Source organism: Delphinapterus leucas, chromosome 4 (assembly GCF_059928025.1).
Source record: "Delphinapterus leucas isolate spDelLeu-1000000601 "Yukka" chromosome 4, BTC_Dleu_Yukka2, whole genome shotgun sequence".
Lineage (NCBI taxonomy): Eukaryota > Metazoa > Chordata > Mammalia > Artiodactyla > Monodontidae > Delphinapterus > Delphinapterus leucas.
Genome location: NC_143132.1, coordinates 73,874,953 through 73,947,041, shown reverse-complemented (window position 1 = coordinate 73,947,041; position 72,089 = coordinate 73,874,953). Strand labels below are relative to the sequence as shown.

The following is a 72,089-nucleotide window of genomic DNA, read 5'->3' as shown; positions in this document are numbered from 1 at the left end:
TTGTAAACAGGGTAATTATGCTTCCTTATGGCATTGTGCAATTCAAAGGAAATCACATATATAAGCCACCTCTTATGGAAAAGCATGACACAAATGTGAGGAATTTTCCTTGCTGACAGTTGGGTCTCAGGCGGATCGGGAAGCATGCCCTGGAGAGATTCTGGCCATGTGGTGGCCAAGCCTGCTCTATCCTTCTCTAGTTGCTTCCTGGGAGTTCCACTTCCCCGAAAACTTCTTGAGGATGTATACCTATTTCCTAGAGACCTGCCTTACTAAAGGATAGACCCTAGATTGGGGTCTGTCCAAGGGACTCTCCCCGCTGGGAGGCTCTTCTGGTCAGCGATCCCTCCGGCACTCCAACCCTCCCTCCTTCTGAGGAGGCCACCCTTCTGTGTAGCATACTTTACAAAGGATGCTCTTAGCCATTTTCTCTTCTGATGCTCATAACCACTCAAGGGAGGCAGGCTGGGCAGCATAAATAACTCAGTTTTCAGGTGAGAGACCTAGGGGTTAAAGAATGGAATGGAGTAGAAAGGAAGGCCACCGCAAGTGTTTAGCACTTACTGTATGCAAGGCAAAGCGCTGGGCACTTCAAGTGCATGCATCTCATGGTGGTGGAGTAAGTAACGGGCAGATCTGGTACTGCGGTCCAGGCTTCCAGATTCCAAGTGCTCTACAAGCACAGAATGGCACGAGGCAGGGGGATTATGAGCAAGGAATACTGGGAGATGGCTGGGTAGACAGGCAGGAGAGTAATAGAGAGGGGCAGGTCGGGGTGCGGAGGGGAGGTTGGCAGCTGCTGGCAAGTATGAGGCTATGGATGGGGTCTGGGCCATGGTTCCCATTATGTGGCTGTCATCAAAGTGCCCAAATAAATAAAAGTTTGCAATTACAGGGAGACGTGGGTTTGGGACTCCCCCAGCAGCAGAGCCCAGATGTTAATTAAGCCTAAGATAGGTTATTATCTCTCTCCATTGGACTGAACAGAGGGAAGCTGATGCAGATGGCAGGTTGGGGACTTGCCCATGTGACTGTTATGTGTTATTATTTCTGGTTTTTAAGAGGCACCTAACCTGGGGCTCTGGGGTACAGCCAAAGGGAAGGAGGCCGCATTTAAGTGCTAGTCACTGAGGACATTTCCCACTCCTCCCTCACAGTTAAGGAAGGGCCTGCCTAGGCACTCAGCGTTTGCCCTGTGGCTTTCTGAAGCCACCTGACTTGTGTTCCCACAATGGGGCTGCCACAGAGCCAGAGAGCAGAGTGTGGGGTGCAGAGTACAGGAACCCTGCAGGCTGTTCCGTCCTAAAGTCCTCAGTGCAGCTAGGCAGGGAGGTATTAAAATAGGCAACAACCAGCGCGGCATGTTCACCTGCCCATCTGAATGGACACTGGCTGTAACACTGGCCTAGCGCGGGTCTTAGGGACCTCTGTTTGGCCAGGTGCTAACTCTTTGATTGCTGGATCTTGGACAGGTGTGTGTGTGTGTGTGCGTGTGTGCGTGTGTGTGTGTGTGTGTGTATTGGGGTGGGGGAGGGGGTCCAGAGGAAGGGCCCGGTGGTCAGGGTGACCCAAGAGGCACTACTGCAGGGAGGCTTGGGTCAGTGGCTATTTACCAATAGATATGGAAATAATTCAGTGTTTTACCAACCAATATGACTGTACTAGCAGAATATCAATCATGAGAAAAGTACTTTTTTATCTGTAAAGTAATTTATGAGTATCAACTACTTTATAATAATAAAATGATGACATTTAGTCCCTTCATAACAGCACTATTGGACTTTGCTTTCATGCCTATTTTCTAATGGGCTGCCTTTCAGATACCAAGAAGTTGTTTCTTTTCTTTTCTTTTTCTTTTTATAAAGAACAATAATTATGTTTGAATTTCACTTTCTTTTTTTAAAAAATTAACTAATTTATTTATTTTTGGCTGTGTTGGGTCTTTGTTGCTGCGTGCAGTCTTCCTCTAGTTGCAATAAGCGGGGTCTACTTTTCATTTTGGTGTGCGGGTTTCTCATTGCGGTGGCTTCACTTGTGGAGGAGCACGGGCTCTAGGCACGGGGGCTTCAGTAGTTGTGGCATGTGGACTCAGTAGTTGTGGCTTGCGGGCTCTAGAGCACAGGCTCAGTAGTTGTGGCACATGGGCTTAGTTGCTCCGCGGCACATGGGATCTTCCCGGACCAGGGCTCAAACCTGTGTCCCCTGCATTGGCAGATGGATTCTTATTCACTGCGCCACCAGGGAAGTCCCAAGAGGATGTTTCTGATTGGCTGGTCAGTGGACTGGGAGCCTTGGTTAACTCTTGCTTTTAGGGTGGTGGGGAGAGTAAGTTTTTCTTTCTTCCTCAGTGTCTTCCATCGGTAAGATACATTTACATTGTTGCAAGATAGATGGTCACCTGTGCGTAGGCCACCTGTATCTGTCCACCTTTGTAGATCAGGTAACTGTATATTGATGAAAAAGTGGGTTGCTTAGGAGTCGTCAACCTTTCATTCTAAGCATCAGTTGGAACCACTGAACAGAAACTACACTCCCAATATCACGTGTGTGGTGCGGGGTACAGAGGGAGGGCGTGGGTGGCCAGGGTGGCCAGGGTGACACAAGCAGGAGGACCGCAGGGAGGCCTGGGTCAATGGCTATTCAGTCACAGGTGTTTACCAACAAGTACTTCTCTACTAATCTACCGAGCAAAAAAAGAGTGTCATTCTTTGGTTGGGGGCTTGGAAGAGTGGTCAGCCATAATTTTCAAGCAAAAGCTGTGGAGTGACATGGACTCCTCTTGTTGTCCCTGGCCTCAATCATCTCCGGAGTCCCAATTCTCAAGGACACTCTAAAGATTTCCTAATTAGGCTTTTACTGTGCTTGGAGACACGGGTATGTAGGCTGCCGAGCAGAGTGTGCCCATGATCTTGAAGATCAGAGTAAGACATGGCTTACTTCTGAATCTTGACCTTGGTTTTGAAGGGCTGAATCATGATAATGATAATAAAAAAGATGGAATGAAGACGTTTGGAAATACTATAGTGACCTAGCTACACTCCACCTGGGAAAGGCGAACAGGCATGAGTTACTTTAATTCTCTTCAGCTCATCTGTTAAAAGGCTGACTGAACGTTCAGGTCAAGCCTTAGTATAACCCGGCATGCACAGACTGTAATGGCCAGTCCTTTGTGTAGATCCTGTGGAATAAGAAAAGCCATAATGAAAACTACTGATACAGGCCTGGCCTGTAACTGTCCATAGTTCACCTAGGAGATGTCTGACCTATGAATTTGCCCAATTATGTGAAGAGTCCCCATTTAGGAAGTCTTGCCTTTAACGTACTCTCACTTTTCTCCTAAATTCACAGTCACCATGATGACTACCATCATGTTAAAATCTATTTAAATCACCCAGAAATGTTCATAGAAGACGTTAGTGCCCTCATTAAATTTCAAAAATAATAATAACTAATATAGTTATAGCATACAAGAGTATTTTTATGTCCATTATCTCTTTTGATCTTCACTCGACCTCTGAGATGGGTAGATATTATGACCATTTTATAGATGAGGAGATTAAGGCACGACGAACAGGAACTGGCTTAGAATCGTAGCAGCAGAGATATTAGTGATCAGCTGGTCACTGACTTCTTTTTCAGATGGAAAAACCAGCTGGAGGGAAGAGACTTGCCGAGTCTCTTAGTAATTGGAGCAGAGATAACTTGCCAAGGGTGTTTTCTCACAATTATTTTAAGGAAAGTACCTGAAATCCAAGACATTGTCCATTTGATCTGGGATTTAAGTTTGAATGTGTTTGGGGAAAGGGGGGTGGCTGCCCTCCAGCCTTAGGATCGGAGCCTGGACCAGAGCCTTTAACATGTGGCCCAGTGGTTGTTTTGAGCCCGTAATTACCAATTTAATGCAATGTAACAGACATAGAACCTAAGAGACGGGTTTTAACTATGCAGAGTGAGGCATTCAGTCCCAGAAGAAGGAAACAGATGGGGGAGGGATCCTGGGAGCCTCAGCCACCATAGAGCATTCTGGAAGGGTTCCTGGTCCTCACTCCCCTCCCGCACACTCCCCCACCTCCCTCAGCAACCTGTACCCCTGTCTGCCAGGAGCTCCGAGGCTTTGGGGTGGGAGAGGTGCTTGGCTGGGCACATTCCCACTGCCTCACCCCATTGACCTCGTAGCACCACCCTCCCTCTCCAGAGCCAGACAGGCTCTCCCATCACGCAGGACACGGTGCCGGGCACTGAAGAGTAGGAGGCTCACTCTAGGCTCCTGCCTTCAAGGACCTTGTGGCTTTGGTGGGGGGAGAGAAAGGTGGAGGCACACAGAAGCAGCCATGGTTCCCCGTAGCAAGTTCCCCCACAGGGTTTTCCATAAAACGCGTGGGAATGTGGGACAAGAGGGGCTGGAGGAAGCGGACAATGCTGATAAGCCCAGAGGGAGGAGTGGGGCTGTGACTGGAGACAGGGCATTTTAGGCTGTAGGAACGTCAAGGGGGGACAGGAAGAGTATCATGGTTCATCAGAGAAATGCCTTGGGGTTCAGTGCGTGTGTGCGCGTGTGTGTGTGAAGATGGATTGGTGGATGGGAGTCAGATCATAAAGAGCCTGCACACCCGACAACTCTGACCTTTCCGTTGAAAACCGTGGGTTTGAAGGATTTGAAGGATGGGCAGCATGGTGCCGTGAGACGGCGGTGTAGGAACGCTCACTCCTGATGGTGGGGAGGAGGGGGGGAGTGAGGAGGGAGGGCCCTGAGGCAGGGAGAACAGGGAAGAGGCTCTTGCAATATTCCAGGCAGGAGATGATGAAGACCTGGGCTGAGGGAGAGATGCTGGGCATGGGGAAGGGGGACAGGTCCCAGGGACATTTCGAAATCATCAGGAGGACAAGAATAAGAGAGAGTGAGGTGTCCAAAATGCAGGGGTGTGCTGGAGCCGGCTGGCACTGGCTCAGGAGACGGACTGTGTACATCTTTTCCTAACTCTGCACTCAGGAACATCATGTTGGCACCTTTAAAGCAGCCGTGGGAGTAGCATTAACACCACAGAAATTAAAAATAGTCTACAAATCAGGATCTTTTCTCCTCAGAGAGCCGGTTGTTAAATATTTACCAACACACCTTGGCTGAGCTTCTCCTGCTGTGGGTGGTGCAGAGGGAGGCATCAGGGGCAGTGGCCTCCGGAGATTTCGGAGGCATTTGAGATGAGCCTTGGGCAAGCGATAAGTTTGTGGTCGGTAGGGGGTAAGGGAAGACATTTTTAGTGAACGCTCAGTGTGAGCAAAGGCCTACCTTCCTCTGGGGTATCTCGGCACAGAGAATGGAACTTAAGAGACTCTTGGTGACCGTTTGTTGGCTACTGCTAGCAGAATCTTCAAGCAGATCAGATGCACCAATGAAATGTTCTTTAAATACTTACAGGTACGTGAGGCACGTTTACCATGAACTAGTCCATTTGTGCCAGGAGTTCATCTTTACACAGAGCATTCCCTGAATCCAGCTGTAATGGTTAATTAATTACCTTAAGAATGACTCAGAAATTTTCCTAGGTTATTTTTAGCAGCGGAGCGCCGGAGAGGGCTCCAAAGACTTTCTCAGGATCACAGCTAGTGACCTTCCCCAGGATCAACACTTTGGAGGTAGAAGTTGTAATAGTTGCCTATAACTGCAAAGCACAATTCCTCCCAACTTTTAAAAAAACAGTTAAAAAACTGGCTTAAAACAACAATAAACATTTATTATCTCAGAGTTTTTGTGAGTCAGGAATTCAAGAGTCAGGAATTCAAGAGTGATTTAGTTGGGTGGATTTGGCTTTTATATATATAAAATATCTAAACTATTGTATATTATATAAAATGTATATGTTATATATAAACTATATAACTATAACTATATATAACCTATATATACTATGTATATATAATTTATTATGAGAAATTGGCTCACACAATGTGGATGTTACGAAGCCCCATTATCTGTTGTCTACAACCTGATGCCCAGGAAAACTGGTGTTGTAATTCAGTCTGAGTCTGAAGGCCTGAGAATCGGGGGAGCCAATGGTGTAAATCCAAGTCTAAGGGCAGGAGAATATGAGATGAGAAGTCCCAGCTGAAGCAGTGAAGCAGGAAGAAGAGGGATGAATTCCTCCTTCTTCCACCATTTGTCCTATTCAGGCCCTTTGGATTGTATGATGCCCATCCACACTGGGGAGGGCCATCAACTTTACTGTTTCTCATCCAGAAACACCCACACAGATACACCCAGAAATCATGTTTCATATGGACACCCTATGGCCAGTCAAATTGACACAGGAAATTAACCATCATGGGGTCTCTCGTTAAATTGCCGTAGAGACGTCGGCTGGGGCCGCCATCATCAGACGGGTTAGAGGATCAGCTTTCACGGGGGCTCGCCCACGTGGCTGGCATATTCGTGCTGGTGTGGGCAGGAGGCTGCAGGTCCTCACCGGGGGCCTCTGTAGGTCCGCTGGCATCCTCACAGCAGGGCAGCTGGTTCCTCCTGAGTGAGTAATCCAGAGAGATCAAGGCAGAAGCTCCAAAGTCTTTTATGACTTAGCTTCAGAAGTCACCATCATCATTTCCACAATATCCTAGTGGTCACACGAGTGAGTCTTACTCAGTGTGGGAGGGGATAATACAAGAGTCAGGGATCACTGGGGACCAGCTTGGATGTTGGTTACCACAGAACCCAATGCAGCAAGTGAGTTAAAACCGGGAGACTCTTGACGTCAGAGGACGTGGTCTGCCATTTGGTAGGTAGGGATCCCGTTAAAAACTCAACTTCCGGGCTTCCCTGGTGGCGCAGTGGTTGAGAGTCCGCCTGCCGACGCAGGGGACACGGGTTCGTGCCCCGGTCCGGGAAGATGCCACATGCCGTGGAGTGGCTAGGCCCGTGAGCCATGGCCACTGAGCCTGCGCGTCCGGAGCCTGTGTTCTGCAACGGGAGAGGCCACTACAGTGAGAGGTCCGCGTACCGCAAAAAAAAAAAAAAAAAAAAGACTTAACTTCCTTTACCTCTAAAGTGGGACAATTGGTCCTGCCTGGTTTGCCATAATGAGTTGTGATGAGGACCAAACTGCAAAGAACAGTACAGATGTTATTTCCAGTGATTATTCCTAAGCCACCTTCGTTTAAAAAAAAATGCAAGAGAGAGAACCCTACGTCCTTGCTTATTGATGGCTATTCAGCAAAGCATAGGGATTCAGGCCTCCAGGGGAGGCAGCTGCAGTGCGGTGGGTACAAGGATGGGATCTAGAGTGAGGCTTCCTGGGTTCACAACTCAGCTCCACCACTCACCAACGGTGTGGCCCGGGGCCAGATACTCAATTCCTCTGTGCCACAGTCTCCGCACATATTTCCGTGGAAATGATGACAGTACCTGCTTCATAGGGATGTTGTGAAAATTAAATTAGCTAATTCAGGTGAAACATTAAGAACAGTGCCTCCTGACATTCAGTGACTGTTTGATATAAATCCTAGCTTTGGCTCCAGAGTGGCCACAAAGTCTGGAAACATAGATATTATTTTATCACGTGTTATAATGTGATATCCATAAACCATTTATTATATATTGGCCTGTGTTGCCAGACTAGGTGGCCAACCTCTATTATGCCCTCTGATCCTGACTGTCCATGCAGTTTACTCTGTCCTTTAGTTGTGCCTGTAATCCAGTTGGCTGATCTGGTATAAGATCCTGATCTCTCACTAGAGAGGAGAAGGCCCTCATTATACTTATTAATGTTGACCCCACTTCCAAGCTTCCCCAGATGTAGGTGCTGCTAACACTGCTCTCCAGGGTGTTGCTCACCCCAGTGGGCCTCTTTATTACATGAGCACACAGGGCAGAGAAGATGCCCCATGCTATTAAGTTGGTTTTGCAAACCGTAGTGGCCAACTACATAATGGCATAAAGATACACCTCACCTTGAAGGGGGCAGGGTACCAGACATCACATGAAAAGGGTTCCGAACAACCTGTAAAATTGCCCTTGGAAAGGAATGTTCCAGAGCAGGAAGGTTTGGAGTTGCAGAGATGTATCTCATGTTAATAATATTGAACATACAAAACTCTGAGCCTAGAAACTGGTAATTTTGATGTGTTATAACTTATAAAATGACTCTTTGCAAATAATTTACCAGTTTCTGTAAATATCCAGCTCTCTGGTTTGTTTATACATTTTTTATTTTCTTTTTTAAAGGATTTGAGGCACATATTTCTGGAGAACATCTATCACCTAGGTTTTCCCAAAACGTGTTCTTGGAACACTAATCCCATGGGGTGTTACTGGATGTTACACTAAAAACGTTTCAGTGATCAAATGAGGTCAGGAAACACTGGATTAAACATAGTTAAACAAGCTTCCTTTTTACAGGACTTCTCAGAGCCTTTAATATACTAATATTCCTTATGAATCTCTATGAGGGTGATACAATCTAAAGTTTTTCCCACATTTATTTGATCATAAACCGTTTTGGGAGGGGGGATATATTTCAGAAAAAGTATTCAGAGGAAAATAGATATAGGAAATCATAGACCTAATAATTGCAAACCTACCGGTTCATCTGTGTGCCACATCCACGTTCGATTATTTCTGGTAACACCATACCCCTCTCTTGAGAACTGCTCCCAGCCGCATTCATGTGGTCCCCAAGGGAGCTGGCATTTTCTTGACCACAAGCAACACACCTCCTAGCCATAAGAGTGAGCACCAGACCTGGGTTGGGCCACTCAGTCCCTTTTCTGAAATCTTTGAATTTGGGACCAATGATTCTTTGCCTGGTGGCTGAGCCTGTAAGACATAAAATGTGAAGAACTGTTAGTTGTTATGTTTTCTCGTATCCGGAGAAAGCTGTTCTGTGATGGTGTTTAATAGTACTAACAGGCAGAGGGAAAAACATGGGAGACGGAGAGACCAGATGTATTTGACTCCTTGGTTCTGGCTCTGGACTTCTCATTCCATCCCCACTTTTGTGCAGTTTGGATAATCTATGTTGGTACTACTCAAAGGGTACTCAGGTGTGTTTGTGGACCAGTGCTGTTTCCCAAACTGTGCATTATTTGTCTGTAGTGAGGTAAATTCAGAAAGTGAGTGTTTAGTAAATTAAGAGGCATTTTATTTTTCTAGTAATTCATATTGATGTAATTTACCAAAGTATTGATCTACAATGGATAATAATAATAATAAAACCTGGGCCTGGGGGCTTACCTGGTGGCGCAGTGGTTAGGAACCTGCCTGCCAAGGCAGGGGATGCAGGTTCGAGCCCTGGTCTGGGAAGATTCCACATGCTGCGAAGCAAATAAGCCCGTGCGCCACAACTACTTAGCCCGCGTGCCACAACTACTGAAACCCGTGCGCCTAGAGCCTGTGCTCCGCAACAAGAGAAGCTGCCACAATGAGAAGCCCGCACACGGCAACGAAGAGTAGCCTCCACTTGCCACAACTAGAGAAAGCCCGTGTGCAACAATGAAGACCCAATGCAGCCAAAAATAAATAAATAAAATAAAGAAACAAAAAACCCCTGGGCCTTCAGCACAGATAGTTTGAGAAACACTGGTCTATGAGATATTCTAGCAGGGCTGCTATATAAGGTTGTGTAGGTAGTGCACTGCACAACTCTAGGAAGTGCAGATCATATAGGTGGCAACGTGAATGATTCCACCCTGCCTGAGTTGTACAGTGTACAACTGGCCCAACAGTTGACACAGTCCTTTGATCTCAGTAGCCTTCTAACAAATTCCTTTTTGTTTTGCTTAAATTAGCCAGAGTCTTTTTGCTCTTGTTACTTTCAACCTAAGGAAATTTAAATAATACATCTTCTACTGTCCCAGTGGCCTATTTCAAGTGTCTACTATATATAAGAGACCTGGTTCTGGAGTCCGACTTTCCCACGGTATGATTCATCCATTTTGCTGTCTTGTTAGTTCTCATGGAGGGAAAGCAGGTTAGTACATACTGCTTGGGAGGACACCAGACATTCTACTCCACCAAACCGGACAGTCTGTGACTGGGCACGACGGCATTTAAAGGTTCCCTTTCTTTTCACATCTGAGCCCCAGTGTAACAAGCTCTCACAATTAGCTTCAGTGAAGGTAGGCCCGCTGGGCATTCTGAACACTTTGTTGGTGGGCTCGTAATATGGGTGTCTTTCTAGAACAGTTGTATAATATCTAAAGCTTTAAAAATGCTCTTTCCCCTTCTGAGAATTATACTTCTAAGATCCTCTCTTAAGGATCTGAAAGATCATCAAAGATTTATCCCCAAAGATGGCCACTGCATTTTAATTGTAAAAACAGAAATTAGAAATAACCTAAATATCCAATATACAGTTGACCCTTGAACAACACAGGTTTGAACACAGGGTCCAAACCTGTGGATTGCATTTTTTTCAATAAATATACAGTTGGATCTCCTTATTCGTGGACTTTGCATCTACAGATATGGAGGGCCAGCTGTATTCATTGTGCTCCACCATCTTATAAGGTGGACTTTCATAAGGGACTTGAGCATCCCAGGATTTTGGTATATGAAGGGGCTCCTGGAACCAATCCTTCATGGTTACTGAGGGGGATTAAGTAGATAACTGAGTATCTAATTAAGTAGATAATAGAAAATGAGTAAAAGAATAATCTGAATCCATTAAAATAATGTTTACAGAGTTTCCAACAATATGGAAAATTATGTAATGTTATGTTAAAAATCAGAATGCAATAGAATATATATGTAAGGGGAAAATGCTAAGAAAAAAGACAAGATATTTAGGCTAAAACGCTAATAGTGACTTTCTGAGGAGTGATATTTTATTTTATTTTTTTTTAAATTTATTTATTTATTTATTTTTGGCTGAGTTGGGTCTTCTTTGCTGCGCGTGGGCTTTCTCTAATTGTGGCGAGCGGGGGCTACTCCTCACTGCGGTGTGCAGGCGTGGCTTCAGTAGTTGTGGCTCTCAGGCTCTAGAGCACAGACTCAGCAGATGTGGCGCATGGGCTTAGTTGCTCCGTGGAATGTGGGATCTTCCCGGATCAGGGCTCAAACCCGTGTCCGCTGCATTGGCAGGCGGATTTCTAACCATTGCACCACCAGGGAAGTCCCAGGAGTGATATTTTAAATGATTAACATAAAATATATTTGTCTAAAATTTCTAAAATTTATGTTAAGAATACATATTACAGATTGTAAATCAACTATACTCAATAAAATAAAAAAAGAGTACATATTACTTTGATAGTGGAAATAAAGTTAAATTTTTTTTTATTCAAACAGAAAGTCACAAAAATTATCATCATCCTCATCAGTTCACTCAGTCCCATGTAATTAATTTTTTTTATCTTGATCTTTTGTTAGCAGTTTTATGAGTTCATCAGTTTTCCATTAGAGCTCTGAAAATGCTCATTCATTCAGTTCAGCAGTATAGTCAGTGACCAGAAACCCGTACTTGTCAGAGTCTTTTCCATGAATTCCTTGAAGATGAAAGAAACCCTGTTATAGGAGCGTATTTGCAAAAGCATCAGAGTACATCCAGAACTGTCTGTAAATGACAGAAGAGTTAAAAATGACCACGGTTAAAGATTTGATGAAAGTTCATAATAATGCAATTGACAAGGAAATTTAGTTATTTCTGAGATATACATTTTAAAGTAATAACTAGAATTATGACTTATAACATTATACCGGAACATATAAGAGTTTTAGAAATTTCATGTAATGTCTGAAACATTTATATTAACATATTTCCATACAAATAACCCAAAGAAAGTTTAGTATTAGTTGTTTTGTTTGTTTGTTTGTTTGTTTACACTGCAGGTTCTTATTAGTCATCGAGTTAAATATTTAAAAAGAAAAAATAAAGACAGGGCAGCTGTGTGTTTGAGGTTGGGCCCCAAAACATAGCTGGTGAGGTCACTGCAGGCTTCAGGTCTCAGTCGAGCAGGTTGATTTTCTTAGTTCCTGGAGAACATCTGGACCAGAGGCCCCGATTCACCGACAAGCACACTCAGCTCAGCTCAGAGGGGACACTCATGCATGTACTGAGAGCATATGTCCAGCGGTTTCTGTTTCCATGGTTAACATTTCCTGATCTTACCCTTGGTGCCGGGAGTGCCTCTGAAATACCCATGATAGCAAGGTATGGGCAAAGAGGCTTAAAAGAGACTGAGGCATAGATGAAGGATATGCATTCCCCCAGCCCAGCAACTCCACTCCTGGATACACAGCCTGGACAAACCCACACATATTCACGAAAACTCATTATGCCATTGTTTGCGATAGTAAAAAATTGGAACACTGGGAAAAAAGTAGACACATTGCCTTCCATCAAAAGGAGAATGAATATATAAATCATAAATTTTCATACAATGAAATACTACTCAGCATCAAATTAAACGAATTAGCATTAACATAGATGAATCCCTGAGCAAGAATATCAGCGAAAAACAGAGCAAGTAGCAGTTTGATTCCATCTATACTAATATCATATTTATTTGTTTATTATCATATTTCATATATTATTTATTATATTATATAAAATATAATTTATTAATACTATATTAATTTATATTGTTTACATTTATGATTCCATTAAGATTAAGTTAAAATATGTGAAAACAACATTATTTATGGATGTCCACTCATAGCGAAAGTAAAGTCATGCATGGGAATAGTAAACATCAAATTCCAGAGAGTGGTTTCCCCTGGAAATAGAAAAAAGAAAAAGAAATCAGCCTATGGAGGCTTCAAAGGCATCTGTGAAGTTCTGTCTTTAAAAATATATATCTGAAACAAATATGGAGAAGAATCTTAGGATTTGACAAAGCCTGGTGATGTGCACAAATTATATCATTTTCTATTCTCTTTCCTTTTAGAATAATTTCATAATAAAAACATATATAGTAACAAAAATAAAGTAGGGCACCAACCAGGATGTTCTGAGCATGAGACAGGTGGAGATGACCAGGGAAGAGATGGGCTGGCATGCACTCGGGATGCAAGTCTGGATGTGGCAACACCAGGCTCGAGGGCCCTGGATGCCTCCCTGCATGGTGCAGTCTCGGCTCTGCTCACAAACACGTGCGGTGCCTCTTTCCTCTTCCTGTTTTCATGTCCGATCTGGTGGCTCCTCTCTGATCTGCCGTCTGCTGGGAATCACACATCTCAGCAACAAGGTTAAGCCCCTGACTACTGTTGCACTGGTGAACTGCCTGCCCGCGTGCACCTCCTTGGGTGGCTCCAGCCTTTGTACTCCTGGGGCTGTGTAAGAAGAGCACAAGTTCACACCCACCTCCTGCCAAAGGACAGGGGAATCTTGGAGGCTTGGAGATCCTGATTTATCTCCCTCAGTCTTTCCCAGGTGCTCACATAGTGCATGGGTCTCCGATGTCCTGGTTTCAGGCACTTATTAATCTGTCTACCTCATCTTCTTTATTCTTCATAAGAATGGGTTGAGTCCAGGTCAGTGCCAACATTCCAAGAAAATCCAGTCTGGGCCTCCTCATCTGGTCTTGGAATCTGGAGACCTACCTGCTCTGGAATCCCAGCTCAGCCAGCAAACCGTGTCTCCTCTCTGGACCTCCCTTTCCTCCCCTGGTAAGTGGGTCATGGACCTCACCAGGTTGGCATGATGTCATGATTGCATAATGTCTCACTTGTCAAGGCTCCAAGCACAGTGCCTGCACAAGACACAACACATTAATTTAACTTTTCCTAGGGACAAATTTAGCAATTAATGTTGGCAGACCTTTCAGGTTCTGATGGTTTCTTTCTTCCCACCAAGCTACTTCCCCCTCTTCCTTCCTCTGCCCCTCTCTTCTCCCAACTCCCTTTCCCTAGGTTACCTCTGAGTGCTCAGGCTCCTATAGAACAGCCTGAACCCCAGCCTGCAGCTCTGGATAAGACTTTCCAACAGTGATTCTCAACCTTGCAGAACCTTAGAATCCCCTAAGGAGCTACAAAAGCACCAAACGCCAAAACAGCACAACAACAACAGTCTCCCATCCAACCCCCAGCCCCACCCCCTGGAGAATATGATTCACTTGGTCTGAAGCGGGGGTAGGGGGCAGGCATTGTATTTTCTTTTACTCCCCACCCCTACCGGGGCAGGTGATCCTCATGTCTATTTGAAGACTCTTATCCCTGAAAGCACTACAACTTCCTCTTGGGCCCCTTCCCTCCTTGGCATGCTCCCCTATTATCATAACAATGGGGAAACCCACCATACCTTCATTTTTCCATTTCCCAAACTCTTTTTTGAGAAACATTTAATAATTTACAGGTTCTTCCTGAAGTTTTCCCTTAACTTTGACCTTGGATAACTTGTATGGTAGACAGAACAGAAATAACCTTCAGGCTGCCCTGAAGGGTGAATTGGATTTTCCTTCCAGAGCCGATATGTACTTCTGTTTGGCTTGCCCTGGGACCCAGCTACCAGTCTGCACATAGGGCTCACTTTTCCTTTGCCACAGATCTGGAATAAACAGCCAACATGGAACCCAGCTAAATCAAGCCCACTGTGAAGACTCTGTATTCAGGTAATGTTTCCTGCTTATTTTTGACTCATCTACTCCTGAGTCACAGATGTTCCACCATGGCTGACACCTCTGAGCAGCCCTGGTGTTGTTGGCCCTTGCAGGCATTGTGGGCTTGAGGATCCTTCTGAAATCTTTTACATTAGCCCATGTCCTCCCATCCATGGCTCCTCCTAGCTATTAGACTTCCCAGATGTGTATGACACAGCAAGACTGGGAGGTTCTGGTTCTCTCTGAGGCTGCTTCTCCAACTCCAAGCACAGACCCCAGGCTAATGGAGGATCTGAAGCCTAGAGAGTAGAAGTGGCTTACCCACAGCAATTAAAAATGATGTGGCTGGTGGGCCAGTGCTTGGAATTCTTGGCTTTGCTTCCTTCATGTCCAGGGCCTAGGGTTGGGCTGTTGCATCTGGAGCTGCATACTTAGATCAGCAGCATTTAGCTTTGAATGAGCAGCATGGCTAAAGTCTATCTTCTGGCTAAATGAGGTGGTGACCCCCTGGGAGGTTCCACAGACCTTGGCTTGGAACTTGCTGTGAAAGGTGAGGGGGAGGCTCACTTATACTTTAACAGTCATATCAGGATGCGGTTAGACCGAGAGAGACAGGAGTACCAAGGAAGGTTGGCTGAAATTTGGGGAAAACACCAACAGGTTGAATATACCTGACTATATATTTTTTGATATCTGGTTAGGCTCTTGATGGGTAGGTGGAATTTCATACTTTACTCCCCTACTCCTGTAAAACAACTTGCATGCTTATGCCATTTGACGGCTTATGCCATTTCAGCCTCACAACACCACTGGTTGAGATTATCATTGTTTTACAGATAAGAGAGCTGAGGACCAGTGAGGTGTGGGCTGGGTTATCAGAGGAGCTGGGAAAGGCCATGGCTCCTTCCTCTACAGCATTCTTCCTCCCGTTTTTCAGCATTAGCCCATCAGCTTTCTAGGTTTCTACTTCACCGTTGCACACCAGCCCAGTCCATTTCAAAGCAAGGATTTACCTGCTGGTAAGACTCTATGTAGTCCAGGTGATCATCTGACTCACAAAAGGGAGACATCAAAAACTATGTTGGGGAGAGAGGTTTTGTCTCATGTGCTGAACCCCCTTTAGTTCCCATGCCCTCCCCTCCTGCCTTATACCACTATGGCAAGAAGCACTAGCCAATTAATTATTTCTCTGCATATATGCTGAGTACCTTTCATGTGGATGGTCCTGGAAAGGGCTCATGGAAAGACAGAGATGAATTCGATATGTCCCTACAGGAATGGCAGATGTGTGGCTCCAGTAGACCCACTCTCCTTTCTACATCCCGGGTAGACATCACAGATCTATCAGCCATTCCTTCCTATTAAGCCTGAACATGACCTCTCAAGATTTTGATCTAGGCAACCATGAACATTCAGTGGAATTTGTACTCAAGTTAATAAGAGCCAGAATTTGATGAGCACTTACTATGTGCTGGGCACCATGCTTCATTCACTATCACATTGCTTCCGCATAACTCCAGGAAGCAGGCGCTGTCATTATCCTCTTTTTACAGATGAGTAAACAGTCTTAGAGAAGTTAAGTATCTTACCCCCACCCCTACAATGGTTCTAAGACTTGAACCCAGCCAGTCCAACTCCAGAGCTTGCATCCTTGTTTGTTTACTCTTTACTGCTATCTAGTTTCCAACCCTGAGCTGCTGTCGTGTCTGCCTTTCTGAGCACAGAGCTGGTGCAACTTGCGGGTGAAAATAAGTTAACATCTCCTGGCTGCTCTGCCAGCTCCCCTGATGTTTCATAGCCAATGATCATGAGCCTCATTTCACAGAAGGAAGCATGTATGGGCTGTGACGTCTCCAAGGTGACAGCTCAAATGACAGGAAGAAATGGGAGAGGGAATAGTGAATTCCCAAACCCAGACCTCTACGTCAGCCCAGGAACCTTGGGGACTTTGGGGGTTTTCTAAATGCCTCTTCTCATACTCAAAGTCTAACACAGTTTAATTTTGCAAACACACCTGGAGTGTGGGGCTGAAGAGCAATATAAGCAATAGATCTGGCTAAAACCTGCCTCAGGTTTTGTAAAAGAAAGTTGCGATGAAGTAGAAGGAACTGGTGTTAAATGATTATCTCACAGGAATTCCTACAGTCTCACCATCAGCCTGGGCTCCCCTTTGAGCTTCCTGGGGCCATCTAATTGAATAGTTACAACATTATATTTGAACAATAAAAGGAGTTCGCAGTTCAGTTCCTTTGTGTGTGTTTGTTATATAGTCTGTCAAGCTTCATTAGGAAAAAAAATGAATTCATTACACTTTAAATATTACATATTTCCCATTTCTGAACACGTATGGAACCAGAAAAATGGCTAAAAATGTGGAATAAAGTCTAAAAAAACAAAAGCATAATACCTGCCTTTTTCATCCCTCTGTATTGATAACACTTAAAAGGCCAACCTAATTAGCCAAATTGTTTTCCTTTAACTATGGGCAGATGGCTTTCTTTCTAAAACTCTAGAGAAAGATTAAGTATCTAACTAGACTTACAGGTAGAATGTGATAAATGTTTCTACCACCTGCATCCTAAGAATGAAGAACAAGAATACCCACAAGTAGTATATGAGCTGTTCTGGGTTCTGTAGTGTCCCCCGGCCCCCCCATTTGTGTCCTCCTGGAACCTGTGAATGTGATCTTATTTGGAAATAGGGTCTTTGCAGATGTAATCAAGTTAAGTTGAGGTCATACTGGATGAAGGTGGGTTATACATTCAATGGCTGGTGTCCTTAGAAGGAGAGAGACACACAGAGACACAGGGAGAAGGCCATGTGATAGCAGAGGCAGAGACTGGGGTTGTGCAGATGTAAGCCAAGGAATGCCAAGGATTGCCAGCAACCATAAGCGAGGAAGAGGCAAGGAAGGATTCTTCCCTAGAGCCTTCAGGGAAAGCATGTTCCTGCTGATCTCTTGATTTTGGACTTCTAACCTCCACAACTGTGAAAGAATAAATTTCTGTTGGCTTAAGCTACCTAGTTTATGGTACTTTGTTACAGCAGCCCTTTAAAAGCAATAAATAATGGAATTTGAGATGGAATTTGGACTGACATTCATTCCAAACTTTCTTTCTCAGAGACCCTTAGATTGAGGTCTTGATGTGGGTTAAGTGTTCTCCAGACGGTCTCCCTCCCATTTCATCAAGTGGTGAGAAAAAGAAACCCAAACGGTGTATGACAGTTTCTGGAAGTCAAGAATAGGCAACATTTATGAAGGCTTTTCTCTAGCTACCTGATCACCATAACAACTGAAAACTGGAGACCAGAATCCACTTTTATTTTAGAGAAACAAATGCTCTTCCCAGAGAACTGAGCTGACTAAATCCAATAGCATTGAGAGTCCTGCTTCAGGCATGGACACATATTTATTGAGTGGCAATGAGGGATACCTGCCTACTTCTATTTAGGGAAGAAAGCCTGACATGGTGTTTGACTGGGCACATTGGAAGAGCCCAGAAACTTTAAAAAGTACTGATGACTGGGTCTCATCCCAGAGATTCTGATTTAACTAGTCTAGGTTGCCACTGGGCATCAACATTTCTAAAAGTTCCCCTGGATGATTCTGAAGTGCAGTTAGGGTTGAGAAGTAGTGGCATAAGTACCTGTAGATTCCAGCCATTGGGTGACATTTTCCAATGGTTACAGTAAATTAAGAAAAATTAGTAAAAACATTAAAATATATAATGAAGAGAGAGAATAAGATAAACAAAAAGTCAACATCCAGGATGCAATCAGACTCTATAGTAAGGTCCTCAAATATTTAAACAATGCAACAGCTATTTTGTAAAGAATGGTCCCTCCCACAAGTGCAGCTCTGAGGTCAATGAAATGAGGTTGAATCATTTTGTTTATTGGCGCCTTCAGCACAATACCTAGCACAGAGCAGGCTTCAAGAAACATTGGCCAATGGCGTCTCTTTAAGAAAAATAGAAAGCCATGGTTCAGATTTCCCTTGGCAGCTTCTCTTCTCTTCCAAAGAAATCTAGATCATCCAAATTACCCCTCAAAGGCTTCTTAATTATTAAGAAGGCAAACCCAGTTCTTTCAGTTAAAAAGTTAATTACCATTTAGTGAAGTCCCTATATTCATTTTAGATGGGTTAAACGGATGATTCAGGAGAGTTAGGTGTTCTTACGTGGTATTTGAGCACTTTATAAACACTGACTAATCGACATACATACTTAGGCCCATTTTAAGGGACTTTAAAGTTTCACACTTGAATTAATCATAGGAGGCTATTGTTTGATAATTTTGTATGACATTGTTGATCATCTTTGTGATTTATTTGCTGCCAAGCTCTTAATTAGAAACACAACCTCCATTTATTCTATTGTTATAAGAAAACATAATCCACTTATAATATGATTTTCAGGAGTATACCTTGGTAAGAGGTGGGAATTGCCCATCCTCACATGAACTAGTAGGTGCTATGTGGACATTTAAGGGAGGGATGATTGTGGGGTGGAAATACTCAACTCCCTGGAGGTGGGTGGGTTTGAATCTAGCTTTCATGGCATAGCACCACTGCTGTCATCTCTTTTTGGTTTTGAGCATGTATATGTGACTATACAAACACCTAGCAAGGACCAGACAAGGGAGGCCAATTAGGCTTAAACTTGTTTGCCAAAAGTGATAGATCCATTGGTAGTGACTGCTTGGGCTGCTGGGTTAAAAATTGTTCTGAAGCCAAATCCACGTTCAGAGGGAAAGAGTACCAAGACCGATTAGCAATGTCTTAGAGAATGCAAGAGGAGGGAAAGGAAGCATGAATGCCAAGCATTTGCTATGATTATCTTAGACCCTTTTTTGGAAAGACAAGAGCAAATAGGCCTTACACCAGTCACAGGAAGTCCTCCTTATTTTCTAAGCAACTATATGCCCACATTGGAAATTCAGTGTGTGGTGTAAAGCTGGGTGAACTTTGGCTAAGAGTCCCAGTTGAGAAGTTCCCTAATAAGGTGAAGCATTTTGTTTGAGACCAACTAAGGTCTGCACAGTGCTTTCCATTTAAGGCTGAACAATTGCTCTCTACTACCACTTATTCTATTTTCATTCATTCATAAAAAAGAACTTTGCTGTTTGTGAGGTGTTTAAGAATACAGTGCAAGAGGCCACACTCTGCTTCAAAAAACAATGGTCGATGTCCAACCTTGATGTTCGGGCTTGTACTCAGCAGTCCTTTAAAAAGCTGCACGTGACGTTACTACCCCATCTCCTCTTATTTCCCACCCACCATTCAGCACCATGATGCTCACAGTTTGACTTCACTGTATGAGAGAAGAGTCAGGATGACCATGTGACCTGAGGAACTGGAGTTGCCATTCTGGAGATGAGGATGATTGTGGGAGGAGCAGGTTTTAGGGACAGATCATGAGATCAGTTCTGGATAGGTGAAATTTGGGATGCCTATTAAATATCCAAGTGGGCAGTTGGACAGATGTGTCTGAAAATCCAGAGGGGGAAATGTGGGCCACAGATACATATCTGGGAGTCATCAGCTTATCGATGGAATTTAAAAACATGGAGCTGAATGAGATCAGATAGTGAAGTTCAGATAGTTCAGAACCTAATATGTTCAGAAAGACTGAGCTTTGGGGTAACTTCAAGGTAAAGAGGTCCAGAGATGAGGAACCTGCAAAGATTGAGAAAGAGCAGGGCGTAAAGTAGGACGAAAGCCAGCAGAGTGCCCTGGTAGCCAAGTAAAGAAAGGGTTTCAAGGAGGAAGAGTCATCATTAACTAGGTCACATGCTGCTATGAGCCAAGTAAGGTGACGACTGGAGAACTGATCATTGGGTATAGCAGTGTGGAGGTCATTGTTTTTTTAAATTTTTATTTATTTTTTTTGCGGTATGTGGGCCTCTCACTGTTGTGGCCTCTCCCGTTGCAGAGCGCAGGCTCCGGACACGCAGGCTCAACGGCCATGGCTCACGGGCCCAGCTGCTCCGCGGCACGTGGGATCCTCCCAGACCGGGGCACACACCCGTGTCCCCTACATTGGCAGGCAGACTCTCAACCACTGCGCCACCAGGGAAGCCCTATGCATATTTTTAATGTAAACTTTTTCTTGAACTATTATATATGTGTGTGTATATACACACACACGTGTGTGCACACACACACACAAATGTGTTTTCAAAGTAGACATACCTTCATCAATAAACAGAGCCTTACCAGCAGTCCCGAAACTTCCCTCATACCTTCTCATTACTCAATGGTAACCACTGTCTTGACTTGTAACATCATGGATTCGTTTTACCTGTTTTTGAACTTCATATAAATGGAATCAAACAGTACGTACTCTTCTATGTCAGACTTCTTTTACGCAACAGTTTATTTCTGTGACCCATCCACTGTGTGTGTGTAGCAGTCATTGTTCATTCGCATGGCTGTATAGTATTCCATTGTTTGAATATACCACAATTATTGATCCATTCTACAGTCACTGGACATTTCTAGCTTTTACAAGTAGGTCTGCAATGAATGTTCTTGCACACATTATTGAACACATGTACACTTTTCTGCTGGATATTTACCTGAGAGTGGGATGGCTGGGTCATATATCCAAATGCTATATATGCTTTTGGTCATATTCTTGTTACTCAGCAAGCCCAGGAGCAGAGTTCTAGACCCTGGAACCACACAGTCTGAGTCTCTGCAGTCTATGGCCTCTGAGATGGTTTGTCCAGCCCCTTCTTTTTCATATGAGAAGCCTGAGACTCAGGCTGTGTGACTTGCCCCAGGTCTCCTCATTTCTGGGCCAGTATGAATCAAGATTCGTGTTAGTCAAATACCTCTTAGTATTCACATGGGGGAATTCTTCTCTCTGACCCAGTAATGATCACACGCCATTGCAATTTGCCTGACAAACACTCTTGTTTATTAAGTATCTGTAAAGTGCTGGGCACATGGTGTCATATGTTTAAATTATATATTATCTCTAGTCCTTACAACAACCCTTCAAGACGGGTAGTATCAACTCTGCTTTTCAGATGGGCATAATGCGCTCAGAGGAGATGAATAACTCGCTCAGGTTTCCACAGGACATGGCAGAGGTGGGATTGGAGCTCTGCTTGTAATTCCTTGGGAGACAGAGGAGTGAACACCTTCTTATGAAGCTATTGCTGCTTGGGTGCAGGGAAACATTTTCTTTCCCTCAGGCCCTAGGGCTCCTCCCAAGTCTAGATAGTCCAGTTTTCTATCACGGACCATGTGACTAAAAGAAGGCAACTCAACAGGCATGCGCTTAATATAGCTCCAGCTTTCCCTGTAAGGGACTGCTGACGGTCATTGTGAGGATAAACATCTCTCTTCGAAAGCTACAGAGGGGGTGAACTCTTGCTCCCTTAGATCTCCCCAGAAGCCTGTAGCACAGTGAAGCTTGATGTTCAGAAACTAATTGAACCCATTTCAAAGGAGCTAGAACGTGGTCTTCATTATTGCAAGAATCTTTATAGACATCCACTTCCTGTTCCTGTCCCATATCCTGTATGATATCTCAAAGGTAAGAAAAAGATAAATGATAATTATCAACATGTATTAGGTGCTTACATTGTGCCATGTACTGACTGATCACTCCTGTATGAATGATTGCATTTAGCCCTCCCAGTGACATTTTGAGGTAAGAACTGTTATTATCCCCATTTTACAGATGAGGAGACAGATGTTTAGAAAGATGAAGTAACTTACCTAAGGGCAACCATTAAATGAATGAGCTGGGGCTTCACTGTGGGCCTGCACAGCAGTGGTGCTCTGTTCTTGTTGGCTGAGTTGATGCACAGACGCACAAAAGAAATGCAATGCTTGTTTCCCAATTGATACCTCCCTTTGATTAAGGTTTTTGTTGTTGTTTTCTTTTGCTTTAAGTCATTCATCTGGGAATGTTCATAGTCTTATCACAACCACCACAAGCTAACAAAGTGAATCCTGTATTTGTGAGGACAAGTCTCCCTTACCCTCCACCTTGGAAAGAGAGAGGCTGTTTTTTTTGCTCACTGAAATCAGCTGAAATAATCGACTGAGTTAAGAAAGAGATGGGTGGGGGAGGGAGAGCAGTTCAGGGAGAATGTGGGTGTTGAGGGGATTGGAGATGGCAGCGTGGATAGTACCATGTAGCCGTGGGGTTTGTTTTAGCCTCTGACTGGCCCCCTGTATCTTCTTTGACTGACCCTACTTCAGCTTCTTTGTTGATAAGATTTCCAGGTAGCTGGTGGGCGGGGTAAATGTATCTGTGGACTATTACTTTTAGGATTTTTGAAAAACGTTGAAAGGATTTGTGCTGTTTTGAAATTCACTGATGCTTTTAGGGCATAGCTCTTAATTTTTTGTTTTGTTATTATTTTATAAAGAGAACAAATTTTATGAAAAGAACACTTCAGGTTTTAAGTGTTCATCTCCTCTGTTTTACAGATGGAAACTCAGTGTATTACCAAGTGATCCATCTCTGTGGGAATACAGATTTCCTGCTCCTTCTAGCCTCTCCGCAATTGGCATTAACTAAAGAGCCGCGGCTAGATGCGCAGAATCAGCAGGTGACTCTCTGGGCCACATGCCGAGGAAGACAGCTGTTTTACTTCAGTTCACTGAAAGGGGAATGGAAAAGGCACCTAAAAGTCTGCTGGCTTATCTCTCTTCTCCCTCTCTCTTCTCCTGAAGTCCCTCCACCGGCTGAATGATCTTGTGTATGGGTGTAGGGGGAAAGGGAGAAAGAGAAAGAGAAAGAGAAGAAGGGGGAGGAGGAGAGGGGCGGGAGAGACTGAGACGGTACCGGGGCTTTCTGTTCTGAGGCTGGCTGTAACACACAGCCAAGAACTTCCAGTCTTTTAAGACTCCCTCCCATTTTTGCCAGTACCTGAAAAGGTAGAGGTAAGGAAAAAAAAAAAAAATCATTTGGGAGGAAAAATGCTGACTAAACCATTTTCCAAAGCCACGTTCCAAGAGAGAACCCTGGGAACAAACACTTGAGCTTCTTTCTTTCTTTTAAAAAAATTGCTTTGTGCTTCTTTTCCCTCTAAAACTCTCATTTTACCACTGGGGACACGAATATCAATCAAGTTGGTAATGGAGTAATCTCAGATGGCAGCTAAGAGCCAGCACACGAATTAACTGCATGACCGGCATAAGTGACTTCACCTGTCTGTATCTTAGGGTCCACACATGGCAAAGCTATTGTACACTGTCAGGAATGATTCAGACTTGAGAGACGTAATTTGTCAGTGTTTCGTGTGTGTTGGGAGGAGGCCAGGTGTGGCAATATCATAGATCATAGTGGTCCTATAGACATTTTGCAACGGAGATTTCCAACCAGTTTGGACAAGAAACTATTCTCAGTTTTCCCTAGTGTGCAGTGGAGATGTTAAGAATTTCAGTTACTCCTCTGATTAAAATCTAAATGGCTATCACTTTCAAGGTAATATGGAGAACACCACCACTCTGGGGCTCTTTTAATTTTCCTTTGTGTTCAGGCTTTCTATACAAGTTACCTGGAACAAAATTAATTAAGGTAGAAGAGCTTTTATGAGCCTAATAAGATGGGACTCAACTTAAAATGCCTGGGGATTATCTAGATAGGACGTTGATCCTTTGAAATACAGATTATTACATGGCAGGTGCTGTGTTCAATTCGTGCCCTTAAGGATGCTCTCAACCTAGGACCAGGCCAGGGGGCTACGAGCTTACTCTCTCAATCTTATTTGATGAGCACTAAATGCAAAGCAGGTGCCCTTGAAGTGACAGGGGGGTGACTTCCCTAGAAGAGCTGTCATCCACATGGACCTTGCTTTGCACTTCAATTGCTTCTCATGTAATGCTCACAGCAAAGAGAACTTCCAAGAAGGGACACAGCTGCGAACTTCAGGTTCTCAGATTCTGAGTCACTAAAGAAATCCTTGACCCAGAGTGTCAACCGTGGAGGCTGGGGTCCCTGGCAGCCTGCCAGGCTTCTTGGAGGGTAGATTTGACAAGAGCAAGTGCCCATGCAATGAGTTTCCAACAAAGAGCCTGTTCCACTGGAACATGAAAAGTGTTGTATGGGAAAGTGCAAATTTCAAGAGCCTCTGAATTGTTGAGAGAAAATGTCTTGTTCAGGGAGCGACTAGAATCAGGTTCTTATCTGATCCTCTTGAATTACTCTATTTTTTCTCTGCTGCATTTAAATGATGTTTGGGAATAAAGTGTGCAAATATGAGACACAGGCTGTTACTGTGGAAACAAAGTGGGAATAATTATTACTTTGTGTTCCAAGCAAAAGGAGGTTAGGTATTCTAACTCTAGAGATCTAAGAATGGAAGTTAGAAGGAATGAAAATTAAATAGAGAAGAAATATATCCTAGGGCAGAAAGGGAATCCCCAAAACTAATGTGCCCAAGAGGTCCTTATTTATTCTTTAATAGAACATGAACAGTTGTAAATGATTTATTTTAAAGACTTGCCTGTGTTAAATTTTTAACCTATAGACTACACATCATGCCTTTGGGACATGCTGTGGTGCTTCATACCCACTTTCTGGATGTCTGGAGAGGAAATGGAAAGTTTAAGTCACTCATTTAAGTAACTGAACCAATAATTAAACTGCAGATGACAAAGAATTCCCTTGGTTCTGGTTGTGAAGGCCACTTTCAAGCACAAATGTTCTGACAATAGAGCAAGCAGGAGAATTTGTTTCTTTAGGGAGATTTATTCGCACCTCCACTTCTGCCATGTCACTGCTAGTTCCAAAGTCTGTTTGGGCCGGAAGAGTCTGAAATCGGTACCCTCAGCAACAGAAAACCATAGACCGAGTGGAGAGGACCCTGGGAAACCAAGTAGCCCGAACTCCTCAGTATCATTCTAAGGATTCACAGTCCCAAGGTGGGAAGGGATTTGCCCAAGGTCATAGGATTGATTGGAAGGGAGAGGGGCTAAAATACCACCATATTTGCATTTTAAAAAGATCTCTCTGGATATATACCCAGGAGTGGAATTGCTGAATCATATCGTAGTTCTATTTTTAGTTTTTTGAGGAAACTTATACTGCTTTCCATAGTGGCTGTACCATATATCCAAAGAGAACAAAAACGCTAATTTGAAAAGATACATGCACCCCAATGTTCACAGCAGCATTATTTACAGTAGTCAAGATATGCAAGCAATTTAATCATTTATCAACAGGTGAATGGATAAAGAAGACGTGATGCACACATACACAGTGGGACACTACTCAGTCAAAAAAAGAATGAAATTCTGCCATTTGAAACAGCATGGACGGACCTGGCGGGTATTAAGCTTGGTGAAGTCAGACAGAGAAAGATAAACACTGTATGTTATCACTTATATGTGGAATCTAAAAAATACAATGAACGACTGTATATAACAAAACAGAACCAGACTCACAGAGGTAGAGAGATCAAGCTAGTAGTTACCAGTAGGGAGAGGGAAGGGGGAGGGGCAATACAGGGGTCAAGGATTAAGAAAAACTACCATGTACAGAAAAATAAGCTACGGGGGTATATTGTACAGCAAGGGACTATAGCCAATATTTTACGATAACTTTAAATGGAGTATAATCTATAAAAATATTGAATCATTATGTTGTACACCTGAAACTAATATATTATAAATTAACTGTACTCAAATAAATTTTTTTTTAAAAAATAAGAAGATCTTGCTGGCAGCTGCAGATCTGAGACCATCAAGGTCATTGGGCTCTAGAAGAGCCATAAGAGTGGCTTTGGCCAGAGTGGTAGGGGTGGACATGGAGAAGAATAGACAGGTTTGAGAGGAGATGTCCCCTTTGCTGACCATCAAGGCCAATTGATGTTGCAACATACGAAGAAAACGTTGGATTGGAAACCTGGCTTGGGAAGGTGAGTTGAGAGATTTCGTGAATCATGGCTGCATAAGGCACAGAAGTCGGGCCTCCTTCATTTCTCACTCAGAGAAGCCCCAGAGCCTTGGTCCTCCTACACCATAACAATTTCTTTTATCTGTAGCTCTTAAAGCATTTTGCAAAGATACTCCAGCATGAGAGGGGTGAGATGGACAGCTAGGCCTGCCATTAAGTGACTTGAAAAGTTACTGATTTTACTTTACTGTAATTGCAAACTTGGAGGCAACCCAGGTGGATACAAGGTTATTGGTGGTGTTAGTTTCACCCAAAGTAAATAGGATTCAAAGACAACACTGGTTTGAGAAAATGGTCCTAATTCCTCTTATTGCCCTCATGTTGAAGGACATAGCCTCCTCAGTCCTGAAATACTTTCAACTTTGACCTGCTCAGAACAAGAATTTTTGCTGCCCATTCAGGTATTAAGATAATTTTTCTAATCAATTAATAGGCATTTTTAATATGCTTCCTTTAATAATATAATAACTAAGAGTTATTGAGCATTTACTGTCTGCCAGGTACTGCTCTAAGCCATTTACATATAGTAACTATGCGGGGAGAGAGGGACCATCTTACAAATGCTGTGAGAGGCAAACTGGTTTCTAAGCCAGGGCTCCAAGCACCCCAGCGCCCAGCACTTTGTTGGATGCTGTGAAGAGAAATGCATCACTGGGCATTTTTCAATTAATATTCACCAGACCTAGGAAGCTTCCTTGTATTGTCAAGGCCGAAGAATTTCCTCTCTGTCCTTTCCTTATCCCCTCTGATTTTCCTGTTTTACCCCAACTCTTGCTATCACTTGGAATTTCCCCTTGTGACAGATCCCATCACTGCCTGGAACTCCCCAATTTTCCCCATCTCAACTCTCTCTCTCTCTCTCTCTCTCTCTCTCTCTCACACACACACACACACACACACACACACAGACACACATGAGAGACACTTCCTCTATCTCACCCTCGTGGTGGGGCTGTGGTGGCCTGAGGGGAGGGGAGAAGGGTCTGTACCATCCACCGAGATGCCGCCTCACCAGGTGATGGCCCCATCATGTTGGCTTCATTGTCACACTGCCATGGGTTTTCAGGAAGGGACACCTTCATAGACTCTGGCTGGAGCAGCACTCAAGAAATGAGGGCTGGGGTCCTTGGGGTGAATGGGGGAGGTCTGAGGGGCCCCCACTCTCTGCTGGACCTTCACAGAGCCTGAGATTCTCTGCTCAGGGCCTGACTCTGACTTACTCTGGGGCACTCCTTGTTCAAAGGCTGGGGCAGCTATGGAGAATCTGGCTCCTGAGAGGAATCAGGGAAGGGTCTGCTCTGGAGACAGGCTGGATCTCTTCACTAGATTTGGAGGCAACACTGAAGCCTTCAGTCTTCCTGGAAGGAGAAACCCTGCAGAGGACGGGGGACCCTGGAGGGTTCCTGACAGTCCCTGCTCTCTCTCCCCTCGAGCTCTTCCTCCAGGGGCTGGAGGCGTCTGCTCTTCAGTACCAAGGTCCCTCTGGTCACCTCGCAGGCACTTCTAGTCAGTGAGGTGAGACAAGTCCAAATGACCATCTCTCCCCCAGCAGGAAGATTGTCCCATGACAGGCCTGATCTCCGTATCACAGACCTCTTGACTGGGAGAGGAATTGTTTCCCGGGCAGTGGCTTGCTGTGCTCAGCTCTGGGTGCGAAAGGCCGGTATCTGATCCAGGCCACCAGCCTGGCTGAACGTTAGAGCCTTGGGTGCACTCCTTTCCTGGGAGAGGAGCCCTTCTTCCCCACACCAATCCATGTATTAAATTCCATCTCCACTTGTTGACTCAGAACTCAAATCCCACCTCTTTCTAAAGCCTCTCTGACGTTTCCTCATTTCCCAAATTCTGGACCTGAAAGATCTCTGCCCCTCCTCTGACCACTAGTACTGCCCTGCCCCGGACTCTGAGCTCATGGGAAGCAGGGACTGTGTCTCCTTTGTCTCTGCTCGGTTCTCAGAAGGCGCTTGATCAAAGTTCATTCCTTCATTCTCGTTTTTGTCTGGGGAACAAAAACGAGAATGAAGGAATTCTTCTCGGTCCCTGGCCTTGTCTTGAGGGCCCAAAGAAATAGAACTGCAAGAGCCTGTCACTGGTTTACCTGCCTCTTTGGCTGTAGAAGGAAACTGGGCTTCGAGGAGCAGCCGGTGCCCAGCCAGCCCTGCGTCCTCTCATCCTTGCCCCTGGGTGGATGCTGCATCTCTGCCCCGGGCCCGGCTGCTGCCGCTGCCGCTCTGGTTTCTGCTTCTGCTGCTCTGGCTTCAGTTTCTGCTTTCTGTGCTTTTCCTGCTTCTGCTTCTTCTTCTGCTGCTGTTTCTTCCTCGACGGCTCCTTCTACTACTTCTCTCTCCTCCCTCTCTCCCTCTCTGCTTCCTCCTCCTTTCTTTTCTTCCTCTTCCTCTGTTTCTTTCACTTCCGCTTCTGCTCCTTTTCTGCTTGGGCTGCTCCTGCCTCTTACGCTCTCCTTCCACTTCTGCTTTTCCTTCTTTCTCCCCCGCCAGCTTTTTCAGCGGCGGTGGCTTTGGCTTCAGCTTCTACTTTCGTGAATTCGGCTTTTTCCATTTCTCCTCCTTCTTCTCTGGCAACTACCACGCCTCTTCCTTCCTCCTTCTCTCCTCCTCCTCCTTCCTCGTCTTCTATCTCTTCTTCTGCTTCTGCTTCTTCTGTTTGTACTTCTTCTGCTTCTTCAGCATCTCCTCTGTTTCTTCTCCTTCTGCGTTGGCACCTGCTGCTGCTTCTGTTTTTTTTTTCTTTTTTTTTTCTGCTATTGCTGCTGCTTCTTGTTCTACTACTTCTTCTCCTCCTTCTATTCCTCTTCCTCCTTCTGTTTCTCCTCCTCCTTTATCTCCTTTTCTTTCTCCATCTCCTCCTCCTTCTCTTCCTCCTGTTCAGTTTTTTTTTTTAACATCTTTATTGGAGTATAATTGCTTTACAATGGTGTGTTAGTTTCTGCTGTATAACAAAGTGACTCAACTATACGTTTACATATATCCCCATATCTCCTCCCTCTTGCGCCTCCCTCCCACCCTCCCTATCCCACCCCTCTAGGTGGTCACAGAGAATAGAGCTGATCTCCCTGTGCTATGCGGCTTCTTCCCACTAGCTATCTATTTGACATTTGGTAGTGTACATATGTCGGTGCTGCTCTCTCACTTCGTCCCAGCTTACCCTTCCCCCTCCCCGTGTCCTCAAGTCCATTCTCGACTTCTGCATCTTTATTCCTGTCCTGCCCCTAGGTTCTTCAGAACTTTTTTTTTTAGATTCCACATATATGTGTTAGCATACGGTATTTGTTTTTCCATTTCTGACTTACTTCACTCTGTATGACAGACTCTAGGTCCATCCACCTCACTACAAATAACTCAATTTCGTTTCTTATTATGGCTGAGTAATATTCCATTGTATATATGTGCCACATCTTCTTTATCCATTCATCTATCGATGGACACTTAGGTTGCCTCCATGTCCTGGCTATTGTAAACAGAGCTGCAATGAACATTGTGGTACATGACTCTTTTTGAATTATGGTTTTCTTAGGCTATATGCCCAGTAGTGGGATTGCTGGGTCATATGGTAGTTCTATTTTTAGTTTTTTAAGGAACCTCCATACTGTTCTCCATAGTGGCTGTATCAATTTACATTCCCACCAACAATGCAAGAGTGTTCCCTTTTCTCCACACCCTCTCCAGCATTTATTATTTGTAAGCTGTTCAGTTTTGAATGTGCTGTCTGTGGTGCCCATCCTTTCTTTAGATTTTCCTTGTGCTCTCTAAGAGCTACAAAATTTCTGCCACCTTGGGACTGGCTGGTCAACCTTCAGTACAGTCTCTTTAGTAAGTGACAGATATTAACAAGAAGTGCTCACTGAGGGACAGTGCTCTATAATTAACTCAATATTTAAAAACCCATTAGTTTATTTGATTCTTATAGTAGCCACAATGGGTAGAACAGGGGAACCAAGGCTCAGAAAGTTTCCATACTTCCCAAAGCCACACAGGAAGGTGCAGCGCTTTTATAAGAACTTAGGGCTTCATTCTCTGTCCAGGGTTCATTGTAGGGCCTAACATTTTTGTTTGCTTGTTTGTTTTTAACAGACTTTACTTTTTAGATAAGTTTTAGGTTTATGGCAAAATTGAGTGGGAAGTACAGAGTGTTCCCACAGGACCTTACATTTTCACAAAGCTTGAAAACTTCCTTTGCATCTGCGATTTCACTTATTCAAGAAACACTTAGATAGGATATCAGTCCAGAGAGGGGAGAGATTCGGCCGTGGCCACTCAGCCAGTTAGTGTAGTGACATCTGATTGGGGTGAGATCCCCAGCATCTTGTCCAAGGGCTCAGAAGGGGCTGGTGCCATTCAGGAAAACAGGGGGCGGTGAGTGGTAGGGGTGGGCACTGGGCCAGTTTTTCCTCAGTATGTCACCAGCCTCTCTCACTCAGGTCCTGGCACTGGAGAGACATCCAGATCTGGTTCTCTGAGCTCTTCCATCCTTAAGGAAAATTCTAGTGATGCCAGTTCAGAGCAGAAAACCAATAAACACAGGATTAGCTTTTTAAGAAAGATTCAATTGATAGGTTGAAAGTGCCACAAGACCACAGGACAATTGGAGTGTGCTAGGCTTCAGACTCTGAGCAGATGCCATCCTGCTTGGGAGCCAGGCTCTGGGAACAGAAACGTCAGCCCTTCTGTACCAGTCCTGGCAGGGCCTCGCAAGGCAGCTGGTCTCCAGCCAGTAGCTCCCCTCTACTGCAATGGAAATGGAATTTGGCAAAATTCACACGTCTTCTTTTGAGAATGGGTGGGAGCGGCCCCCTCCTGTGGGAAGTAATACATTATCCATCAGCCCCATGAGGGCAGGCCTAGCCTGCTTTTACTAATTATCATATCCTGCTAAGAAAAAATGATTCAGTGACACCACTGAAGAGCGATAAGGCAGACTTTATTCAGGGAGACCAACACGATAGGCGAAGGTGGGATTTTGCAGTGGGGGAGAGAGACTGGGCTCAACTCCAAATACAGCACGGCGAGGGGGAATTTACAGCTGATGGGCAGTGTGTAGATCAATGGATGGAAAATTAGTAAGAGGAAACATGGGGGCTTATAAGTGGGGTTCTGGTAAACTGCCTTAACAGGATTATTGCTCAAGGCGGACCGTGGTGATCAGATGTCAGCTGGGAGCTGGTGGTGGATGAAAACAGTTCTGCTCACCAGTTCCAGTGTGTGGAGTTCCCCCACCCCCTACCCCAAGCAATTCTTCTACACTAGCTGGGTGTCCTACAATTCAACTCAGTTCTGACACCGTCTACCTGGAGAGAGCGCCAGATTCCACAGGTTAAGGGCTCATCCCACAAAACTGCCCTTGACTTCAGATGCCAATCACAAGTCCAGGGTATCAACTGTGCTTCTGACAGGCTGGCTATAAATCAGAGGCTCCTACACCCCCTCCTTTGCTAGAGTAGCTCAAAGAACTCAGAGAAACATTTTACTTACTACATTACCGGTTTATTATGAAAGGATATAACTCAGGGACAGCCAGATGGAAGAGGTGTGTAGGGCAGGGCATGGGGAAAAGGAGTAGATCTTCCATGCCTCTCTGGATCCAACCCTCTCAGGATGCCCATGTGTTTACCAACCCTCAGGTGTGGTTGAAAGGTTTTTTTTTTAATGAATATTAAGGCATATTTGTATCTCTTATCACTTAGGAAATTCCAAGGGTTTTAGGTGCTCTGTGCCAGAAATGGCGCGCAAGACCAAATACATATTTCTTATTATAAATCAAACTATCACAGTGAGGACCCTGACTAGACACCAAGAGGAAGAGGGATTCTAGCTAAACTGACTTAGTAGGATTCTTGCTAAAATTGGACAATGAAGAGACAAGGAAGTTAAGGAGAGAATCTTCATCAATCCTCAGGGCTAAAACTAGTACCAAGCATATAACAGGTACTTAAAAATATTTGTTTATTGCTGCATACATGCTGAAGCCAGGGAAGGAGATTTCGCTACTTCTTGACATTTACAACCCCAGCATCTTTATGTTTATAGGACTCTCGGTGGGTTCTGGTTAAGAGCCTGGTGTCTAGGGTAGGGGTGGAGCATCAGGAATAACAGGGTAATGGCTTCCACAGTCAGGCTCAATTTTAGAGGAGGTCCAGAGGATAAAGGGATGGACGTAGTTTCGAAGGGGAGAGGTAAGCTGGCTATGCCTTAGTCTTGCAGGAAGGTAGGAAAGGAGACCTCAGAGAGCTGTCTTGAACCCATTGCCTAGGGCTTAACTGTAGAAGGGCTGGTGTGAGCAATCTTGTCGTTTAGCCATTCACCAAACATGCATGCCTGCTCTTTGTGATGAATTTCATGGAAAAGTATTGCATCTCTGTGGGGAGAAAGGGCTCCTCCTGGGTCAGTTCTTTCCAGGAAGTCCTTCGAAGGCATGACTTGCAATCCAGGTGTGCAGATGCCACAGGCACAGCATGCCACTGTTGCACTGCCCCCCTGAAAAGAGCAACATTTGGGACTCCATTGGGACCACATCTGCCTACTAATAAGGACAAGCTCCCAGGCACACTGATCATGCCTGCAGTGTGGTGCAGAGGAAGGGCGTGGCTGCTCAGAGGTGGGAATCTCTGGAGGAGGTGGCAGGGGCTGGACTTCAAAGGGTGGGGTGGACCTGGCTGTAGGGGCGGGGGTAGCATCATCAAAGGCGAGGAAGCAGCAGTGCTGTGTGTGGAGCTGGTTTTCCTGTTTGACCTGAGTGGGAAGTGGCAGCTGAGGTTGGGAATCTCAGCCTGGGCCAGCTCAGAGATTTCTGTGTCCTTCCTTTTGATGTTTTATAACTTCGAGAGGAGAGGATTGAGTTAATTGTGCTCTTCACTTCATGACACGTTGTCATTGGTCCCTACAAATTCCCTCTCTGTTTTACTTATTTAGTCCCATTTCCTCATCCATAAGCCACACATTTTAATATGCTTGACCTCTTTTGTTCTGTTTGTACATTTTCTCATACAAGGTGCATTGTTGTTGAGCTGCTTAGAAGGCATGTTACTCTCACTTATGTAAATGACTTTGGGTTTTCTCTGTCTCATTCCACTTCCGATGTCTTATTTGGCACTATGGTTTTAAGATCCATCCATCCCGCCACGTGTGCCTCTAGACAATGACTAACCACTGCATAGTACTGCATGAAGTCTACCCACTACATTTTGCCTATCTGTCCCCCAGGGGTGGACATCCATGTTGCCCACAACTGGCTCCTTTGTAAAGGAGTGCCATGTCGAGAGCTGCCTTTGGGCAGGCTGGTGGCCTCACAGAGCTGTCACATGCTCCTCAGTCAACAGGAAACTTGTGAGGTCAGCTGGATGTGTCAGCCAGAGCAGAAGTGACTATGACTTCAGATCCTGAGGCATCTGCAAGGTTGCTTACAGGCTGTCCAAGTTCATGGTAACCATGTAATGTGGTGATGCATGGGATATTAGGTCTCAGTCCTCGCTTTGCAAGGACGATGTGTTCTTTATGCATAAGAAGAAGTTTAGGAAGCAAATCCAGGATGTGTTTTCCTGAAGGTCTGAAGGTCGGCTTGTGAGTAAACATGGTCTTTGGTTTGAGGCAGGGACAGGGTTGGGGGAGGGGCAGTACATACTCACAGCAAGGAAAAGGGGTTGGAATGAAACTGGGAAAGAGTGTGTGTGTGTGTGAAAGGGTGACTAGGCCAGAGTGGAAGATGGAAGAGGGAAAGGGCATCGTCAGGAAAGACTGTCTTCCTTCCCTCTTACCTACCCATCTTTGTCATGACTTGGAGATAACCTGTTGCTGGGTCCCAGTTATAGCTCCTAAGGGAAGAGCACACAGAGTGAGCTGTTATTCTTACTTTAACAGGGTTGGCTCCTGTCCACGCTTCCTGTATTTCAGGAGAATTTTTTTTCGATTTGGGGAAACAACTACATTCACGCAGAGTCCAGAGGGTTTACCCCGCATCAGTGTGTCTGTCCATCTGATGCTGCAAAGGGATTTGGGCAGCTGGAGGTGCTTTTTTGCTTCTTGACATCCTCTTTTCAGGCTGGCCAGGGTGGCTCTGACTTCAGGCTGGACATGGTAGGAGAGGGTGGGGGAACCATGGGAAGCAGTCATGGAATTCCAGGCATTTCCTCCTCCAATTCCAGGATCTACAGGCAAAGTCTAGAAGGGACTGGGCAGGTTGCAGATTGAACCCATCGGAATTAGTGGGAATCCCCAGTTTATCTCGATTGACTAATTCTTTCCATGAAAGCCATATCCCTGGGACAACCCTGTCAGTGAAAGGATTAGAGTGGTTCCACGGTTGCTTTGACGCAGAGGGCAGGGGTGTAATATTGACATCAGGCATTAGAGATTCATGGAGGCTTGGGCTGGCTGTTCCTGGTTGCCCATTTCTTCACCACCATACCACAGCATCTAGTATAGTGCCTGACTCAGGCTATACTTTGGCCTATAAGGCCCTACACCTTCTGGTCACTTCCATTTTTCCCATTGCTCAAGATGCTCCAGCCCAACTGGGCTTTCTGTCACTCTAACATAACCAGCCTATTGCAGTCCTGCCTCAGGACGTTTGCACCTGCTGTAACTGCCTCCTGGGACTCTTTACCCCTCAGATCTCTAAATCCCTGGCCCTTGTCATCATTATGGTTCCAGCTCTAGCATCATCTTCCTAAGGAAGGCTTCCCTGACAATCCTGCTAAAGGGCCCCATCTTTACCTCCCTGACCATTCTCTATCCCATTACTCTGTTCTATTTCTTTATAGCATTTGCCATTCTGTCAAATTCTTTTATTTATATAATTGTTTAGGTACTTACTGCTGTCTCTCCCTCCTGACCACAGGCTCGATAAAAGCAGGGACGTTGCTTTGCTCACCACTGTTTCCCTAGGGCCTATGCCACCCTGTGTGTAAAGTATGTGCTTAATAAGCATTTGGCAAATCGGTCAGTGAATGAATAAGTGAATGAGTGAATGAGCCAGCTGAACTGGAAGCAGTGCAGTAGAAAAGAATCTGGACTGGGGAAGGAAAACACTTAGCATGAATTCCTTGTTCCTTTCATGGGAGCCATTGATTCTGCAAAAAAAGAGCCCCTTTACCTCTATAAGTTGCCCCTTGCTCATCAGGAAAATGGAGACAACAATACCTTCACCCTGTGCCTCGCCAGACTGTGAGTGAGGAAAGGATGCGGAAGCTTCTAGTATGGTGTAAAGCTCCGCCCACTGGTAGTCGCTGTGGTCATGCTCAGTGAGGGCACCCCTCTCCAGCTGGGATGTAGAGGAACTGCCCGGTTTGGCTGCCTTGTGTGTTTCTACCAAGCAGCCAGGGAGAGTTTCCTGGGCACTATTAGATGCCAGGAACTCCCAGGGACTGGGGTCTGTACAGGAGGCGGGGCCTGGCCCCTGATTTAATTGGAGGCAATTAGTGAATGATGCTGGCCAGCTCTTTATTAGTCATCAGTCTAAAGAGCTGAAACGGAGCAAGGCTGAATAAAATCCATTAACTATAACCATATTTACACTTCTATTGTCAGCCACACCATTTGTTGGTTTAAAACAAGCTGACTTTATGAGAGTCATTATTTCTGTCTGGGAGAGACGAAGAACCTGCATTCTGTTAAGTATGTGTGCAATGATTACAGCTGAAGAGGACCCATGCCTGTGCTTGGTGGATGTTTTCAGAACCAGTCATTCTCAGTGTGGTAGAATTTTTATTTATTCTAAGAAAGAAGCAGCCTTCACTCTCGAGCAATAAAGAAGACTCCAGGAACTATGTTTGCTAAGAGTCTTCCTTTTTCATCTTAAGTATTGTTCAAATACACCAGGATCCTGAATCCTTGGGGAGATAGGACTTGAAAAATCAGAGGGAGCAGAGTGAGGTGTGAGCCAGGGCTCGAGCCTCGCAGGCTGGGATGAGTATGGCATTTTCTGGGTACCATGAGGAGGCTGGCCTGCCTGGAGTGGGATTCATGCTGAGAGGTAACAGGAGATGCCATTGGGAGGATACGGCAGGGGCTTTGAGTGCGAGCTCGAGCAATGTTGGGGTACATTTTATTTTTCAAGGATTGCTGCCACATGTCCAGCCTGCATGCTCTTCTTGAAATGTGAGTTTGGCAGCCCTCCCACTGAGTGCCACCCATTCCTCTTGAGCCTGGACAAGCCTGCCTCAACCCCTAGAGTATGGCAGAATGGGTGTCATGTAAATTCCAAAATTCCAAGACTAGGCCATAAAAATTCCATGCACCTCCATTTTTCTCTCTCGGGCTACTTTCTCTTAGAACCCAGTCACCATGCTCTGAAGAGGCCCAAACTCACACAGAGAGGCCATGCGTAGGTATTCTGGCAACCACCCAGCTGAAGACCCCACTGATGGCCAGTATCAATTACTAGACATATTTGTGAAGAGAACTCCAGATACCTCCAGCCCCAGCTGTTGAGTAACTCCTCCCACCCCCTCGTCTTCATATCTTCTCAGGTAAGGCCCCAGATATTCTGGAGTGGAGATAAGCCAACCTGGCCAAGCCTTGTTTAAGTCCCTAACTCTCACCATCAGCAAGATAATGCTTATTTTATGTCATCCCCAACATGGTCTCGGCGGTGGTTTCTTACACAGGTGAGTCACTGGAACAAACACGTACATCAGTGAGAAGCCATTAAAGGATGGGGCAGAGAGACATGCTCAGGGCAGTGCCAGGCACCCTGAGCGGCTGGTGCCAGTGGTCGTCACAGCGGCCATCTCTGTTTTCATGGATAAACACAGGCAAGGTGGTACAGAGATTGCCATCTCTCTATACAGGTGAGGAAACCACGACTCAGTGAGACTCGTTACCTCAAGGCCCTACGGTGAGTAAGTGGCAGCAGATCAAGCCAATCTCCCCCACATCCAGCAAAGCAGCATCTAATCCCTCCTACAGTACTTGCCCAAGCCCTTCCTTGTCTCCTGCCCTTCCCTGATAGACGAGGAAGCTGGCCAGGGTATGGATGCCTTGTTCGAAGTCCCCAGAGCTTGAGAACAACACGCGATGACTGGGCATTCATCCTGCTCCACCACCCTGCTGAGCACCCTGAGGGCTTCCAGGGCCATGAACTTCTCTGGTTCACTACTGTTAACGTGGTGTCTCAGGTTCACCGTGACCGTGATCATGTCATAGCTTGTCTAGACTAACTCCTCATTATACCCATGGGCAAGCGCAGAGCCTAGCCATTCTTGCAGGCCTGTCCCACTTGCTACCTCCTCAATAAAGTCTTCCCTGATGTCCCCACCATTAATAATTCATCACTCACTCTTTGAGCTCTAGTAGCACTTTGTTCCTAACTCTGTTGGAGTACATTGTATGGAGGTATCTCCGCTTACTTGTCTAGTCATTAGTGTTGACTGTCAACTGGATCTTAGCTGGCCTCTTGCTAGAAACCTACACATGGCCTCTCCATGTAATCTCTCCTCATTAGCAATAACAAATAAATAAATATTTATGAACTAGAAATGAATCTGCAGGTCTAACTGTCAGTGGGAGAATGTATGTGTGTCTGAGTGGAGAGAAGCAGGGCAGGTGAGTGGGTTTGGAGGAGAAGAGGGAGGGAGGGAAGTGGGCATTCAAACTAGATGACTTTTAATTCCCCTCTCAGCCCTGAATTCTTCTGGGATGCTTCACAGCATCCGCCGCGATAGCAGACTCTCTGCCAACACATCCTGATGGAAAGTTGTGTGCCAAGCACGGTGCCAGATCAAGGCTGCATGCAGCAGACCTGGCCAGGGCCAAGTGTAGCCAGGATGGCCTGCAGAGGCTGGGTGGCTCTATGCCCGTGGTTCCAGTGCTGAGCTGTAAGTCAGAAGGCCTGGGGCAGCTCTCAACTGGACCACTCGCTTCAGTGAGGACTTGATGAACATCCAGCAACCACGTGCTGCTACTGGGCTGGGCCCCAGTAGGGCACAAAGGAGTAAGACCCAATCTCCCTATAGGAGCTTGCAAATAACTTGAGAATTTATGTAACTTCTCTTTGGCTTACTTTTCCTGTCTGTAATCATTGAGAAAAGGTGAAACCATTTTGCCTGGTGGGCACGTGACACTCCATGTATTCTGGTTGAAACTAAATGTTCTCAGCCTTCCCCCCTCAGACCCTCACTCCACAGATTTCCCTTTCTCAGTAGGGCGACCAAACAGACCATCAGAGCTTCAGGAAAGCAAGAATTGTTAGGACAGTCGCGAAGCCTGGCTGGCAACATTGAAAGCACTAAAAACAAGTGAGCCTCCAGAATGAAGGGATTAAGAAAAGATCTGAATTCAGAGGGCGATGAAGAAAAACAGTTACTTGAGAAAGGGAAAGGAATAAACAGTAATAACTAGTAATAACAATAATAACTAGTCAGATTCCTTTCTAAACTCTTCTTTAATTTAGTTCTTTTCTCAAGAAGCTCAAATCACTTGCTCTGAGGTGGCTTCTCCCCCGCTTCTGTTATGGGCATTGGGAGATGGGGGAGACTTGGCCGCAGCAGCCGGGGGCTCCAGGGACAGTGGAAAGAGCCCCAGAAAGAGCAGTGGAGGGGGATACCTGTGTGGGAACCCCATCTCTGGAGAAGTTGCTTTCTTTTCACAGTCTTTGTTCTCTGTAACACGAGGGGGTCAGCCACAGGGATCACCCTCACCCTGCTCCCTACCCCTGCCTCTGACCCTGCCATCTCCCCTCCCCGACCCCAGGCTTCCACTGGATACCTCTCCCCGCTCTGGTGTCTCCTCTACTCCCCCTTCCAAAACAGAGCCTCACTGTGAGTCACCCCTTTTCTCGGGCCACAGCTGACCCTTCCTCTCCAAAAATGCTTCTTCCTGTGTATCCTGAATGTCAGAGCCCAAGGGCACATGAGGGATGCTTCAGCGCTGTCTTCACTGGCTGCTCCAGCCAGGTCTTCTTCCATATCACACCTGGGCTCACCCCAAGCCAACTAAGGCAGGTGTCCAGTGTCTTCTAAAAGCTCCCCTGATAGCTCAAAGATGTGTCCAGGGTTGAGAACTAAAGGTGGCCTGAGCTCCTCTGTCCCATGTGGATTCAAATGACCATCTCCTTTCCTAAAAGCAAACTCATAGCCCTTCCAAAGCCACTCTTACCAACATCTCCTGGGTTTGGCTTACTTTGGTCTCTTTTTCTTCCTTTTCTTTTTAAAAACCTTTGGACCTGAAGTCCACAGGGCTGAGTTAATGTTATTCCTCAGTTCATTCCTAATTGGATGATAGGAGATTATCCCTGGCCCCCCGTCTATTCCCTTTCTTTACCCAGAGACCACCATTTTATCTTTTTACTTGAATATGCTCTGGCAAAAGGTGTGTTCTTTTGTGTATATGTGCTTTCACTTATGTAAGTCACACATTCTACAGTTTGTTCTATGTCAGCGACTTGTCTTCCTGACACTCTGCGTGTGCATTTTCACACAGACCATCCAGCCTCTTCCTGGGTTTCTTCCCTGAATTCGCCGTTCTCCTTTCTGAGAGAGATGAGACAGATCTCCCTCCAGGGTCAGAAATGTTGTGGAGTATGTATGTATCCTCCCATCCGTTAGCCCTGTACTGGGAGTCAGACAGAGATGTGGGTGGAGGAGCGCCCTGTTTCCCACAGATCGTGGGACTTGACCTACACCCAGGACAGAGGCGCTCGTCTATGAGTCTCATGTTAGCATCTGATAAACAGCTGCCCCACCCACCTTGTTCTGTCGGCCCTAGTTTCACAGCTGCTGATGTTGCCTCCCAAGGTCCTGGTCACTTGGGAAGACAACCCAGAGCACCGTTAGCTATGCCCTGAGCACACTGGGTGGCTACCCATCAGCACACTTGTGCACACACAGCGACAGCCAATAGCCTGGCACTCTGGACCACCAGTGCTGATGCCCTCCATCCCAAGGGCCAGAACTCATGGGATCTCTTTACAGCAGAGCCTGGTGCTGAGACCCGCTGCTGAGCTGTGTTTCCGACCATCTGACTTGATCTCGAAAGGATTGCATTCTCCTGTCACTTGCTGGCAGATTCCGGCTTGCGGCATGTTCTCTGGAGCTGGCTGTCTCGTTAACCCCAACCTGCCTGCTTTGGCATCCAGCTGGATGGGTTTTATGGCCAACAGAGGAAACAGTTACACCGAGCTGGAGCAACTGGATTATCTTTGGTCTTTTTATGCAAAAACAAAACCAAAATGTTTCTGATTTTGTTTTGGGAGTGATGTATGTGGGCATAGGGGCAATGTGTTAGACCCAGTCCAAACCCCTCCTCTTGCAAGGAGGAAGCCGAGGCCAAAGGGACTGGCACAGGGTGATGGAGTTAGCAGAAGAGCCCCCAGTAGAACCCCGGTGTCCCAACCTCCGGGCTGATTTTTCCGTGCACCAGCCTTTGTTCTGTATTTGATCACCCCCAGGGTGTGTGTCCTCTTCAGTGTGTCAGATCAGACGTTCTGCAGGACAGACAGCCTTCTCTCCTGTGCTGAGTTGTTGAGCACAGATCACAGAGTGTGTACTGTTCTACCCAATGTTTTTGTCCCGGCCCTGCCTCGGATGAGCTGCATGGATTAGGACACATGATTTCAATTTCCGAGCTTCAGTTTCCAACCCCAGGAGAAAGGGATAACAATAGCTACAACATATGCATCAAGAGTCTTAAAATATTCATACCCTTTAACCCAGTGATCTGAGTCTGGGCAGTTATCCTGTAAAAGTAACCCAAAACACATAAAAAGCTTTATGCTCAAAAATGTCCATTGCCATTACATATTATGTCTAAGAAGACTTTTTGATAATGTGGGAAAATGCTTATGTTACACTGAGTTAAAAATTGCTTAAAAAAAGGAAGAAAGAAATAAACCAAAAGTGACTTCTGGGTTGCTCGGGGGTGGGGAGGGTTAGCTTATGTATAATTTTTTCCTTATCCTTTTCTGCACTTTCCAAAAATTTTGCACTATATATATATACATGACTTTTATAAGTAGGAAAAAAAATCCTTAAGTCATCAAACATCAAAAATAAAAGAAACATTTAAACACCTAGCCTGCTTTATCATCTTCTGAGCAACTTCGTCAGCATCTATTATCAGATCTCACAACAGCCCCAAGAGTTAGACGACGTGGACTCCGCTTACAAATGAGGATGCCGAGGAGGGAGGTAAAGGGGTTCTTTCTACATGTAAGTGGGGACCAGCAAGGGAACCGAGCTCCTGGCCTCAGTGGTAGAGCCCCTGCTGTCACAGTGCCTTGCCCCTCAGAGCCACAGTGGCAAGACTGACCAAGGAGGGGCAGGGTAATTGTTAGGCACCTTACAACATATCTTAGCGGGACAGATGGCTCCCACTCGAGGCAGAAGGGGAGGCTTAGGTTCTTGACCCCTTTCCTCTGGCTTAAGCAGAGGAAATGGAGGTGTGGGAAGCCCCACAGAGAGGCTGCCTGAGGTCTGGATGACTTGGCCTGGGCCTTCTTATAGCAGGGCTGTGTCCTCGAGCTCATAGGTGGGACGTGAGTGGCATCAGCTGGGGGGTGAGGTGGGGTGGCGAGAGAGTCATGGGCACCAGGAGCCAGGCAGAACACATCACACTCCACACTGGCACCACCCAATAGCCCTAGTCTAGAAGATAATAACAGCCTGCCCGACTGGGCCGCCCTTTGCCAGGGGTTGTGTTGCCAGTGAGGGGCAAAAAGTCCACCAAAGGTCCTTGGTGTTTCCATTTGCCTTAACACCTGCTTCCTGCTCATTGTATACTTCCTTGGAACCTCCGCAGCTCCCCAAGAGAGGAGGCAGGTCTGGTGAACCCCGATGGTCAGATGCTGTCCCTAAAGCTCCCACAGAGGCTGGCGGGGGAGGGGAGAAGTGAGCTGGGTTCACGGGCCCTTCTGCAGCCAGAGCTGCGGGTCCGATCCAGTGCTGGGAAAGTGTATGTCTCTCCCTCCAGAGCCGGGGAAAGGGAGGGAGTTTAGGGTTTTGAACTCTCCTGAGTAGTGCCTCGGCATCTCACCCTGTCCAGGTGGCACCATTTTGCAATAGCCCCTCCTGTTCTACTGTCTCTGGATAAGGTTTACATTCTCCTGAGTCCCTATCAGAGCCCCTCCAATATGTGGCTGGTAGCTATTTATGTCATTGGTGAGGGTGGGAAGGTATTCCCTGGCCAGAGTGGGGAGCATACAGGGGAAAAGGTTTTCACGTGGTCCACTTGGCTGCAGTGTGGGTGAGGATGATGAGTTGTAGGGAGGAAGTCCTAAAAGGGAAGAAGGTCAGGTGGTGGAAGGTCTGAGACCCTCCCTGGCACTGCCACCCTCTGCCACCTCCCTGGACCTGTGAGAGCGGAATAAGACTCTGGCTGATGGCATGCGATGAACACCAAGGCAGGGCATCATACAAGAGAGGGGCTGCGGGGCTGACTCAGCTGTTTGCTGAGGATTGACCATCTTCATTCCCAAACCAACCCAACGCTGGATGTCTGGCAGTATGGAGTACTTGCCCATGGCTCTCGAGGGGTAGGTGCCTCATAATTACTTGTTTAAAATGCAGGTTGCAGAGACCTTCTCTGAAGAGTCTGTTTCAGGTTTGGGGTGATGCCTAGGAATAAGCAATTTAACAATTTCCCCAGCTGATTCCTATGCGTTTGGTGCGTGGACTACACTTGGGGATCACTCACCTCACAGGTTAATCTGACTTGCCTGCAGCCAAATATAACTACACAGGCTCCAGAATGTCCTTGGACAATTGCCATCTTATCAATATCTCTGGTCCAGAAGTTCAACTGAGGAATCTCTATTACCCACACTAAGCAGGTGTTCCCCTCTCTCCCAGGTGCGACAGAGAAGTTCTGTCAAGCATATCTGCAATCCCCATGGAAAGGAGTTCATGCCTTATCAATGCTCAGTTTGGCAGGCCCAAAGTATACGTAAGTGTGTCCTGCTATGGGTCATCTGGAACCCTAGTGCTCTGTAGTACTACAAATAAATCCTTGAACTCTTTCCTAAAACCCTTAACTGTAATAAGGCTGTAGAACTAACCAACATATTCAGTTACCTTGCTTTTGGTGGAAAATAGATCTACTTAGTATGGTGACATTGGGCTGAATTCACTGCAGTAAACATTTATTGAATACCCACTGTGTGTTAGGCCAGGCTGACATGAAATTTACATGTTTACATGTCATTGATTCATTAGTACACTGGCAAATAAATTAACATTCAAGCAGGCAATATTGTTCAAAACATAAGCTCTGTAAGAGGAACAAAATAATGAAATTTAAAAGAAGGGATTTGCAGACAAAGATGTCACAAAGAAAGAAAACTACAGGCCAATATCACTGATGAACCTAGATGCAAAAATCCTCAACAAAATACTAGCAAACAGAATCCAACAGCACATTAAAAGCATCATACACCATGTTCAAGTGGGGTTTATCCCACGAATGAAAGGATTCTTCAATATATGCAAATCTATCAATGTGATACACCATATTAACAAATTGAAGGAGAAAAACCATATGATCATCTCAATAGATTCAGAAAAGGCTTTCTACAAAATCCAGCATCCATTTATGATAAAAACCCTCCAGAACGTAGGTATAGAGGGAACTTACTTCAACGTGATAAAGGCCATATATGACAAACCCACAGCCAATATCATTCTCAATGGTGAAAAACTGAAACCATTTCCTCTAAGATCAGGAACAAGACAAGGTTGTCCACTCTCACCACTATTATTCAACATAGTTTTGGAAGTTTTAGCCACAGCAATCAGAAAAGAAAAAGAAATAAAAGGAATCCGAATCGGAAAGAAGAAGTAAAGCTGTCACTGTTTGCAGATGACATGATACTGTACATAGAGAATCCTAAAGATGCTACCAGAAAACTACTAGAGCTAATCAATGAATTTGGTAAAGTAGCAGAATACAAAATTAATGCACAGAAATCTCTTGCATTCCTATACACTAATGATGAAAAATCTGAAAGAGAAATTAAGGAAACACTCCCATTTGCCATTGCAACAAAAAGGATAAAATATCTAGGAATAAACCTACCTAAGGAGACAAAAGATCTGTATGCAGAAAACTATAAGACACTGATGAGAGCTTCCCTGGTGGCGCAGTGGTTGAGAGTCCGCCTGCCGATGCAGGGGACATGGGCTCGTGCCCTGGTCCGGGAAGATCCCACATGCCGTGGAGTGGCTGGGCCTGTGAGCCATGGCCGCTGAGCCTGTGCTCCGCAATGGGAGAGGCCACAACAGTGAGAGGCCCGCGTACTGCAAAAAAAAAAAAAAAAAAAGAAGACACTGATGAAAGAAATTGAAGATGATACAAACAGATGGAGAGATATACCATGTTCTTAGATTGGAAGACTCAACATTGTGAAAATGACTCTACTATCCAAAGCAATCTACAGATTCAATACAATCCCTATCACACTACCAATGGCATTCTTTACAGAACTAGAGCCAAAAATTTCACAATTTGTATGGAAACACAAAAGACCACGAATAGCCAAAGCAATCTTGAGAAGGAAAAACAGAGCTGGAAGAATCAGGCTCCTGGACTTCAGACTCTACTACAAAGCTACAGTAATCTAGACAGTATGGTACTGGCACAAAAACAGAAATAGAGATCAATGGAACAGGATAGAGAGTCCAGAGATAAACTCATGCACATATGGTCACCTTATCTTTGATAAAGGAGGCAAGAATATACAATAGAGGGCTTCCCTGGTAGCGCAGTGGTTGAGAGTCTGCCTGCCAATGCACGGGACACAGGTTCGTACCCCGGTCCGGGAAGATCCCACATGCAGCGGAGCGGCTGGGCCTGTGAGTGATGGCCACTGAGCCTGCGCGTCCAGAGCCTGTGCTCTGCAACGGGAGAGGTCACAACAGTGAGAGGCCCGCGTACAGCACAAAAAAAAAAAAAAAAAAGAATATACAATAGAGAAAAGACAGCCACTTCAATAAGTGGTGCTGGGAAAACTGGACAGCTACATGTAAAAGAATGAAATTGGAACACTCTGTAACACCATATACAAAAATAAACTCAAAATGGATTAAAGACCTAAATGTAAGGCCAGACACTATAAAACCCTTAGAGGAAAACATAGGCAGAACACTCTGTAACATAAATCACAGCAAGATCCTTTTTGACCCACCTCCTAGAGAAATGGAAATAAAAACAAAAATAAACAAATGGGACCTAATGAAACTTAAAATCTTTTTCACAGCAAAGGAAACCATAAACAAGACGAAAAGACAACCCTCAGAATGGGAGAAAATATTTGCAAACGAAGCAACTGACAAAGGATTAATCGCCAAGATTTACAAGCAGCTCATGCAGCTCAATATGAAAAAACCAAACAACCCAATCCAAAAATGGGCAGAAGACCTAATAGACATTTCTCCAAAGAAGATATACAGATTGCCAACAAACACATGAAAGGATGCTCAACATCACTAATCATGAGAGAAATGCAAATCAAAAGTACAATGAGGTATCACCTCACACCAGTCAGAATGACCATCATCAAAAAATCTACAAACAATAAATGCTGGAGAGGGTATGGAGAAAAGGGAACCCTCTTGCACTGTTGGTGGGAATGTAAATTGATACAGCCACTATGGAGAACAGTATGGAGGTTTCTTAGGAAACTAAAAATAGAACTACCATATGACCCAGCAATCCCACTACTGGGCATATACCCTGAGAAAACCATAATTCAAAAAGAGTCATGTACCAAAATGTTCATTGCAGCTCTATTTACAATAGCCAGGACATGGAAGCAACCTAAGTGTCCATCAACAGATGAATGGATAAAGAAGATGTGGCACAGATATACAATGGAATATTACTCAGCCTTTAAAAAGAATGAAATAATGCCACTTGCAGCAACATGGGCAGACCTGGAGATTATCATACTAAGTGAAGTATGTCAGAGAGAGAAAGACAAATATCATATGATACCACTTATAAAAAAATGATACAAATGAACTTATTTATAAAACAGAAACAGACTCACAGATAGAAAACAAACTTATGGTTATCAAAGGGGAAAGGTGGCAGAGAAGAATAAATTGGGAGTTTGGAATTGACATATACAGACTGTTATATTTAAAATAGATAACCAACACAGACCTATTGTATAGCACTGGGAACGCTGTTCAATATTCTGTAATAACCTAAATGGGGAAAGAATTTGAAAAAGAATAGATACATGTATATGTATAATTGAATCACATTGCTGTACACCTGAAACTAACACAACATGGTAAATCAACTATAGTCTAATATAAAATAAAAATGTAAAAAAAGGCAGAGATTGTCAGTTTAAAAAAATAAAGTTATTACAAAATAAAAAAGATGTGGTATATATATATTTATATACACATATACAATGGAATATTACTCAACCTTAAAAAAGAATGGAATAATGCCATTTGTAGCAACATGGATGGACCTAGAGAGATTATCATATGAAGTCAAGTAAATCAGGCAAAGAAATACAAATATTATATGATATCACTTCTATATGGAATCTAAAAAAATAATACAAAGCGACTTATTTGCAAAATAGATATAGACTCACAGGCATAGAAAACAAACTTATGGTTACCAAAGGGGAAAGAGGAGGGAGAGGGATAAATTAGGAGTGTGGGATTAATAGATACACACCACTATATATAAAATAGATAAGCAACAAGGATTTACTGTATTGCACAGGGAACTATATTCAATATCTTGTAATAATCTATAAAGGAAAAGAATCTGAAGTTGTACACCTGAAATTAAAACAATATTATAAATCAACTATAGTCTAATAAATAAAATTAAATTAAATTTTAAAATAAAATTAAAAAATTTTAACAAGCCAACAAAATACCTGTCTATTCTCCTTGCATCCTGCCCCGCCTCCTCCCTCTGCTCCTCTCTGGGCCACTGCAATGGTCACTCTGTTCTCGCCTCCTCCACTCCAACCTCTTCCAATCCATTCCTCACAGAGCAGTCAGACTGCTTAAAAACCTAAACCCCATGATGCCTCTACCCTGAATCAAACCCATCAGTGACTTTCCATTGCCCTCAGAATGTAATCCAAGTTCCTGCCTGTGGTCTCCCAGGCCCTATGGGATCTGACCCCTCTTCTGTCTCCCTATTCATCTCTTGTCTCTGTTCACTCCAGCCCCTAGGCACACTGTCCTCTCCTTTCAATTTCTTCCAATGCCAAGTCCTTCTCTCCTTAGGTCATTGCAGATGCTGTCCCTTCTGCCCAGCATGCCCTTCCCAAGCATTTCACGTAACTGAATCTTTCTCATCTTTCAGGTATCAGCTTAAATGGCACCTTTCCTAAGAGGACGTCCCATCCAAAGTGGGCCTTCCCTGTTATTCTTTCATGTTTACTGTCCTTTTTCTTCATAGCACTTGCTTTTTTCTTCATCTGTTGTCCCTCCTCTCCACTAGACTATAAGCTCTATGAGAGCAAGGACCGTACATGCTTTGTCCATTACTGTACAACCAGCTCCCAGCTCAGTACCTGACACATGGCAGACATCAAGTCCATTAAATGAAGTTTTTTTTTAAAAAAGGATGAATGAATGCACAAATGAATGAGGCTTCCTTGAATCCTTTCCACTTGTACCCTCCTAAGTAAGATGATATGCCTTTTAAATAATATATGGTGCCCTCCCTTCCCAAATTTCATTCTCTCCATTTATACTCATTTGTTGAATACTCTCTATGTGTCTGCACTAATTTCCCATCACAGTAACATCTTATTTATCTAATGAATATCATCTCACACCCTTTTCTATTTCCAACTCAACTGAGAAGTCAGAAAGAAGCAAAAAATCCTCTGCAATAAACCGCAACTGTGGTATTCCAGCTTTTGGGGTCCCGATTCAGATAAATTTTAATATTTTCCCACACTTCTAATAGGCACAAAGATCTGCCCTTCAAACCTAGGGCTAATCAGATGTATCTCTTTTGTTGGTGGGAAAGGGTGCTGCGGAATGCCATTAAATAATGGCGACATTTTCCAACAGAAGGTCTCAAGAAAGGAAATTTAAATCAAAACTCAAATAGACATAGAATTCTTTTTTTTTTTTTTTTTTTGCGGTACGCGGGCCTCTCACTGTTGTGGCCTCTCCCTTTGCGGAGCACAGGCTCCGGACGCACAGGCTCAGTGGCCGTGGCTCACGGGCCCAGCCGCTCCGTGGCATGTGGGATCTTCCCGGACCGGGGCACGAACCCGTGTCCCCTGCATCGGCAGGCAGACTCCCAACCACTGCGCCACCAGGGAAGCCCTCAAATAGACAGAGAATTCTTATTTTAAGGCATTCATAAATCACAGTCTCAATCCTGTGTGCTCTCGCGCGTGTGTGTGCGTGCACACGCACACACACACACACACACACTTCCTCTAGCTCACTCACCCACAGCCACCATCAGACACAATGTGTCTCCCTCCAGGGAGGGGCATGAAGTGCACTTTCCTTGGTGTCCTGCTAGGAGCCTGGGATGCCCAAAGGGGTCCATTTCAAGAGGTCTTCCTTACGGGATCCAGGAATGCAGGGAGCCTGGGATTCCTTCAGCTCTTCTTGGATTGTTTGTCCAGAATTCCGGCCCTCCAGAAGATTAGGAGACACCCCAGTAGCTCATGGATGAATCCCTTCAGCATCAAAGGACTTTCCAGCATACCCTGCCTTGTCAAGAGAATTCACACCTGCAACTGCCCCTGCAAGGACCCTTCTTCCACAGGTTCCATTAGGTCAAAGTCAGTATTTGACCTTATCAAACTTGTACATATAGAGTATTTACTCTATTAAGTAATTACTCATTATTCATTCATTCACATTTGGTGTGACCGGTGTGCTAGGCAGGCAATATGGTGGGAGTACAGACATCAGCCGGACGGTCTCTGCCAGTCTCGGCCCTCAAAATACTGCACATGTACTGTGATGCCCAGGAATTTCCTGTTTCTAAGAACAGCCCTTTCTTTCTTCAATAGCCTATGAGGTGGGTGCCCCTAGGGATTCTTAATCTCAGCTCTGTCAAGTTCTTATCATCTGTTTACAATATGTTCACCTATCTCAAAAACACCCTGCCCTGATTTATAGATATCTCGCTACATTATTTGTTTTTCCTGGCTCAACTGGAACTGCCTGCCTGGCCCCTCCTTCTCCATCTCCACCTCCCTGCCGATGGAGGGTTGAAATGTGGATTTAGCCTCAGCCTTGTCCTACAGGCCACCACAGGAGTTTTTCAGGATGGGAAACAGACACTGTTAAAACCCATTCTTAGGAGCTGTCCTGTGAAAGGGGTCTTGCATATAAACTGCTGAGGGGAAAATTTACATGTATAAATATGTTATATATATATTATGTATATGTACACATACATACTTCTATATTTATATAAAATTTATGTATATGTATGGCTCTCTCTCTGTGTCTATCTGGGAGTGCTCCCCAGTTTGTCGCGATCTCATTACTAGTTATCTCCATAAAAGGACCTCCGGATGAGTAGTCTGGGAGTGAAGTTAATTATGTAGATGTTCAGGCATGCAAAGCCCCAAGGGTGCAAGGCCTGGAGGGAGTGAGACCAGGTCTGTGGCCAGAACCCACCATGAGACGGCTTGCCCATTTTTCTGTGTTAGACTTCTTTTTTTTTTTTTTTACATCTTTATTGGAGTGTAATTGCTTTACAGTGGTGTGTTAGTTTCTGCTGTATAACAAAATGAATCAGGCATATGCATATATATATCCTCATGTCCCTCCCTCTTGAGCCTCCCTCCCACCCTCCCTATCCCACCCCTCTAGGTGGTCGCAAAGCACCGAGCTGATCTCCCTGTGCTATGCGGCTGCTTCCCACTAGCCGTCTATTTTACATTTGGTAGTGTATATTTGTCCATGCCACTCTCTCACTTCGGCCCAGCTTACCCTTCCCCCTCCCTGTGTCCTCAAGTCCATTCTCTATGCGCAGAACAATTTTTAAACCACAGATCACACTGGATCACTGTTGCCCCTCCACGGCTTCCCTAGACCTCAGTATTAAATCCAAGCCTCTTTAACCTGGCCCACAGAATCCTCTCATCTTGACTCCTGTTGACCTCTAGCTACATCCTTATTCCTTAACACGTGTTCCCTTGTACTAATGATCCAACTACTCGTATCCCATGCTCGTGTCTGCTTCCGGTCTTAGAACATGCTGCGCTACTGCCTGGAGCTCCTAGCCCTCCACTCCTTAATTCTTAGTCAATCTTAAAGACCCTGTTCAGACACCACCTGAAGGTACCAGGGCAGAACACTCAACGCCCTCTACCACCACCACCGCTTTCCCAGCAGCTGGACTAGGAAGCCCTGCTATTGCTCCCGGAGCCTCCTAGTTCCCCCGTGGCGGGCCATTACCAGAGTGTATGTTAATTGCCGGCTTAGTTGTCTGTTCCCCTCACCAGAATGTAAGACCCCTGAGTTGTGGATTCTCTCCTATTCGATACTGTATCCCTGTAGCCAGCACAGTTCCCAGAATATAGCAGACGAACTCAGTAAGTGTTTGTGGAATTAATTCATTCGTAAATAGATTTGCTGGGATAGATAAATCCTAAGCCTCGATGCCAGGGATGATCTTGATAAGGCAGGTGACACAGTAAGAAAAACTCTAGGCAGGAAGTCATGAGTTCTGAGTTCCTTGTAAACTCGGGCGAGTCACTTCTCGCGGCACAGAACTTCAGTTCTCCTCCATATAAAACCCCGGAATCCAAATCTCAGAGGTCCTTGTCAACCTTTTGTGGCCCATGGTGTTGATTCATACCTGCTTTTTTAAAGAATTACTCTTATAATTACTCTGTGTTACCTATAAGGAATGTCAGAAGACCATCATGTCCAGAAGGACCCTCTTAAAAATCCATAAATAGCATTAAGGACAAAATTAGAAACAAGGGCTGCTTTGGTCGCAACGGGACTTAGTCGTCAAAGCCCAATTGTCAGTGCCTCTTGCTGACTTCCCCTGGGATTGAGGAGCCCCGGCCCTTATTTCCTCCTAACTGGCATCCTGAGGCTTCTCTATGAAAACTCCACCATCTTTTCCCTGCAGAGCTGGAATATTTGCTGAATTCCAAAGATTGGGGGTGAACATATGGCTCACAATCAGGGTCTGAGAAGAGCTGGAAAGGTGTCAGATTCCATGAATGAGCATAAAGTGTCTAGAAGGTTGGTATAACCCTTCGGAGCTCAGGGCCTGGGACCACCGAATCCTGGGCTGGAGTGGAGGGCAGTGGGTGGAAGGCTCAAAATTACTGCAAGAGGTCCACGATCCCTTTATGAATCAAGCATTGTCTGACTAAGTGAGTAGTATGTCTTGCAAGTATACATAGTTTTTCAAATGTACCATAGAGCTGCCATCATGACTAGTGAAATAAACTTTCCTTTAAAAGGTAGCTCTAAATTTGTACCAGGTGTCTTGTGCTTTTCTCACTCGATGCATGCCGCAAGAGATATGCAAGACTCCCAGCTACAGGAACGCCAGCTCCAGGAAAGGCATATCCCAGTCTGCTTCGTGACTGTACTCCTAGCACCTTGCTCAAGGCCAAGCATACTAGGCGCTTAATAGTCAGGATTCAGGGGATTATTTTTTTAAATTTAAAACAGAACTATATTTGAAAAGGTTAGGAACCACTGGCTAATCATAATAATGAATAAAATAATATTTTTGTGTTGCATAAAGGCTTTTGCAACTTAAAAAAAGAATTGCTTTCACATACATCACTGCATTTGGCCCTAAAAAATGACCTTGCAAGGAAAGTGAACTCAGGGTCCAAGGGGCTGCCTGCAGTGCGCTGCAAACAATGAGTAAGGGAACCGGGTCTTCAGCTGTGTGCTGGGGGATTGTAGCAATTTGCAGAGAAGACTGTCCTCTGTCCCTCTGGTCACTGGAGTGGCTCAGATGCGTGACATCTAGGTAGGATAAAGCCCTAAAATAAGACTGGCGTTTCGTCAAGTCGATTTAGTTACCGTGTAAGAATTACAAAGACGGTCCAGAGCTCTTGCATTTAAAAAGATGAAGGAGCTGGGGAAGTTGCCTGAGAAATCATAGGCTAGAGGCGCTCTTTCTGCATCTCTACTGTTTCCCTTTTTTTCTGCCATTAAATAGAATTATAATGGGGGGGAGGGGAATGCAAAAAGAAGGCTAATCTTTGTTGAGTAATTTAAAGTGTGTATTTTTGTGCATTTTGACTGATGTGCAAGATTTAAGGGTTGTGAAAGATGGTCAAGATACAAAGCACAATGTGACGTGGATCCAAATGTGGTCCTGCCACACATTGATTGGGAGACTTTGGGTAAGTAAAGCAACTTCTCACAGCCTCAGTTTCTGACCTGTAAAATGGGGTCATTCTGCTCTTTGTCCTACCGGTCAGCCTGAAGCCCTCCAGGCAGAACTGTGATTTGTGTAATCTCCAGAGAACCACGGCTCAGATTAAATTTTCTCAACGAGCAATTAATCAGATGTTGTGGGGTGGGGCATCCCTGGGCTGGAACCCAGCTTCCCCCATCTTGTTTTTATTTTTACACCCCCGAAGTCCAAAACCAGCTGTCTGAATCACTTGCAAACAGAGCCAAAAGAGTTTTCATGCGTCACAGGAGGCCACGGGCTCCAGCCACGCCTCAGGATGATGTACTAAAAATATCTTCCCAGTGCTATTTTTAAGGCCCTGCAGGCTGCTAACCACAGGTGGAGAGAGAGCTCCTCACTGCGTGCTGGGAAAAGGTGCCAAGTTTATGGCCAGGTGGGCCCTTGGGTCTGTTAAGGAGCTGGACTTAAAATCCCCACATCCTCCTCTCTGACCACCGGGATGGCTCACTGTGCAAGGACACAGTGCAAGTACAGCCTTGCCCCTCTCCAGGGACCCTGCCAGACAGACAGAGCCATCCTTACGTCAGCTGTGTGCAACCTTTCCACGCTGGACATTCTCTGAACCACTGGCACAGAGGCTTCTGCCAAACGAGGACACTGGGTGCTGCTCCCTCATGTTTGAACAATCATTTATAATTTTCAAAGCATATTCACACCCATTACCTTCTCTGATCCTCATGACACTCCTGCTAAATGGGTATTATTCCCATTTCATGGATTAGGAAAATAAAGGAATATGTGTGCTCTTGTAACATCCTTGTTAGGCTGTGGAATGCAAAACAAATCCTTGGGTGTCTGAAGGTGGGATGAGCTTGGATAGTATGACATGGGCTCAGAAGTTCCTTCTGTCTCTCTCTTCCTTCTCGTAGTGGTGAGTATCCCCACCTGTCCTTCTGTCTCCTACACTGTGGCCACACCCACCTCCCCTGGAGTCAGACTCCTCACCATTCACTCATTCATTCATTTATTCATTTGACAAACATTTCCTGAGCACCCAGGCCGGGCCCTCCCTGTGCTAGGCTCAGAGATAAATGATGTCATCCTTGCCCTGGGGAGGTGACAGTGATAGGACACAATCCACAGTGTATGGTGGGCCCAGGGTGGTGGGAGACGTCATGAGAGGCTTCAGGAAGGAGGTCATCCCTGTGGGTGTCTGAAGGCTGAGTAGGAATTAGAAGAAGAGTGGTCCAGACAGAGGAAGCAGCCTGGGCCAGGCAGGCGGTGCGGGGGAGCAGGGAGCGTGTGGGAAGGGAAGGCAGGTCAGAGTGGGTGCAGGCGGAAGGCAGGGGCCGTGAGGCTGGACCGCCAGCAGGGTCAGACAGGAGGCACAGGGGCTGCCGGGAGGGCGGCACCCTCACTGGAGGCTTTTAGGAGAGGGCGGCGTGATCACCTGTGGGTTTCAGAAGCATCCCTGTGCTGGCTGTGCGTGGAGGACAGGAGGGGGCGAAGCTGGGGAGAAGGAGGCCTGATGGAGGTTGTTAAAATAGAGCCAGTGAGACAGGATAGGGACCTGGACAGAGGTAGGCGGGGTCAGAAAAGATGAAAAGCAGGATCCAATTTTAGAAGTACTTAAAAGTAATGAAAAGATAGACTACAAATTAGTTACAGGGCTTAGTGACTCATTGGATGTGTGGGGACAGGAGAAAAGAAGAATCTGAGGTCAGCCCAGGGTCAGCCTTGGGTGACCGGGGGCAGATTGATGCCTTTCAGGGAGTGGGAGCCATGGAGGAGGGAGCAGGTAGAGGGAAAGGGCAGGCTTGTTTTGAATCCCCCATGGTAAGGAGCCCAAGTAGTCACAATAAATGGGAAATCAGATATATAACTGGGAGCTCAGGGGAGAAATCCAGGCTTGGGCGTACAAGTTTGGAAGGAGGTGGGGAGTTGATAAAGCCTGTAGAGCAGAGGGGGTCTCAACCCTCACTCTCACCGAAACCAAATGGGAAGTTTAAAAGAAAAGCTACTGGTATCCGGGGCCCCATTTCCAGAAATTATGATTCAATTACTGCAGAATGGGCCCTGGCCTCAGTATATTTTAAAAGTTCCCAGGTGCTCCTTGTGATGAGTAGCCGGGGTTGGGAAACGCGGCTGTGGAGGTGTGACGATGGAGCAGAGATGGCCTGGACAGATGGTAGATGGACAGGTGCGTGGTGTACACGGGGCCCAGGGAGGACGGAGAGCCCAGAGTGGGCCTGGCCTCCAAGGAGGAGGCCTCAGGGGAGAGCAGCATTATCTCACCAGCCCAAGGAGTGTGGGTACTAGGAAGGAGGCCCCAGGGGCAGCCATCAGGTGCTCCAGAGGGCCGGGCAGTGTGAGGGCTGGAGTGTGTGCAGGGGCTGACCTAGGCCAGGGCAGACTTAGGGAGGGGGATTGCAGGGCCAGATCGGGTCAGACTAAGGGAGAGTGGAGAGGGGGAGTGAAGACCACCAGAGGTGGCGACTCGGTTAAGAAACATGGCTCTGAATGGAAGCAGAGGGAATAGCTAGAGGACACGATCAGACAGATTTGAGGTAGTCTGTCCCGTGCTAAGGAGACCAGGAGGGCAAGTTGACAACTCCCTGCATGAGAGGGGAGAGTTAAGTTCACAGAGGGCGGTTCCGAGGAAGCTGAGGGCCCAGGGGAGAGATGAGCCCTAGGAAGAGGGATGCTCCCCCACCTGGGGCATCACCTGCCCCCACAGAACCCAGCACCTGTATGTGCCCCACAAGTTGTACTGACAGGTGGGCAGACATTGCTGCTTCCCTCCTCCCCCTGGGCCCACCTCCGGCCCTGCTTTCTCGTGCTCCCCTTCGTGTCTTCCCCGCGCTACTCCAGCAGGAAATGCCAGGCACTGCCTTGATGCGGATGAGTCCCACCCTCTTCTGCCCACTCCTTGACCCCAGAATGATTTTTATCAACTGTTGAGCAGACTGGGAATGCCTTGAAAGCAGGGACTCAAAGTTTGCCTGAAGTGCTTGGTAATAACATATGGTAGGTTCTTAATGCACATGTGTTGTATAAATTCATTCACGCACACGTGCAAAAGCATGAAGCATTGACATCAATACATATACATGTATGTATGTATGTTACATACATGTGCCTAATCGTGCCCTGCTCAGCGCAGGGCAGGCACATATATGCCCACACTGGGCAGGAGTGTTCGCTAAGGTCTCCCCGTGGGACTGTTTGGCCGCTCTCTGTGACGCGCTCCCATGTGCTGGAAAGAAGCCCTCCGTGGACACAGGGCCTGGCTCATCCATGTTTCCTGGATGTATCTGCTCTTGTTTAGGACATATCACAGGTCATTTTTGACTTCTGGTATGCGAGTACTTCTGACATATGGTTAAAGGGAAGGAAGTTCGTCATTGCATTATGGAATTTATGCTCCAGGAGGCTCACTTTTTCTTTCAACAGTAAATGGCTTCTAGGAAGATAACAGGAAGAGGCGTTTTTCCAGTGCTCATCCACATTCCCAGTTTGCTCAAGAAGCATATGGCAGAAGCAGTGACTAAATTTCAACTTGCAGTTTATTTCCTAGCTTATAAGAGCTGTAAAAGAATGCCCAGCCAAGCAGGCACTCTAATATTTTCAACCTTCCAACGCCAATTCTTGTTTCTGCTAACACATGTTAAGGCATATTGCAAAAACATTTTTTTTAATCCAAATTCAGTATATTTAAAAAAATTTATTCAAAGTGTTTTATTTTTTTTTTTAAATACACAAACTGCTCTCCTTAAGCCAAAAAGCTTCTTCACTCCAGGAAAAAATAGTAAGCACATGGATGATATGCGATCATGGGATAATGGATTTTTTTTTTTAAACTTGTGTGCGGATTTTAATGGAGACACTGTCCCTCCTGTCTGTGAGGAACAGTGAGAAGGAGCCATGTCTATGTCTTGATAACCCCCCGCCCTCCCCAACACACCACCCTCTCCCCTCCCCCCAGACCCCCCTCCACTCCCCACCCCCCACCTCCCACCCATCTCACACACACCACACACACACTGTACAACGGCATAGAAAATACATAAACTTGAGCCAGGTCTGTGTGAGGCTGAATTTCTTAGTGAGTTAGGGCCACTGGCTCAAGGTACATTGGCGCTACTGAGGTCATTTGAGTACCCCCTTCCATCCTACCCCCTGCTTCTCATGGCCACAGGTACAAGCCCTGACACTGGCTAGCCACACTGCAATACAGTTGTTCCCAGGCCCCAGGTTGCCATTTTCCTGCCTCTAACCCTGACTGCTTGAGTAATGAGGGAGGATTCTACCCACCCCCGGAATAAGAGGATGGAAGCCCAATGCAGTTACCGTTTTCTGTCTCAGAAGGGCTTCTGGGAACAGAGGTTCCTAGAACTGTGGGATCTTCCTGGCATTTTTTTTTTTTTTACAACATAGTGACCCGATATTTCTATACATTTCAAAATGATCACCATGATAAGTCTAGTTATGATCTATCACATACAAAGATGGTACAGAATTATTGAGTATATTCTTCCCATGTCGATGGTTTTCTGACATGCTGAGCAGTTACGTCCTTTAGGTCTCAGAGTCTGTGTGTTTGCATGGAGATGGGTGGGTAAAAATGGTGGTGGCAGGAGCCGGGCTGGAGGAGGATGGAATCCCAGGGATACAGTGGCAAGGCAGCTGTCGAGAGGAGAGGAAAACCAGATGAAGGCCCAGGGCTTGTCTGAGGAAGAAAGGACAGGGAGGCTGGCCAGGCCTCAGAAAGGAGCTGGGGGAGTTCAGAGTGACTATAGTGGACGGAGGGAAGGAGGGAGGAAGAAAAGAAAGGAGGAAGGGATAGAAACGCAAGGTCTTTCTAGTTCCTACTTCACTTCCTGTCTGGACTGTGTGGGGATAATCTGTCAGAACACAGGCCCTCCTGACACTCACTGCATCCTACAGCTGTGACACTTGACTGGGGATGCAGGACCTGTAGACAGGAACATCTCAGCAGAGACCCCTTCTTCCTGACGATGACATCGTTATCACTCACTCGAGATGGGTGCTTATTAATAACAGCAGTTTCACCAGATTCCTAAACATGCCAGGTGGGGGAACACCCAGCTCCTATTTCGTTCATGCTTGAAATGAGGTTACATCAGAAGCAGCTGGAGGAACAGGGATCCTGGAACAGAGAAGACAAAGGGAGGCATGGGAACTGCCTTCAAATATCTGAATGGCCATCCTAAGTGTGAACGAGGGGCAGGCTTACTCCTTCAGAGCCCCGGGGTGGTGGTGGGGGAGAAGGTAGCATGTTTCAAGTCACTGAAAGCAAGAATCATGGTGCAGGCTGCTTTGGGAGGTGGTGAGTTCCCCATGCTGGGAGATTCAAGCAGGGGCAACATTTGTCAGGGATACCCCACAGTGATGGTTGTTAATCTGCCCTTTGTGATCGATCCTGCAGGGGGAGAGTGGAAGCTTGGTCCAGCCTCCTATATCCTCCGTGGGTCCCCTTTGTGTTGCCTGGACAGGAATCACCCAAGACTGCCCGAGCCTTTCAGGGCTGCACAGTCTGAGCTGTCTTCCTTGTGAGGGAGCCTGTCTCTGTCTGGCCTATGACCTTAGCTCACCAAAAGTGACCAGGACCCTCACCATTGCTGAGTTACAATCCCATGTCCTGGCTTTGACCGTATGAGGAAGCTTTATTTTATTAATGAGGAACGCAGGGCTAACAGAGGTTATGTAACTAGCTGGTAAGTGGAAGTCTGGCCCAGGCTCCCAGCACTAGGCCATGTCGATTTTTAAAGGCATTCTTAGGTAAGATGGGTAATGTAAATAACTACTTCTCTTAATTTAATCTGTTTGTAAACCAAGTTTTTGAAATACATTCCTTAAAATGGTATCTAGTGAAACATGATTTCATCCCGAGTCCCCACCCACAGAAGTTTTGTTTTCCTACATTCTTCTCTTTCATCACAGGACACATCAATTAAGGATTACCAAACTCTGGGGAGCTGTAATACCTGATAATTGCTTGTTTGATTTTGTAATCCATCCTCCTACCCCTTCCTAAAAAGACTTTCTGTAGCAGATGGAGGCATGCAGGTGCACATGCAAACCAAACATTTAAAATACATTTTGTTTCCACACATTCTGTGAGATATGGGGGGACAACAAGATGTTCTGGGTGGTCTGAGGTCAGGAATCTGGGAGTAATGCAAATTAGACAGGGGAGAGGTGTCGGGAGAAGCCGTGCCTCTGAGTCACTGCCTAACTCTGCAGTCAGGTTCCCTCTTGGGCGTCAGAGCTCCCAAGGATAAAACCAGAAGGTGGGATCGTTAGGCGTACAGGTCATATCCATAACTTTTGGTTTAAAAAAGGTAGTACTCTGCCTGTGACTTGGGAGGTGGCGATATCCACACACTTAGGGATGTGTCTTTGGGAGCCTTACACCTGCTGGGAGGGAAATTCCCACCGCAGTTTCCATAATGCAGCTCTTCAAGGAAGACCCTGCCTTCTCATAAACTTTCAGGAAAGGCTTTAAAGGAGTCAAGAATTCTCTGTCCCTTTCCTCCTTTTATCAGGACTCCTTCTACTTCATGCCTGGGGAAAAGGCCATGACACACTGATGAAGAGGGAGTCAGGGGTTACTTCCTGAAGAGAAATAAATAATTTAAATGGGGGAGGGGCAGTGTGGCTGGAGGCAATGGAGCCTCGTTCATGCAGCATGTGGAGATGGGGAATGTAGCTGGAGCCCCAGCAATTTAATGTGCTCTGATCCCTAAGCAGGGGAGTACAGCTTAAGGCGGTCTAAACGTAGGTGCTGAGGGGCAGAGATGTTTCATTCCCAAAAGGATTATGGGAAATTTCACCCTTAAGCAAACTCAGGGCATTCCCACCCTGAACCCCTTAAAGTGTAGCCAAAGTGTGTACTGTGCTGGAAACCAAGGAGATAAAGCCCCCCAGCAACCCCCTGTGCTAGTGGGGTGTGTGAAGAGGGACACAGGAGGGTGTCATAATCTTAAAATAAATAAATAAATTGATTACTTGGCTTGTTGTTCGTTTCTTTTGGGGTTATTCTGCATTAAAAAAAAAAAAGAAGGGAGGGAAGGGAGGAAGGAAATGTAGGAAAACGTCAAATGTTTAAAGAAACTGATTTACATGAATTATAAATATGCCCTCAAGCTTCTAGAAAAGCAGAGGGTTTGTCAGAGAAAAATAATATCAATCAGGATAGTTTACCACTACACCCGAGGAAGGGAAAACACAGAGAAAGAAGAAAAGAGAAGAAAAGGGAAAGTAGAAGGAAGGAAAATAAGAAGGAAGGAACAAAGTGGGGCAGGAAGGGAGGGGGAGAGAGGAAGAAAGACGGTAGTCAGAAATTAAATCACTATATCTTTTTAATCATAAAATTAGTTTAATTAAAAAATATATTTAGTGTAACATCTGATATATTTGGTTTTATTCTTTCCACCCTTCCACTATATTTTCCTGGAAAAATTGATCAGTGCAACTCAGAATTTTTCAGCACAAATCCATGCTCTAAGTGTCACTCCTGTTACTGTCAAACCTTAAAGGAACAACCTTCTCTCCCGGACTCTATTTACTGGTATGTGAATGGAGGACGAAGTAAATGAAGAGCGCTCTGTCCCTGAAATGGACTGGAGAAGATGCATTCACAGTCCTGGGTTAATAGTGAGGTCTGCAGGGAAAGAGACATGAAAGAAATTGGAAAACCAAGTTTGTGCCATAGCACACCCGTGTCCATGACATGCAGAAACCCAAGACCAAGAAATATATCAAAACCAGTTCAGAGCCAGTGACACCCAATGGCCCTAGCAGAGGCGAGTACAGAACCACCCTGGAGAAACCTCTTCATAAACCAAGGCACATGGAACATTCCCAGACTACAACCCCTGCTGAAGATAGGGTTACAGTTAAAACAATCAAGACAACAAAGTAACAAAATGGACCTCAAGTTTGGAGAATCAGTGGCCATAACCGATGAGAGAGTAACCCAAAAGAGACTTTAAATGAGTACGTTTCAAAGAGTGAATGGACCGGGAGAAAAGGGGCTTGGTGAGAGGGGCCAGCATTTTCAGTAAGACTTGCTATAAAGAGGAACAGAAACGGGGCAGTAGCTGGGCAGGAATGGAAAAGGAAACAAATGGCATTTAAAGGTGGAAGACTGTTCGTTGGAGGGATGACTGAGCAGACAGGGAGAGTTAAGGATGCACTGAGAGAGGAGACCATTGTAGGAGCAAAGTCTGAGAGTGGGTGAGAGGCGGTAAGAAGAGGGCCTTGGGCAGGAAGAAGGGTGCCTTGTCCATCACAGCAGAGGGGAGAAGCTGGCACAGATGCAGGCACGGCTCCGGCTTTGGAGGGTTGTGGGGAGATGAAGGTGTTTCTCTCTTGTGGCTTCTACTGAAAACAAATGAGACAAGGTCTTTGGGTGAAAGGGATGGAGTTTGAGGAAAAGGACAAAGCACACAGTTGCCCTCTTGCTGAGGAGGGTGGCAAGCTTTCCAGAAGAACTTTGGAGGACCGCAAATGTGACATAGAGGTGTGTGGTTGTGAGTGCAACGAAGGGAGGAGGGTGAAAGGGTCGAGGGCGTTTTCAGGTGAGCGATTATAACACTAGCTGATTGCCTCGGGAATGTGGCCGTAGCGTGGATGATCAGAGGACAAGCCAGCCCCTTCGTTGAAGGACTTCCAGATGCTAGTTTCTCGAGGTCTGTTCTTGGCCTCTGTTCAATTTCTCCAGACAGGCAGAGCCCGGCTCCTTTCTGGATGGCACATGCCTGGCTGTGGAAAGGGGTAGGATCTCAAAGGTCATTGCATACATTTCACTGAATCCTCTTGTTTTCAGCCCATGTGTCACCGCCACTACCCTCCACTGAGCCTAGGGACCGTAAGGTCAAAATCCATTCTGTTAAATGTATTTAGAGGCTAAATCTCCATTCTCCTGCTGGCACTGGTAGGGAAGGGCTGGGAGTAGGATGGTGTGAGCCCCTGACTCTGGGTGGTGAGGCGGGCGGTAAGGAACAGAATGTTCAAGCCACAGACAGGCGTTAAGACAAGGCTCCCCTTCTCATGTCTGAGCCACACCCTGCCCTCTGCAGTTTGGGTCAGAGGTCAGTTCTGGCCCTGGAGGTGACTCCAGGCTGTTTGAACATGGATTCTCTGGTCTCATGTGCCCAGAGCATGGTCTGGAAGGGGGTGAGTGGGCTCCTGCTGGGCACCCCTCGGCCTGTGGCCCCTCACCCTGGGGCCGTGGGAGGCCCGCATGGGGGTACGTGGTGCAGGGTGGGGGCAGAGACTTACATTGCTTGGCTCTCAGGGAGATGCTGCATCTAACTAGCATTCGGTTAACTAGAAGATTACAAATACCTTATTCTCCATATGTCATCCTTTTTTTTTGTTTTTTTTGCAGTAAGCGGGCCTCTCACTGTTGTGGCCTCTCCCGTTGCGGAGCACAGGCTCCGGACGCGCAGGCTCAGCAGCCATGGCTCACGGGCCCAGCCGCTCCACGGCATGTGGGATCTTCCCGGACCGAGGCACGAACCCGTGTCCCCTGCATTGGCAGGCGGACTCCAAACCACTGCGCCACCAGGGAAGCCCCAACATATGTCATTCTTTACTTACCAGATAGGAACTTCCCATCCATCCAGAGCACGTGGATGCAGTTTTGACTCCATCTGGGTCACAAAACAGATTCCATCGAGTAGCACTGGGGAGCTCCACCTCCCCCAGAATCTGCTAGAGTCTTAATCGGGGAAGAGTAGCAGTAAGCTAAGAGCTTCTTTGCCTTGCCTGGCTGAATGCTCCCTGGGAAGAAGAGGCAAGAGCCCCTGGTTCACTGCTGATAACGAAACCTGACAGCCAATGTCAGGGGCAATTACTCTGGACTCTTCACTTGGCTTCTGACTCCCAATCCCGGGTTCTCATTATCAAAGGCAATGGAGCCAAGTGACAGTGTATGGGGACAGATGAGAACTGCAGTGAGAGGTACAGACCTCTGCTTTCTGCGGGTTCCTTAGACCTTTCGTGTTGGGGAAGAGCAGTGGGCCAGGAGTCAGAAAGCTTGGGATTGGGAGCCAACTTTCCCTCTTCCTAGCTGATGATCCTGGGAAGAGATAAGCTGTAAAATGCGGCAGCTGTGGAGTTGTCTAAACTTGGGTTTGAATCCTGGCTCTGCCACGTCCCAGCTGTGTGACCTTGGACAAGCTACTTTACCTTTCTAACCTACACTGCTGCTGCCGACGCCGCAGCTTCCTCCGTTGTCAAGGGCGGGGCTTAGAGCTCAACCCAGACATCTGCAGGTGCCGGAAGCTGCGAAGGTGACACATTGCTTTTCAGACTCGGTGGGGCCACTTGCCTCACAGGCCTGCCCAGAGGGGAACAAGAGGGCATCCTGGTGAGAACAGTCCAGTCCCCAAGACCTCAACCTGGGTGGAAGTTCCTCCAGGACCTGGGCCTCTCAGAGGGCTTTCCAACTGCCCCTTGTCTCTCTGAGGCTGCCGTCCAACAACGTGGACAGAGTTGGATGAAGAGACCTGGAGGCAGCACAAGGGGTCATGTACCATCTTGGGAGAGAATGGGGTCCCGGCTCAGTTTTTTCTTTTTTTTTGCGGTACGCGGGCCTCTCACTGTTGTGCCCTCTCGTGTTGCGGAGCACAGGCTCCGGACGCGCAGGCTCAGCAGCCATGGCTCACGGGCCCAGTCGCTATGCGTCATGTGGGATCCTCCCGGACTGGGGCACGAACCCGTGTCCTCTGCATCGGCAGGCAGACTCTCAACCACTGCGCCACCAGGGAAGCCCCCTGGCTCAGTTTTTAACCACCTTGTGCAAGTGAGCATCTTACAACTGGCTCCTCCATCCCCTCACTAAGAACACCCTGGTCCTCTACAAAAAAATGAGAGTTGGGCTTCAGTACAAGAACTGTGAACCCCAGTCCCGATAAAAGAGATAGAAGGAACTGTCAAAAAAAAAAAAAAACCCACTCCATTAAGGGTGAAGAAAATGATGGTGATAATAGAACAGATACTTAGAGTTCCAGGAGACATCACAAGTTACTTCCCCTCTCCTTGACTCAGTTTGCTCACCTGTCAAATGCTGCAGTTCTTTCCTCACCCTCCTCGTTTGTTGTTCTGAGTTCAAAGGAACTGAGGCAGTGGTTCCCAAGTGCAGATGTATGGAGTCAGTTTACGACAAAGTTTTCACCAACCGGTGAGGAAATGAGAAAAATAATAACATAGCAAACGTTTTAAGATCAAATTACCCCCAGTTTTAAATGACTGTATTCTAATATTATATCACTTCTGTTGTGTGTGTGTTAAACTAGCTCTTCTCTTATGAAAGTATGTTGCTCATGGATAGTACTTTGTCTTTAAAGACCTTACTCTGCAGAATAAAAGTTGTCAACCCTGTATTGTTGACAACTTGTTTTTTGAAATTTTGCTGGTCTGTGAAATCAAGTGTATAAAGAAACCACCAAGATAAGGCATTTGAAAGAGTTGGCCGATTGTAAGGGTCTGTATGGCGGTAGCAAGAATAACACACCCCACGTGGAGTCCCTTTGGTGTGCCCGGCTTCGCTGAGGATAAGCACACGTTTGCTGTGCACCTTTCAGTGGTCCGGCACGCTAGGTGCCGTTTAACAGATGGAGATACTGAGACATGGAGAGCATGAACAGCTGGGCTTTTTATTCCGAAGGGACTGCAATACCAAGTTGGTCTGTCCCCAGGCTTCACAGTTTCCCCTGAACCTCGCTAAAGGATTACTGTGGAGGAGGCCCGGATGCAGCCACCGAGACATCACCCCTGTAAAAAGCAACCACACCGAGGTCTTATGGGCAAATCACTTAACCTCTCTCTGCCTCTTGCATCCAACTGAGAAATTAAGTAGAAATCAGAGTCATGTTGAAAACAGATGGAGAGTCAAGCTGGGCTGTCCTGGGAAATAAAATTAGCCCAAAGAAGCCATTCTCTATGATTCTCTATGATTCAGTGCCCTTTGACTATTTATGAAGTTGTGAGGCATCCCAGCCAGGTAACTGACAGGATGCTGTGTGAATACAGAGGTACTGTCGGATGGCCTCTTTCTTGCTTTGCCCTTTCAGTCCCTCTGCACTCTCCCAGCTGCTCAGAGCCTCTTTTCCTCACAGGCTTGGTGGTATTCTCCAACCCAGAGGCCTGCAAATCAGCCCGTGGGCCCTCCTGAAGCTGGATGATGGGGGACCCCTGCCCCCTTTACCTTTCCTCCCACTCTTGACATTGTAGCAGGCGTGATGCTGTGCACTGTGCATTTCTTCTTATCCTCCTGGCTACTCTGGGAGGAGGTGTTATTAACCTTGTTTTACAGATGGAAAAACTGAGGCTCGTTGAAGCTAAGTAACTGGCTGGAAGTCACACAACCTGCAAGGGGCAGAAAGAAGGATTCCCACCCAGCCAAGGCTGCCTGACTTGAGTCCGTGCCTCCCGTTCCATCACTAAAGTACTCCCTGAAGACGGAGGAAAGAGATCCTACAATTTTAACAGGTCCCAGTCCACTTTCTTGTAAACGGTGTCCTCTCTGGATGCCAAGGTATTCACCTTGAACCTGCCATGGACTGGGCCATTCGCTCAAGGGCCAATTCCAGCCCGACAGCTGCTGCCTGATCTTTACATCCCGAGAATGGACTTGCAGCAGCGCTTATGCGACACACAGTCATTCTGGTGGCAGTGATACTTCAATTCTAAACCACCCTTTCTTTTTGAATTTGAAGCCAAATTCTTCATAGTTCTCTCTCTAGCCCTTATTAACTAATTCCCTCTTACAGAGGACTATTTAACATGTAAGAAATTCCATGTGATCATTTTTTGTTGCAGGACTGAGCATTCAGAGCTTGACAATGTGAGGATTCTCCATTTTTCTCTTTTTCACTATTATTTAAAAATGCCCCCAAAGGATACATGCACCTGGTTAAAAATAAGAGTACATATGAGCTTATAAAAGAAAAACAAAAGGCCAAGCCTCTTCTCCACCTCTCTCCACCCGGTTCCACAACCCAAAGACAACCATTTATACCCCTTTGGGTGGAGGAAGTTGGGTATTGTTTTTAATTAGTTTCTTAGTAGTTACCTCCATGCCTCTAACTAAACAGCTTATATGATTAATTCTTCAATCATTAACTTTAGACATTGTTTATTGCCTTGACAGATGGAGATTTGCTCACTTACTTCCTCTGCCACCCCACTGCCCTCCCCCGCCCCAATATATCCACAGCACTAGATTAGTCCTCTACTGGTAATTCTAATGAATGTGTTTGAACCTCTGTCACTTCTCTTCTTACTGTGGCTGGTAAGGATACTAGAATTTCCCTCCTCTTTCCATCCCTTCCATCAGTAATCCCATATCAGCTGCCCTTTTATTTTTGAATTCTCAAGGTTGATCACAGTAGCATTCTGGCCTGTAACCGTGCATACTTTTTCCACACTCAGTCTAATGTGGCTCCAAGCTAGGATCATGGCATTTTTTTACTAGGGAAGCTGCCCTCAGCCTCCTGATCATCCATCTTTGATTTCTTTTTATTGTGCAGATTGATTAATACCTTGTTTGCCACCCATATCCTGCCCTCAAAACAGCCACGTTCAATTAATTATATCTCCATAGCTCTGTGGGTTAAGCCTCTTGACTGCCACTCCGACCCTGTTGCTCATTAAGAAAATTGCATTTCCCCTGCTGCTGATGGTCTTAAGTGCTGTCAGCTGGTCTCTATTATGTCAGGGTTCTATTGTTCCCATTGCTACCAGGGAGCCCATTTCTGTACCAGCATCTCCTACCATCAGCCCTGGCCTGAGAGGACCACCGAGCTTCTCAATGATGCTGGTGCCCGTCATCATTCCTATTGCCTTGGCAAATGGAGGGTCTGCCAGACCCTCTCACAGAACAGTCAACCAGTGGGCTTTCTGGCCTCATATAGTATGGCCTCTCTAGCATGCCCTGAGCCCTTGGATCCCTTCCTCCATGTAGTTTTAGAATTTCCACTTCACTTTTTTTCTAGGTTTCTAAGACAGAGCACACAACATATTAGCACCATCTCCTGGGGCCCTTGCCAGTGTGTTAAGTCCGGCATCACTGCAGAGCGCTCCCACGGCAATAAATTCTTCCTTCACCAGCTTTACTTCTGTCCCTGTTGTCCCGGCAGCCTTGTAATCCAGTCCCATGGCACGTTCTCTAGGCTTCTGTTGGGACATGTTGGCGAGGCTGTGTGCCTCCTTTGTCATACAGCCCTATTCTCCCCTCAGTAGGCCCTGCACGTTCCCCCAAGGTTTGTTTTTTTGGTGTGAGTTGACCCTCGTTATTGATCTGGTGACCTGGAGAGGAAGTAGGACCAGATCCGGGGGTGGGAAGGAGGAACAGGGACTTGTTATCTTGCAAAGCAGAAGCTCTTTAAGCAAGGGAGGGCAGTGGCCTGTAGTAGGGAGGAGTGGTCACTTCTGCAGGTGCAGAAAGTTCAAGCTCATGATTCTCAGGTGTGTTGGCCCAGATGTCTCTGTCCTGTGTCAAGGTCTCATTCCTTCCCAGCCATGACAACTGTGACATTGTATAGCATTGTTGAGGTCAAGAATTTCACCTTCTCTGGAGCTCGGCTATGCTCAAGATTAAGCCCCGAGCCTGATCCTAAGCTCTTTCTGCCCTCCAGATGCAGGAGATGAAAATTCTTTACATGCTGCCAAGGAGGCCCTCTAACTTTCATACTTTGCCTTAAGTTGGTAATTAGTCATTCTCAGTCTTTCCTTGTCTTTCTCCAGCGCATGCACGACGCTTTGGGACAGCCCTTTGACTCCCTAGTCCTCCTAGTTACGACTTCCTCAGCCCCTTAAACGCCGGAGGTATCATACCTGCTAGTGCATCCCTTCCACCAGCCCTGCATCCCATTTCACCACCAGTGAAAGTCTTAGCAACTGAACTGTCACAGCATGTCCGGGACTCCCCAGACTCCACATACCAGCCACCAGGCCGGTGATCCAGCCCCACATTCTCATTTCACAGCCAGCTTCCTCAGGCAACTTGCCTTAGGCTGGGTTCTCCAGGAAACACACTCTGAGACGGAGAGTTGTGAGTAGGTTAATGGAGAGCTCTCACAACGAAAACACTGTGAGGGATGAAGGAAGCTGATTGGGCAGAGGGAGAGACTGAAGGGCCACACCGTCACAACAAAGGCCTCAGCCAATCCCATGATGAGCTCTGGGGCTGCAGGGGCCATTCAGATTTGTTCCAAATTAAGGCAAAAGGGCCAGACCCTTGTGCCCCTACGTCAACCAGCCTTCAGTGGGTGGTATCCTTGAGAAGGTGGCATAACCTCTCAGCTGAGAGCAATGCTGGAGTCATCAGCACTGGGGAGATGCGTGTCTTGGTCTGGATGGGAGGAATTTGTGTGGCATCCCACAGCGTCCACTATGGCTCAGTTCATACCTGTGATCCTGGAATAATTATTAGTAGTGTGCCTTTCCCGGGCTTCCCTGGTGGCGCAGTGGTTCGGAGTCCGCCTGCCGATGCAGGGGACACGGGTTCGTGCCCCGGTCCGGGAAGATCCCACATGCCGCGGAGCGGCTGGACCCGTGAGCCGTGGCCACTGAGCCTGCGCATCCGGAGCCTATGCTCCGCAACGGGAGAGGCCACAACAGTGAGAGGCCCGCGTACTGCAAAAAAAAAAAAAAAAAAAAAATGTGCCCTTCCCTTTCAAAGGTGTACCAGTTTGGATGATAAATTTTGCTGTCATTCTACTCACTGCCACAGCCATACCTCACTGCTCGGTGCGTAGGACACTGCACAAGTAGACCCTCCCTCCCACCCTGTCCGCTTAGTGCAATTAGTCCCTCCACTTTCCCATGGGGACCATCATTAAAGCATCCCCACGGTCATAGGTGCTGCTGACCCAGGCAGGCTGCGTCCCAGGATACATCATCACTTTGGTGAAGGCAGAAGCTTGGAAAGAAGAAGACGTAGGTTCTGAAGCCATTGTTCCTGCAGTCCTGAGTGTAAGACCAGCAACGGTTTGTGTCTGATACGGACACTGCCCCAACTTGCCCCTGGCCCTATGTTGTCAAAAACTCACTGCTCAGTCTCCACCCTCTGCTGACTGTGCAGGGGTCTTCAGGACTCTGTGAAGCTGAAGAGGCCGAGAAGTGTCCAGATATCAGCAAACACAGCTCCCTGCTCCTGGCTTCTTTCTGGCTGTGCCTCGGACTCCTCAGTGCCTTGATCCTGGGCTCTGAGGGCTTGCCATCTGCTCCTCCACACTGATGAGTCATGAGGGAAACTCAGAGAACCACGACCCACCCGCTATAGTCACCGAGCGGTCTCCTCGGACCTCTCCCTTCCTTCCCAGATGATGAAAAGAGGCTGGCAGGGAGTAGTGATTTTTCTCAGGGGTCTTTCTCTGACCTAGATGTTTTTCCTTAGGATAATTTAAGACTACATTTCTTCGGCACTTGTTGGGCATTGTCTGTTTTCAATGGCATGAAAGGAGAGTAATACTGGCAGGCAGGCCTCTGCACCTGCAGAATGTGGGAGCAGACTGCTCATTTCTGCCCTCGTTGCCAACTTCCTCAGACATAGAGATTGGTTCTTAAAGTCCGTACCCTTGCGTAAGCAAACAGCGTTATAATTAATGTCTTTTTTTTTTTAATGGAAAGTTAACAGTCACATCTTGATGACACTTTGGTTAATGAGACATTCCATACGTAAGGATAGGAGAAAAGCGAAGTCACTTTCAATGTCATTGCCTGATGTGCTGAACACCTTCTGTGAGCCGGGCACTGAGCTCAGTTGCTTTCATGCTTGGTCCTGATCACAACCTGATGGGGGAAATTGGACATATCCTGTGATTCTTAATTTTCACATAAAGAAAGGGAGACATACGAGGGGGTTGTAGGCACCTTAGGGCAGAGACCGTTCCATACATCTTGGCATTTTCCATAGCATCTGGCAGGATCCCCTGCATATAATGAGGACCCTAAATTTTTGTTGAAAGAGTGAAATTGCCCAAGATCACGGAGCTGGTTTGGTCTCTGAGTTCCTAATCAAATGTTCTCTCTACTAGTCCAAGCTCCCTTTGTCTGAGTGAGCCAAACGTTTTGAAAATAATAAATGAGCAGATTTTAGTAACTTCAAAATCCCAAAGAAAAACAAGCCAGAAGCATGAAAGAAGACAAATTTTAAACAAAAATGAGCAGGTTCCAGGAATTTATGGTGCTATTTATACACTGACTGCCTCACTCATTGCATCTTAAACGGAACAAATGGGGCCAACCAAGTGAAGGGATGCTCTACTTTTTAAAAAAATGGTTCTGGCTTAACATTTATTTTATGAAATTTAAAAAATCTTATATCTCTGAAGATTATGGGCATGTTCACAATTGCCAAGAGTCCTCTTAGCCATCCAAAGGCTGACTTCTCTCCACCAATATCACCATTGCAGAGTTCAGAGAGGTTTTCATCCATTGGGAGATTATACCCTAAAACGAATGATCCATTTTCATGCTTTTCATTTTTTAAATTATAGAAACAATATGAGCATTATCTGAAAAATATAGTAAAAATATCTATAATCTTACATCATTATCACAATAATCACTTCACTGTTTTCATGTAGGGATGCTCTGTTTTTAAAGAAAAGTCCATTTGCCTTGTGGTCTTCCAGCCCCAGGTACACTGGGTCAGCATAGGTGGCAGCCGTCTAGCCCACGACCCCTGTCCTCTTCCCACCACCCTGAGTCCTTCCTCATGATCTCCTCCCTGGCCCTCAGATGTGTCTGGAGAGAGGTTCCCTCGTGTCTGAGCAGGCCATCTGTCACGTGCAGTGGATTGAATCAATGCGTCACGCTTCAGGGCGTGAGAGCTAATGCGATGAAGCCTCAGCCTGGAGCTGCTGGAGCATATTACACTCATCAATCACCCGCTCCCACGGCACAGCCGCCTTCCAAGTCGCCCGAGTGAACACTGGGGCTGCTCCTGGAACTGACAAATGTTAGCTGAGTTTTAACTACTTTTTTTGTCTCTCCTGATACAAGATTTAGGTTATTTAAATAAGCTAGAGCCTCTTGCTTTTTCAGTCCTTTAAAGTAAGGAAAGTGCTTGGCATCTACCACTCAAGCGAAAGGTTGGAGAATTTCACTGCCTGAGGGTGGGCTTTCCTTTTCTCATCTCCTCTGTCCTCGGAGGTGCTGGGCTCAGGACAGCCTCCCCACCTCCCTGCCATCCAGCACTTCCTGCCCCTGCAGGGCACTGAGGAGCGGGCTGCATGGTACCGGGGAGGGGCAACACATCCACTCCTCACTGAGCAAAAGGAAACCGGGACAAATCACTTGCCTGCTCAGGGGATCGGCGTCCATATCCGTGAGATCACCTGTAATCATCCCGTATGTGTGTCCAGGGTGTTGCATTGACAGAGCCCTTTGGCTTTCATCGTGTTTCTCAATATTTACACCAACCCTCGGAGGGGACTATAGTCATGCTTATGTACTCAATTAATATCCTCATTTAGGGAGTGCTCAGTATGTTCCATGTATTATTCTAGGCACTAGCACTCAACAAATCATTTTATCATATATCCCCTCCCCCAAGGGGATTTTATTAGCCTCTTTTTTTTTTTTTTTTTTTTTTTGCGGTACGCGGGCCTCTCACTGTTGTGGCCTCTCCCGTTGCGGAGCACAGGCTCCGGATGCGCAGGCTCAGCGGCCATGACTCATGGGCCCAGCTGCTCCGCGGCATGTGGGATCCTCCCGGACCGGGGCACGAACCCGCGTCCCCTGCATCGGCAGGCGGACTCTCAACCACTGCGCCACCAGGGAAGCCCTATTAGCCTCATTTTAAGGAAACTGAAGCTCAGAGACACTAAGTAACTTGCTCAAGGTGAACAGCTTTGTGTCCACAGCCTGTGTGAGCTTTCCCCTACATCTCAGAGCAATGCCTAGGCTCGGAAAGAAACCAGGGCTCAAACTATACGGGGTGTTGTCCTGATTTGCCTTTTAGTCCTGAACTTGGGGGTGGGGTGGGTAGAGGGAACTCTTTTCGTGATATCAAAAGATCAGAAGAGTTTCAAATAAGAGGAGCCCCAGCCCTCCATAAACTCTCCAGAAAAATGTCCAGATGCATTTAATGCAAGTGGCGCCCACACCCCACTGTCGCGTGCTTCCCCGCAAAATTCAGCCTGGCTTCGTGGAAGGAGGAGGTCTGGGCTGGGCGGTTGTGGGAATGAGACAATCGTCAAAGGCTGATGGCCTCATATTGAATCCCAGCTTCAGCCTTGAGCTGAAATCACTTATCCTTTGGGGGCTTCAGTTTCCTTACCTTAAA

General features: G+C 46.1%; 1 long non-coding RNA gene across 2 annotated transcripts; it reads left to right on the top strand.

Moving 5' to 3' along the window:
- Positions 1-21,506: 21,506 nt before the first annotated feature.
- LOC149749351 (uncharacterized) lies at positions 21,507-51,503 on the top strand. 2 transcript variants are annotated; one of them, XR_016393011.1, is made up of 3 exons: positions 21,507-22,070; positions 22,976-36,927; positions 37,249-51,503. It is a non-coding gene; the product is annotated as an uncharacterized LOC149749351 (long non-coding RNA). The 2 variants fall into 2 exon arrangements; XR_016393010.1 differs by having other exon boundaries at positions 21,548-22,070; positions 22,976-23,097; positions 23,145-51,503.
- The last annotated feature ends 20,586 nt before the right edge of the window (positions 51,504-72,089 follow it).